This window comes from Pleurodeles waltl, chromosome 4_1 (genome assembly GCF_031143425.1).
Source record: "Pleurodeles waltl isolate 20211129_DDA chromosome 4_1, aPleWal1.hap1.20221129, whole genome shotgun sequence".
Lineage (NCBI taxonomy): Eukaryota > Metazoa > Chordata > Amphibia > Caudata > Salamandridae > Pleurodeles > Pleurodeles waltl.
The window spans coordinates 101,571,755-101,643,843 of record NC_090442.1 but is presented as its reverse complement, the minus strand read 5'-3'; the positions used below and the strand labels follow the sequence as shown (position 1 = coordinate 101,643,843).

Genomic DNA, 72,089 nt, shown 5'->3' with positions numbered 1-72,089 from the left:
TACAAATTCCGTCCGTAGGCCTCAAGAGGGCTGCGCTGCAGAGCAGTTCAAATTAGTGTGAGGTCCGTTTCCCAGCTTGAAATGTAGCAGGCACTTATCACATTTCAAGGGTAAACTTGCACTTCTAGAATCTCTTCTTACACAGTGCTACGAAGAGAAACGGAAACACTTGGAAATCAGACGAGCTTCACTTAAAAGTTTTCACTCTGAACCATCGGATTTTGGCAAACAATTTGCGTTTAAAAAGCTAGTAAATATTGTCTGCTTTCTTTCTTTTACTTAAACATGTTGGAAACAGTCCTATAGCACTTTTCAGGTTTATATCTTTGCAGTTTCAAGCCCCTTAACTGGCTGCATGGCCTAGAAGTATATTATTTTCCTAGATTTCTTCTTAAAAAGCAGACTTAGATTGCTTCTTAAAAAGCAGACTTTTCCAATTATTATCTGAATTACCCTTATGTTCTGTGTTTGAGGAGGGCATTTTCCAAACTGAGGGACAGCTTCACATGGCTAAGATAGATAAGTGTTTAAGCATGCCTCTTAAAGAATAAGTTTAACTAGGCATATCAAGTGTATTTGAAGTTAATATATGTATTTCTTTGTTGCTCCCTGCAAAACCTTATCCCTCCCGAGCTGAGACCTAGCAAGGAGAAACATTTTTATTTTTTCTTCCCATTTTTTCCTCTGTACATGTGGGTTGCATTCTGCGTTCATGTCAGCATTTCCATTATTAGAGGTATATTCCACATACTTCTGCTCATTGATCTGGGTCATGTGGCAAGTTTGGTGATTTTCCTGCTGCCAGAGTTATATTAAACCTTGGGTTCTTTTTTATGATAATCTCTGGAAGCAGCAATACTCTTGTAGAATATTATAACTCTTCTTCTTTAAGAAACACACTTTATTTGATAAAATAGTGTTTCACAGTCATTTAAGGATTAGTAACTCAAATATTCGTGCACCCATCCCGTTTATGTATATGATAAATGGAAAATATGGTCTAAATTCAAAGACATTGACATACTGTTCTCTTGATGCATATATTGGATAAAAATAGCAATATAGAAGAAGAATATACTTGAATTTATTTTTTAATCAGGGCATTCTTATGACTAGAAAGGTACTTATCTAGTGCAGATGCGTTTGACATCTATTTCTTCGATAATATGTATATTTCAGTTCTTAACAAACTCCGAAATTCATTGGTTCTTAGAAAGTCAGGAACACAGATATTTTGAAGGTGTATCATGTGTAATAGAAAGTATTAGGCCAAGTAACACGATTGGCAAGATATTAAATACCTTTTCTTTACTTTAGACGTCATTATTTTTGTTGAAGGCAATGAATAACGAGTCACAGTGGTAAGATCCAGTATGCCTATTTTCACTTATCAAATTCCCATTTTCCAGTGTCTACTGCAACCAAACAAACGTGCTATTAACAGAAGAAATGGCAGTATCCGCTATCAGCAGTCACAGACGTGGGAGAGCAGACAACTGTAAAACACAAAACATTCATTCCCTTGAAAAAGCCCCTGTCCTACACTGTTTTTTATGAGCTGTTAAGTGAATGAACCCCATCCTCATCGGAGGAGAAACAAGGATGCAAGATTACCAATGCTGGTAGCTCCACGAAGGCACTTGCCATAGACAAAATGCCTGACTCAGTTGTCAACGTGACCCTTGTTGAAGTTCATTAAAGGATTTGCAGTGCTGATGCCAAGTGTGTTACAATTTTATTCTTTACAGTAAAAAAATCATGGGGCACATACGTATACTCTGCCAGCATAGATCACTATATACTCTGGTCATGGCATGTAGACGAAAGGTGTAAGAAATGGGGTCTCTAGTTGGCAGGGGTATGCACCCAGTCCAAGCAGGGGCCACCACTCCATTCAGGGCAAGTCAGATGCACGCTAAAATATAACCTGTGCTTATCTTCTGGTAGCTTGGCATAGAGTAGTCAAGCTTATCTAAAGAGGCAATGTGTAAAGTATTTGTGCAAACACACACCCACACACACACACAGTAACACAATGGAAATACCACAAAAAGACTCCATGCCATGTTAGAAAAATAGATTATGATTTTATAAATAAATCAAGACCCAAAACAAACAAAAATCCAATATTTATAATTAAGTTACACACTTTTAAAGAATAAAAGAGTTCTAGCTCTTAGAAGCAAATAATGCTTTAGCTGTTACTTGGTGTCACGCTGGACTGGGACAAATTCAAGAGTTCAGGCCTCCCACAATGGAGCACAGGCCGTCTACAGTAACAGGGCAGGGCCTTTTGAGCAAAGTACATTGAACCTGGTCACAAAATACAATGATTTTTCTCATGCAGTGCTGACGATGCATGGTTCTAAAGGCAGTGAAGGAATGCACTGATCTTCCTTCAGTAGTGGCGACGATGCAGTGGTTCTTATGTGGGAGTGATGCAATGAGGCATTTGATAATCTGGAAAGTTCTACTGAGATTTTGGAAAATAGAATAGGAAAAACAATCTGTAAATCTGTAGTGTACTGGAGGACATTGAAGGGAGTGAGCTCATAACTTTTGTTATGTCTTTTCTTCTTCCAAAAGTACTTTGATCTATCAATATTCCACACACTCACTGACAGAGTCCTAGACCCAGATTTACTAATATGGCTACTGAACCAAGGGGGTTGATGATGTGTTGTTTGGACTTTACTAAGCTAGCTATAATACTTAATGCAGCAAAGACTATAAAATATGTTTCATGGATAGGCAATCCAGTTTTTTTTCCGCAATATGTGGCCAGGGAATCTACTAAGAAATGGAACTGCACCCAGCTCAATCACACAGTGGCGAAGTGTTGCACAATAGTTAGAGCAGCAGACCCTGATGCCGAGATCTGGACCAGGACCAAGGGTTCAATTCCCTTGGACCAGATAATTCTTGCCTCAGTGCCTAATCTAATTAATGGGTCCCACTCTGTAACTCTGGGCAATAGCTTGATTAATCTCCACAACGTCCCTCACAGCGCTTGGATGCCTGGCTTCACCCTGGGGCTGTCCAGGAGTGGGCGCCTCACAGGGAAAAGCCAGGAGGGGTTCCACAGCGTACAGCACCTTGAGACTCTAACGGGTAAGTAGTGCGCTATAAAAGTGCAAAGTTTTTTTTTTTTTTTACACAGTAATAAATGAGGCTAAAGCTTTGCTTAAAAAATATTTTGCTGAACAACAGACTGAGTCAATAGAATTACCCCAATCTTCCTCTTCTTAATCCGTGGTTTGAATAACCAGATGTATTCTGCAGAGGCACAGCAAATCAGGGTTTTTTCTGTTATTGCAGGTGTCCTTTATTCATCTAGGGCCACCTGTACGTGCATTTGAAATTGTGAGTTCCTGTTTGCATTTCCATAGAAATCACAAATTTAAATGTGTGAAACTCTAATATTGAGTTATATTTGCGAATACCAGTGGTCCCAAATAGACCTACCTCATGAATATTCATGAGGTAGGTCTTACTTTGCGACCCATTGAGATACAAAAAAAGGACAGAGATGGTGGCCTGCTGAGGTCAGTAGATCACCATGTCCGTGATTGCTCTTCAATAAATGTATTTTTTTTTAAAATGCATCCTGTTTTCCTTAATGTGTTTGAAGAAAAAATTAAAAGATTTCTTGTCATTTTTTAAGAGTAGGCAGTGGTCCGTTGGTCTCTTACAAAAGGCTTTTACATACATTTCTAAAGGGAAAGGGGTCCATTGTGGACCCCTTCCCATTTGCAAATAGGTTACTGACAATTTGAAATTGGTGGTAACCTGCAAATATTTTGCGACTGCAATTTGGTCACAAAACACCACTGCTATTCGGTATTAGGAAGGGATGTCTTAATGCAGTTTGGTCTTGGTACACACCAAAACGCAGTCGCAAACAGCCTGATGCAAAAAAGGTTTGTTCATCTGGCCCCTAGACTTGTCTTTATGCTGCTCGATTGTACTTTACTCAATCACTGTTAATATCTTAGATATCAATAATACCCCTGGCAGCCTTAGATATATACCATCTATTCTTTTCTGATATCACACTTTCTCTTTTCTCTTTCTTTATTCTTTTATCAGTACTTTTTTTTCTGTTCTCCTCGAGGAGCATATTTTCCAACCTCTTTCCTTATTTCTTTGCATGCCTGGCACTTTTTCCTGCTAGCTATTTCAATATTGCTTGAAAGCAAGGTCTGTTTTTTCAACATTCAGAGATTGTATCTTGGAATGTTAAGGGATTTAGAGGCATATTTAAGAACCCCTAGCGCCACTGGAGTCTCACTTCTTGTGACGCTACGGTAGCGCAAAACACTGCTCCATATTTACAAGGAGATGTAATGCCACTTTTTTGCGGCGTTACGCCTCCTTGTAAATATGGCCCCCTCCGATAAAGTTTCGGTGTCAGAGGGGCATGTAATGGATGTTGTTGTGGGTGTTCTACTCAACAACCATTGCTTTTGATGCTGCCTCAGATTTATGAGTTGTCGTAAACCTGAGGCAGTGCCAAAAACTAACACCATCCCAGGTGTGGCGTAAGCATGGCAAAACGATGAGGAAGAATGCTTTTATTACCCCGTTTGCTTTTTTATGTCTGTAGCATTCTGTAGCACACATAGAAGAAGCAAAATTACATGGACAATTGTTTACGTGCATAAAGGGACACTTTCCTGTGCATAAACAATCGTTCAAAATGACGCTTTGGTACTTCTATGTGTGCTGCATTTTGCGGCACACATATAAGTGCCAAATTGCCATTATAGATTGTTTATGTGCAGAAAGAGGCACCTTCCTGCACATAACCAATCTATCCCCTCAATGCAGACACCCTTGCACTATGGTGCACTATGGTGTAAGGACTCCTGTGTTGGCTCTAGGCAGCTTAATTTGCACGTTTGGGCTGCATTTCTTTAAATACGGCACACCTCTCCATTTCAAAAGTGATGCAGTGCTGCTATTTTTGTTGCAGCACCGTCTTGCGCCATGCCACTTTAGCATAAATCTGGGCCTGAATCTCCCAATGAAAGGCAGAGAGTTATATGCCTCTTGACAAAGGTTAAACCAGGTGTTGTTTTATTGCAAGAAACTCACTTATCCGATAAAAAAGCAGGAAAATTTAAATGAGGCTTGATGGGGAAAGTTCTAATTTCCCATGTCTTTCAAAAGAAAAATGACACTATTATTCTTTGCAATAAGTATTTTGATGTTGGTGTTTCTTTGCAACACGTAGATAGTGAGGGTAGCTGAATTGCGGCTGAAAAAGCTATTAAAAACTCCTATTACTATATGCAGTGCTTATGGTCCTGCACAAACTTACTATCATTTTTGCCCCAATTGGACTAATACAAATTCTAGAATTTAATGATCAATATTGTTTGTTAGGAGGCCACAGCAATCAATATTGCGGGGGCATATTAACAATCTTTTGACGCAGGGCAGTGTTGCAAGCCTTGTTTCTGTGCTGCCCTGTGTCAGTAGAAAAGGGCAGGAATTCATTGTATCTGCAAGAGACAGCACATTTCTGTCCTTTTCCCCTGCATTGGTGCACAATGAGCTGCCATATGCAATTCAGGAACTGTTGCAACCTGATGCAAGGGTGTCTGCGTCGCTGGGATGATTGTTTTTGTGCAGGAAGAGACAGCCTACCACACAAAAACAATCACAAGAGTCATTTTCCTCGTTCTCTGTGTTCTGCAGAATCTCTTTGAACAGCATTCCTGCTGCATGAACTTGCCTGGGTCCCCAAACGTGCAGCAGGGATGTGCACTAGGCCACCAGGAAGGCTTTGAGATGTTGATTTGCTGCTGTTTTGCCATTTTTTGGGAACATATATTTTGGCCATTTCTGCCACCTTGGGGACAGATCTGCCATTATTGTAGGCTGATCTGTCCCCAAGGGGGACAGAAACCACTAGCCACCAGGCATTCATTCATTTGGCCTTGTTGGGAGGGGCCACTTGGCAGGGTCACTCCACTTTAGGGTACCTATATTTTTGCTGTTTCTGCGCCCTTGGGACATGTCAGTGATTTTATTTTTGGCCCTTCTGCCCCCAGGAGGCCCAATGTGCAAGGGTTGCTCCCCTTTAGCCCAATCTGCACACAAGGGGGGAAGAAAACCACTAGACACCAGGTGCTTGGTTAGTGGTATGTGTGGATTTGCACTTGGCTAGTGGTGTCTGTAGACTGGCAGTTGTCTGGTGATGTGTGTGGACTGGTGCTTGACTGGTGGTGTGTGTGCACTGGCGCTTGCCTGGCTGTGTGTGCGGACTGGAGATTGGTTGGTGGCATGTGGAGACTGGCATCTGGCTGACGGTGTGTGTTGACTAGCTTCCCGCTGGTAATGTGTGTGCCTGGCATTTAGATGGTGATGGGCAGACTTCACAGTGTTTTATCACTATTATCTTTTCTGTCCAGCATCTATCGCTCCCTCCTGCATGGCCTAGGATGCTGCTGTCTCCTGACAGAGCTTGCCAACTCTGTGTTCCAGGCCCACCTCCACCTGCAGGCACCCACCTGTGCCTCATTCCTGATGGCCTAGTGGCCATCTGTGTCTGTGTTAGGTCTGTCGGCCTTTTTCTCTTTTCATCCTTCTCTGTATTTTTGCCTTTTTCTCTCTTTTCACTTTTTTTCTGCTTTTTTGCAGTTTGTGCGCATTCCCACCCTTCCGTGCTCCCTGCCACTGCTGTTCCTGTGTCCCCGCCTCCACCTTCGTAGTGCTTCCCGCCCTCCCCCTCCCGGCTGACCAATCCCTCCCCTATCTCCCCTTCTTAAGGCAAGCCCTTCTGCGCCTATCCGCACCCGTCCGTGCCTGGACCGCACCCAGCGCCACAGACCCTGGATCTCGCACCATTCACCGATACGATGCCAGGACCTGCCACGCAATGAACCCTGGACATCGGAGCAGCTGCCACCAGGCTTTCTCCAAGGACACCCATGGACCTTTGTCCTGCCGCCACTGCCACCTCAGATTCTCCACACGCCAAACGCCAGATGTCCCAGTCCCAGAACTGCCAATAGACCACCTCAAGTGCATTATTCTCAACATCTGCTACCTGTGCAAGCACACTGTGGAAATTCGGGACCTGATAAACTCCACCCTGCCAAGAACTCACTTTCCTCACAGAGACATGGACAAACACAACATCTGGACAAGACATTGCCATTCCCAGCAAATACAAGCTGCTCCACAAGGACTGTCCCCTCCAGACCAGGAGGCAGCAGAGCCATCACCCACAAGACCACCCTCAGACTAACAATCAACACACAGGAATTCTCTCCCCTCATGGAGCATCTCCACTTCCAAGTACACACCACCCCAGAGACCACCACCCGCGGCATCTACAGACCACAACAACATAGCCCCCCACACACTCGCCTTGAGCAACTACATACGCTTTGGAGAACTAAATTTTCACTTCAATGATCTCAGCAACCACAACACCTCATCGCTACTCGAGAACCTGAACACAATCGGGCTCAAGCCACTGGTCACCTCACCAACGCACACAGCCGGATACAGTCTTAACCCCATTTTCTCCACCAGCAGCAATATCATCATCGAGGACCGAACCCTCCTACTCTGGACCGACCAGCATGGCATTGACTTCTCCATATCCACACCTACAATGCACACTTACACAATGTGCCCTTCACAGGAAACGGAACCATAACACAGAGGAGCAACTCAGCAGCACCCTCAGCAAATCGCTGCCCCCGACACCACAGATACCAACACCTCAGCACGCAACCTCCACAAATGGATCACCAGCTGCCACAACACTCTAGCTCCCTTACGAATGACTACAAGGAAACACTCCTCCAAGAAAGCCAGCTGGTCTACCCGTGCAAACTTGGAATCAAAGCGTGCCTGCAGGAGGCTGGAAAAGAAGTGGAGGAACAGCAAATCCCCAGAAGACCTTGCAACCTTTAAATCCACCACAAGATCCCACCATGGCCTCATCAGATCCAACAGGAAAACTGCCCTGTAGCCCCGCATCAATGCCACCACAAACAACACTAAAGAACTCTTCAATGTCATGAAGGAATTCACCAAACCAGAAGGCAAAACCACTAACATCCCTCCATCTCAGGATTTCTGTGACAGACTAGCCAGCTTCTTCCATCAGGAATCCAAGCCATTTACAACAGCTTCAGAGCCCAAGACTCTCTGAACTCACCAACAGCACCCCACCAGGATCCACCAAACGCCCATGACTCCTGCACACATGGACCCCCCTCAAGATTGACAAAACTCACTCCATTATGAGCAGCATCCACTCCGGGGCCCCTACCGACCCCTGCCTCCACTACATCTTCAACAAGTCCTGCATCTTGAATGCGCCCAAACTCTGTAAGACCATCAACTGCTCCCTAAAGTCAGCAACCTTCCCTGAAGACTAGAAGCACACTTAGATTCACCCACTTCTGAAGAAACCTACAGCTTACCCAACGATTCTCAAGTACTACCACCCCATCGCACTGCTGCCCTTCCCAGCTAAGGTCACTGAGAAAGCAATCAACAATCAGCTCTGCCAACACATCGAGGACAACAACAACCTGGACATCTCCAAATCAGGATTCAGAACTAACCAGAGCACCAAAACCGCTCTGCTCGCTGCCCCAGATGACATCCACTCCCTCCTCTACCACAGACAAACAGCAGCCCTCATCCTACTAGATCTTTCAGCCGCATTCGATACAGTGTCCCACTGCACTCAATGTGCCAGACTCCACACAGCAGGCATATGTGGCAAGGCCCTTCGATGGATACACTCCTTCCTGACAGGCAGAACACAGAATGTCAGGCTCGTGCCACCCCTGTCAGAACCTACAGATATCAGCTTTGAAGTACCCCCAGGATCCTCATTGAGCCCCACGATGTTCAACACCTACTTGACCCTTCTCGCCCTTATCGTCAGGAGCTACGGTATGAACATGGTCTCCCAGCTGATCATCTCCCTGGCCGAGAACCCCTCAACAGCCAAGAAGAATTTCAGAGACGGTATGGAAGCAGTCGCCACATGGATGAAGGAGAGCTGCCTTAAACAGAACTCCAACAAGACCAAGATTTTCACCCTGGGACCTTCCTCCTCAGCCTGGGATGACGCCTGGTGGCCCTCAACATTCAGCAGTTCCCTCACAGACCTCTGCATAATCCTCGACTCAACGCTTACCATGACCAGACAAGTCAACTCCTAAACATCAACCTGCTTCCACACCCTCCAACTCCTACAGAAGGTTTTCAGATGGATTCCAGCCACCTGCCGAAAAACCATGCCGCACGCCCTAGTCACAAGCAGACTTGAAGTGTGGAAACACGCTCTATGCCGGAACCTCCAAGAAGATCCTCCAGCAAACTCAGAACGCAGCTGCCAGACTTGCCTTGTACATCCCCCACAGAGAACACATCACAGAACACCTGAAGGATCTCCACTGGCTCACTGTTGAGAAGAGGGTCAGCTTCAAACTCCCCATACATGCCAACAAAGCCCTCCACAACATCGGACCAAGCTACCTCAACCACTGCATCACCTGGTACTCCCCTTCCAAACCTATCCCCTCATCCCGGCAGTTGCTCGCCAACGTATCCCGCATTAAGAAGTCCTGAGTTGGAGGAAGATCTTTCACCTACCTGACAGCAAAAGGTTGGTACACCTTACCTCTTCAACTCAGACTGTAGCCATTGCTACCTCAATTCAGGAAGGGCCTCAAGGCCTGGCTCTTCGACTGAACCGCGATGATATACCCTTCAGTGCCTTGAGACCCTATGGGTGAGTAGCACGCTCAAAAAATATTTGACTGATTGATTGATGTAAACTGTTTTATTTCTTGTCATCATTTACATTTGTGATTGTAATGTTTTATTTCTCCTTTTTATCCCAGTACAAAGCTTTTGATTTCCTTTGCTGTGACTCCTGCTTGCGGTTTTGCCACTGGTGTATCTACAGTTTGTGTTGTTGCATGTGTATGGTAAGAAAAACTTTTTTGTACAGTTTACTCAAAATGAGTGTCACTGCCCTGTATGACCAATTGTTTTAAATGGTATAACAATTAGCAGCTTATTTATTTTCTCTTTTATTGTGTTTGAAATTCTCCTTGGTTTTGTGCACAATGTGTATTGCGTTTTCTTGTGTGCAATTTTCTTTTGTGTTTCATTTCTGGCTGGATATTGTTAGTGCTTTGTTTGTCTGTCCAAAGTAGGTGCAGGTGTACCTGAGTCTAGCTGCCTCTGGCAAATAAGTGGTAACGTATTCAAGTGTATACGTTTTTGTATGCTTTGTATTGATTTACTTTTCCTTCCAGGTTACTATATGCCAATAGTTTTACTTTTTGTTTGATAAAGCCACACTTTGTTTATTACTTATTTTACAAATTGTTGGTTATTGTTTACTAATTTGTCAAGTTACTTTTCTTAGTAAGGATTATGGCTAGCTGTAGAATTACCACTCAGCAGGCTGTTGGTATCCTTTTCGAAACTTCCTCTGAACATGCTTATGAGACTACCTCTGCAATTCAGGCAGATTCTGGCTGAGAGGAATCATCTGATGATTAAGCCACTCTCAGTGCTGAGGAAGAGCCTCTTTTAGAGGAGGACACTGCTCTACCGATAGTGCTGCAAGAGGCATCTGGATTCCAACCTGGGTCGGAAAGGCTTCCCATTGGAAGTGCTTATCTCTGGGTTGCCCCAAACATGGTGCAACTGACATTGTCTACCTTTACTGGTTTGGCGGAGTGTAAAGTGAATACTGAAAACTTTTTGCCTATAAATGTCTTCCAGTTGTTTATGGATGATGTATTTTCTAATTACATTTTTGACCAGACTGATTTGTATGATGAACAGTGTTGGAGGGACCACAGTGTCAAACCTAAGTACCACTCTAGAGCTACCCAGTTGACTTCCACAAATCTGGATGAGGTGAAGAAGCTCTTGGATTTAACCTTGTCGATGGTCACTTCATGACAGTTTCAATATTACCTGCAACCGTTAGTCATGATCGGTATTTGCTTCTGCTTTAGATGCTGCATTTTTTTGATAATGCTTCAGTGTTGTCACTAGATCACCCTGATTGTGAGCATCATTTTAAGATTCGGCCTGTCTTTGATCACTTTGTAGATCGATTTTTCCGAGATTTGATTTGATTTGATTTAACACTTGTAAACCACACTTTTACTCCTTAGAGAGTGTCCAGGTGCTAAAAATGGAACAGGTACAGTAAAGCTGAGATAGATCTCATGTGTAGTCTTCCTAGAAAAAGCGACCAAGGCTAATTTATAAAATGTAAGAATAACAGAGAGAGTCTGAGATCCAGAAGACCCCAGTCTTCAGGTGTTTTCTAAATACTGATTCAGACTCAATAGGCCTTAGTTGACTAGAAAGGGAGTTCCAAGCCTTTGCTCCTAGAGTTGTAAATGACTTGCCTCCTTTAGGCCCATTTTTATGTAAAATGGCACTCAACTGCGCTAAAGCGGTTGTGCATCATTCTATTTAGAGGAAGCTAATGCCATTCCTTAAAGCCATCCGTGCACCATATTTATGTAATTAGACGCGATTTCGCTAAGGAATGTCTAGCGTCAGATAAAAGGACTCTAACCGGGGGGGAATGGCGATAGGGAGAATGGTGCTGGTGGGTCAGAAATGACATTAGGCTGGTTGGCAGCAAAAAATGTGCCGCTAATCAGCCTAGCATCATTTTCAGGCACACAAGCAGCCAAAAAAATACTCCTGTTTAAGTTTAGACAGGAGTCATGCCCACCACCCCAATGGTCACCACAGTCCAATGCCTGGTCTGACCATTATGTAGGCCCGCTTCCTCCTTGTGCGTCGTCTCTGTGCCTGGATGTAAATATGGTTCTATGGGGTTAGCTGCATGTTTTGGACAGGAACGCCTACCTTGCATCTCATTGATGCAAGGTGGTTTCACAAATCCTAAACATGGCACTAACTCCAATATTTGGACGCTAGATGGGTCTAGCATCAAAATATAAATATGGAGTTAGATTAGCTCTGTTTTAGCGCCAAAATAAATTGTGCTAATGCAACTCTAACCATCCCTAAATATGAGCCTTAATTTTTAACCTGAAACAGAATGGTTTCAGGAGGTTGGCATGCAAAGATCTCAATGGTCTAAACCTTGCAGTATGCTTTAAAGGTAAACAAGGGAATTTTAAACAAGGCTCACTTGTGAATTGACAGCCAATGTAGAGTCTGTAGGGCCCCAGAAGCTCTCTTAGGTAATTTGAGTACTGCCCTTGCGGTTGCATGCAGGACTATCTGAAGTTTATTAAGGACCTGTTTTGAGGAGCCAGCAAAGAGGTTATTACAATAGTCTAGTCTAGAGGTGATTAAAACACATATTATCGTTTTTGTGGCTGACAAAGGTAGGATTTTATAAGGTTGCAACAGGTACCTGCAGGTGCAAGAGCATGGGGATGAAATGACAGCTGAGAGTCCCAGATTTCTAACCCCCTCTACTGTCGCCGGGGGGTGGAGGGGTGTTGTCTGGCTACCAATGAGAGGGATCAAACTTGTTGGCTTTACCTAATAGCATAATCTCTGTGTTATCTGCATTACATTTTTTCCTTTTTCAAGTGTGATTTTTAAAGTGTCAGCCACCTCCAGCACGGTGGATTCAGTTGAGTGCTTTGGGCAGAATCCTGATTGAAGAGCGTGGAGTATATTTGCTGTTTCTAAGAAAGAATTTATTTGGCTATTTACCACGTTCTTGATAATTTTACTCAAAGTGGACAACAGTGATATCGGACGCAGATTAGAAAGGTTGGAGGAGATCTATGTTCCAGGGAAAGAAAAAGCTATGGATGAGTCTTCGGCCCTGTTCAAGGGCCGCTTGGATTTTAGGTAGTACATTCCAAGCAAGAAGTCATGTTATGGAATTAGGATATAAATGCCATCTGAGGGTAGTACTGGATATGGCTATATTTTCAGATTCTACACTGAAAGGGATTCCAATATTGACACCCATTGTTGTCCGTACAGTTTCAGAGTCAGTGTGAAAATTGTGTGCAAACTTGGTAGAGGACTTCTTAACAAAGTTCACCATTTACATGCAGTCAGATCACAAAGCAAAATAAAATGATGGACGAAGTTTTGAAACTTTTTTAAACGCTCACCCCCAGTCACAGATCTGGGTTTAATCCATTGTTATTTTGCTTGCCACGTCACCCTAGTTTGGACCCAGCCATATGCAAATCAGTCTTGACGTAGACACTAGTGTGCAATTGTTCAGGGAATTGTTCAAAGTGGACACTATTGCTTGTGGCACAATCTACTCTAACTGCAAAATGTTACCCAAAAGAGCTTGTTTGTAAAAAAATGATTTTCTTGTACTCAAGGATTGTTCTCCACATTCAAAGATGACATTTGTTCAGTTTCAGCAGCCTGTGATAGACAGCCTTGTTGTAGTGGAACAGGCAATTGTTTCTATATTTGGAGTGGTGGAGGATGCAGTTAGATTGAAAGAACACCACTTTCCTGATGACATTCCTCCCACGACCAAAATAAAACAATCCCTGTAAGAGTTGTAGAGTCTGCATCTGAAGAGATTTGCGAAAGGAGAGTCTTATCTACTACCCCAAGTGTTGTTCTAATCCTAGGCTATGTGTTCCCACATGTTTTAAATTGCACCACATGCATCAAAGTTATTGGGAGCAACAGTGAGCATAAAAGTGAACTGACGAGTCTGTATTGCTTTTTATTTTTTGTTCATGGTTGGCATTAATGTGATGTATTTAGTTAGAGCTGTTGTGTTTGTAGTTATAGTTTTGTATCTATTTCCAACTGTTTTGTGTTTTGTTTTTGTGATGGTTGTATGCGTGGACCTACTCTTGGCTGGCGGTAAGTGTGAGCTGGCATTTGGCTGGCAGTGTGTGAGCAGTGACCTGCTGCTGGTCACTATACACACTGCTAGCCAAACTCCAGTCTACACACTCCATCAGTCACCAGCCAGTGTGATTGCCTTGTCAGTCATGGGGATGTGTGAGAGTCATGGGCCCTTGAATGGTGCGGTCTGCTGGTGTTAGTGTTGTAATGTGCTGGGCCAACGGCTGGCGGTGTGAATGGTCTTGTGTGTGTCACACATGAAAGATGTGTGATGGACTGTAAAGTGGATGGTGGCTTGACGTGGCTTTACAGCTCATGAGCTGTGAGTAAGTGGTTCACTTTTTTAACCTTTCAATTATTAACAGTGTATTTAATTTCTGTGAAATCTCTTGTTAATACATTTTTATATTTTGAACCTTCACGCACCCTTGTGCCAAATCTAACCAGTATGTGTTTGTACTTAAGGAATAGATGATTCTGAAGTCCTTTCTGTTTTTCTCTGCCAGGGTGTATATTCTCTCCAGAGAAAATTACCCACTTGTAGATATTTTTGTAAACTAGACACACAGGGGAGTACAGTATGGTGTATCTCACAGGGATCCTAACAGTTTTTCTTACTCACAATGTCCTGCAAACCTCAAATTGTGTCTAAAATCACACATTAGCCTTGCATTTCTGTGCCATATTCTTCCAGAATCAAAAAAAAAAAAACACACAATTCATACCACCCAGCATTTCCCCACTTATCCCAATAAAAATGTGCCCCACTTGTGTGGCTGGGCCCATTGACCCGAGAGGAACTTGTCAATTTAATATCAATGGGAGTCCTCACAAAGGGACTCTCCTTGACCTTGGTTTGATTTGTTCTGGTGCAGTCACTAGGCCCAGTTACATAAGTGAGGTACCATTCTAATTGGGAGACTTGGAGGAATGCTAGGTGGGCAGAAGTCTGTGGCTCCCAGTGGATTTTAGAACTTTCCATAACAGAAATGTGAGGAAAATGTATTTTAGTTAGAGGTTTTCAAGGGAATCTGGGAAACAAAAAATGTTGAGAGCCTTGCATGTCAGCCAACCCTTAATACCCCTAGTTGTCTATTTTTTATAATGTACTGGCTGGCTAAGTTTCCATAGGTGCCAGCAGAGCTACCCACATTGGAAAAAGAGGGTATGTTTTAGCTGGAAAAAGGTGCTGAGTCCATGTTAGGTTTTGGACTATTTCCTATTGTGGGCACTAGGTCTACCCACACAATTGAGGTACCACTTTTAGCAGTAGACTTGGCGGAGTGCCAGGTGGAAGGAAGTTTGTATCTCCCAGTGGATTCTAGAACTTTCCACCACAGAAATGTGAGGAAAATGTGTTTTTTTTATCAAAGCTTAAGGTTTGCAGCGCATTTTGGATAACAAAACGTGGTGACAGGCATGCAAGCCAGCCCAGCCTGCATACTCTTTGGTGTCTAGAATAAAAAAATGTACAGGTTGGCTAGGTTTCCCTTCGTATTAGCTTAAATAAGGTAAAAAACGTAGAGCTACCCACATTGGAAAAAGAAGAGCGGTTTTGGGTGGAAAAATATGCTGTGTTCATGTTGTGTTTTAGGCCGTTTCCTGTTGCAGGCACTATGCCTACCCACACAAGTGAGATACCTTTTTTTTTGGGACACTTGGAGAAATGCAGGATGGAAGGAAGTCTGTGTCTCTGCACTGATTCTAGAACGTTCCATCAAAAAGAAATCTGGGGAAAATGTTTTTTTTGTGTGCAAAATTTGAGGTTTGCAAGGGATTCTGGGTAACTAAACGTGGCAAGAATCACACACTTCAGCCCACTCTTGATACACATAGGTCATGGTCGTTTTTGGGTAGATCATATTGTGGTGCCCATGTTGTATTTTGGGATGTTTCTTGTCCCGAGCACTAGGTCTACCCACATAAGTGAGTACCATTTGTTTCAGGAGACTTGTGGAAGCATATAATATTTTAACATTTGTTATTACTGATTGGATTTCATTGAATTGTGCCTTTCAAATATGAACAAGTGTATGAGAAACATTATGTTTTGAAAAATACTCTCCAAATCATTCACTAGTATGTGTACCCACAGATTCAGAAATGTAGAAATAAAATCTGCTCCTAAATTCTCTAACTTGAGCCTATTTCATTTTCAATATTTCTTTATTTCAACAGTTATTTTCCTTTGGAAAACCTTCAGGGATCTACACATATGTCACCCTGCAGAATGTTTTTTTTCAGAAATATATAGCTGTTCTGGGTCACCCATGGGTTTCATGCTGGTTTTCACCAAAACTGGAAGTAGAATGAGACTGCAAATAATATGAAAAATAGGATACCTATTGGAAAAATCCCAAAACTTTGGTACAAAATTAGGTTTTTTGATTGAGCTCTGCATGTTCCTGAAAGCTAGGAAGATGCTGACGTCAGCACAGTAAACCGTTCATGGATGCCATTTTTTGGGAAACAGTTGGAGACAGTTTTACATGGAACACTTTTTCCATGTTTAAAAAAAAAAAACTAAATTATGCTATAATTTGCCTAATTTCTCAGTCCTCTCCAGAGGGAGGAATTCACAAACCCTGGGTATTATTAGAATCCCCAGGAAGTTTGAAAAAAAGGATGCAAATTTGGCATGGTAACCTTATCTGTAAAAAAAATTATAAAATTATGGAGCCCTAACCTCAAGTGGCCAAAAAGGGCTCAGCACTGCAGGGGTGGCTGTGGGGAGGGGGGGGGGGGGGGGGTTAGCAGGGAATGTTTTGAGGTATGGTTAATTACAGCAAGAGTTTTTCCTATCTTCCTCTATTTGGAAAAATAGCCACATAAAAATCAAGAACAAATCTGCTGTTCATGGAAAGAACATATTGGTTGTTGTGTCCACCAATTTGTTCTAGTTCTAGAGCTCATCCCCTTCTTAATTTGCTGAATTTCAGTTGCACAATATTTTTACTCAATCTTTCAAAACTAAATGTATCTCTTTTTCAAAAGTGATTGTAGGTGACTTTGCCTGTATGACTTCTCCCTCCCCAAGATCCTCCTTTGATAAAAACCTTGTATCCCTACTTAAAGCAGATCCCAAGGTTTCGATTTTATAATAAAATATTATCTCCTTGCCCACCCCTAGGCCCAAAATGCTGAAAACTGAAATTAGATTATTCTGGGAATGAGAGCTGAATTTTTCCTCATCTGTGGTTTTCTGGGAAATTATTTGGGCCAGATTCCATAAAGGTTCAAGAGCTGAAATTCTAACACAAACATATTTTATACATAATTGTTTATTACTCACTCCACAATCACTTTAGAAAAATTTATAACATTGATAAATAGAATTGTTGATCCTGGAATAGCAGTCATTGTGACTAAATGCATATGCTTCTTTTCTGTCCACTTGTACAGAGCTTTTGGAGACAAGTCTGGAAACAAATTATCACAATTTTCAAGGTTAACCATACTTTTCACAAAAATAGCCTTTTTATAAATGGATTGGCTGAGGTATGGTCTCACTCTGTTTCTGACAACTACTTAATTGATCTTTTCCTCACCATTGTTTTCCAACAAATTACCAGTAATAAGAAAGATTCATTAAATCTCTCTTTTAGAGCTTGGTGGTCCTCTGTCTGTTTTCATCACAGGCTGACCCTACCTATGGTACTCCAGTGCCAATCTTCACTAAAACTAAAACATTTGAGTATACCTGTCACAGATGTTCTCACTAATTCAAGACTACATTCTAAGAAATGTTTAGTGGACGATTGCAAACCACGTTAAATATTTTACCTTCTCTGTTGTTGTTCATTTACTGTTATTTACATGAGTGTCACACAAACATTTCTGAATACTCATTAATGGTTTACATTCACCTTTTTAAAGTGTAAGATATGTTTACATTGTATTTAGTCATGCACTTTTGTTTCCTTTTTCTTTTCTCAAGCTTGTATAATGAAACATGCTTTTATTTCTCATATAATTATATTATACAGTTCAAGATAATTATTCTTTAGAAGTTTTGCTAATCTCAAAGTGTTATCTATTTGTTGCATTATTACATCTCTCTTATGAAATTTACTATTTACTGATATACAAAGCTGTTTTGTATATTTTATGAATTCAATAAAGCTTTTTCAAACTAAAACAAACTAAAACAAAGTTGGACTTTGTCTATCTGAACATCTAATAGACTAATTACCCTTAGCCTGCAAGCAGATGCTACTGCCAATGCTTCCCCTTAATGAGGTGTGAAAATGGTTCCTAGAGCAGAGAAAATTGTTTTATGCCTTTCAAAAGGAAGACCTGGCTAAGAGGTATATGCCTCACATCATTCCAGGTGGTACAGAAGGGGAGGGCTTAGAAACTTCAGAAACTTGAAAGGTCCCAGGGTGAAATCTTTACATTCATAGTTAAGTTTAAAGGGGGATCTGGGGAAGAGATCCTTTTTTTTCCTAGTATCTTTGTATCCAGCTGAGAACCAGACCAGTGGCAAGGGGTGCTGGTCCCATAACCAGTTTGGTGTAGGAGAGCAGTAGGGTGCTGCACATTTCTCTGAACACTCCCTTAGCTACCACCCCAACCACCGCCAAGAGCAGATCGTTTGTGCCATCTTGGAATTTATTAAATTTAATTAGAATAGTTCACTGTGGGATAGTTGGCATTAAGGGTGCAAAAGTGGAAGTTTTAACTTGGTAACTTTTTCCTCAATAGTTAGGGAGCACCCAGGAGTCAACTGCTCCAATTGGCTACTGTAAGGAAATGCCTCCTTGCCATGGTTACTCCCTGACTTTTTGCCTTTGCTGATGCTAAGTTTTGATTTGAAAGTGTGCTGAGGTCTGCTAATCAGGCCCCAATTGGCATACCCTGGCATCCAGGTAAGTCCCTTGTAACTGGTACCCCTGATACCAAGGGCCCTGATGCCATGGAAGGTCTCTAAGGGCTGCAGCATGTCTTATGCCACCCTGGGGACCCCTCACTCAGCACAGACACACTGCTTGCCAGCTTATGTGTGCTAGTGAGGACAAAACAGCTAAGTCAACATGGCACTCCCCTCAGGGTGCCATGCCAACCTCACAATGCCTACAGGTATAGATAAGTCACCCCTCTAGCAGGCCTTACAGCCCTAAGGCAGGGTGCACTATACCCTAGGTGAGGGCTTAAGTGCATGAGCACTATGCCCCTACAGTGTCTAAGCAAAACCTTAGACATTGTAAGTGCAGGGTAGCCATGAGAGTATATGGTCTGGGAGTCTGTCATGCACGAACTCCACAGCACCATAATGGCTACACTGAAAACTGGGAAGTTTGGTATCAAACTTCTCAGCACAATAAATGCACACTGATACTAGTGTACATTTTATTGTAACATACATCCCAGAGGGCACCTTAGAGGTGCCCCCTGAAACCTTAACCGACACTGCACCCGGCCGCCCCGTGCCACTGAGGGTGTACTTTCTGTGTGGACTTGTGTGACCCCCGGTGCCCTTCAAAACCCCCCTGGTCTGCCCTCCGAAAACGTGGGTACTTACCTGCTAGCAGACTGGAACCGGGGCACCCCCTTCTCCATTGAAGCCTATGCGTTTTGGGCACCACTTTGACCTCTGCATCTGACCGGCCCTGAGCTGCTGGTGTGGTAGCTTTGGGTTGCTCTGAACCCCCAACGGTGGGCTACCTTGGACCCAAACTTGAACCCCGTAGGTGGTTTACTTACCTGCAAAAACTAACAAACACTTACCTCCCCCAGGAACTGTTGAAAATTGCACTGTCTAGTTTTAAAATAGCTATATGTCATTTATGTGAAAACTGTATATGCTATTTTGCTAATTCAAAGTTCCTAAAGTACCTACCTGAAATACCTTTCATCTGAAGTATTACTTGTAAATCTTGAACCTGTGGTTCTTAAAATAAACTAAGAAAATATATTTTTCTATACAAAAACCTATTGGCCTGGAATTGTCTCTGAGTGTGTGTTCCTCATTTATTGCTTGTGTGTGTACAACAAATGCTTAACACTACCCTCTGATAAGCCTACTGTTCGACCACACTACCACAAAATAGAGCATTAGAATTATCTCTTTTTGCCACTATCTTACCTCTAAGGGGAACCCTTGGACTCTGTGCATACTATTTGTAGGAAGTTGGCCCTGTATGTGCTATTTCAAAGTAAGGAATAGCATGCACAGAGTCCAAGGGTTCCCCTTAGAGGTAAGATAGTGGCAAAAAGAGATAATACTAATGCTCTATTTTGTGGTAGTGTGGTCGAGCAGTAGGCTTATCCAAGGAGTAGTGTTAAGCATTTGTTGTACATACACATAGACAATAAATGAGGTACACACACTCAGAGACAAATCCAGCCAATAGGTTTTTGTATAGAAAAATATCTTTTCTTAGTTTATTTTAAGAACCACAGGTTCAAATTCTACATGTAATATCTCATTCGAAAGGTATTGCAGGTAAGTACTTTAGGAACTTCAAATCATCAAAATTGCATGTATACTTTTCAAGTTATTCACAAATAGCTGTTTTAAAAGTGGACACAGTGCAATTTTCACAGTTCCTAGGGGAGGTAAGTATTTGTTAGGTTAACCAGGTAAGTAAGACACTTACAGGGCTTAGTTCTTGGTCCAAGGTAGCCCACCGTTGGGGGTTCAGAGCAACCCCAAAGTCACCACACCAGCAGCTCAGGGACGGTCAGGTGCAGAGTTCAAAGTGGTGCCCAAAACGCATAGGCTAGAATGGAGAGAAGGGGGTGCCCCGGTTCCGGTCTGCTTGCAGGTAAGTACCCGCGTCTTCGGAGGGCAGACCAGGGGGGTTTTGTAGGGCACCGGGGGGGGACACAAGTCCACACAGAAATTTCACCCTCAGCGGCGCGGGGGCGGCCGGGTGCAGTGTAGCAACAAGCGTCGGGTTCGCAATGTTAGTCTATGAGAGATCTCGGGATCTCTTCAGCGTTGCAGGCAGGCAAGGGGGGGATTCCTCGGGGAAACCTCCACTTGGGCAAGGGAGAGGGACTCCTGGGGGTCACTTCTCCAGTGAAAGTCCGGTCCTTCAGGTCCTGGGGGCTGCGGGTGCAGGGTCTCTCCCAGGCGTCGGGACTTTAGGTTCAAAGAGTCGCGGTCAGGGGAAGCCTCGGGATTCCCTCTGCAGGCGGCGCTGTGGGGGCTCAGGGGGGACAGGTTTTGGTACTCACAGTATCAGAGTAGTCCTGGGGTCCCTCCTGAGGTGTTGGATCGCCACCAGCCGAGTCGGGGTCGCCGGGTGCAGTGTTGCAAGTCTCACGCTTCTTGCGGGGAGCTTGCAGGGTTCTTTAAAGTTGCTGGAAACAAAGTTGCAGCTTTTCTTGGAGCAGGTCCGCTGTCCTCGGGAGTTTCTTGTCTTTTCGAAGCAGGGGCAGTCCTCCGAGGATGTCGAGGTCGCTGGTCCCTTTGGAAGGCGTCGCTGGAGCAGGATCTTTGGAAGGCAGGAGACATGCCGGTGAGTTTCTGGAGCCAAGGCAGTTGTCGTCTTCTGGTCTTCCGCTGCAGGGGTTTTCAGCTGGGCAGTCCTTCTTCTTGTAGTTGCAGGAATCTAATTTTCTAGGGTTCAGGGTAGCCCTTAAATACTAACTTTAAGGGCGTGTTTAGGTCTGGGGGGTTAGTAGCCAATGGCTACTAGCCCTGAGGGTGGGTACACCCTCTTTGTGCCTCCTCCCAAGGGGAGGGGGTCACAATCCTAACCCTATTGGGGGAATCCTCCATCTGCAAGATGGAGGATTTCTAAAAGTCAGAGTCACCTCAGCTCAGGACACCTTAGGGGCTGTCCTGACTGGCCAGTGACTCCTCCTTGTTGCTTTCTTTGTTCCCTCCAGCCTTGCCGCCAAAAGTGGGGGCCGTGGCCGGAGGGGGCGGGCAACTCCACTAAGCTGGAGTGCCCTGCTGGGCTGTGACAAAGGGGTGAGCCTTTGAGGCTCACCGCCAGGTGTTACAGCTCCTGCCTGGGGGAGGTGTTAGCATCTCCACCCAGTGCAGGCTTTGTTACTGGCCTCAGAGTGACAAAGGCACTCTCCCCATGGGGCCAGCAACATGTCTCTGGTGTGGCAGGCTGCTGGAACTAGTCAGCCTACACAGACAGTCGGTTAAGTTTCAGGGGGCACCTCTAAGGTGCCCTCTGGGGTGTGTTTTGCAATAAAATGTACACTGGCATCAGTGTGCATTTATTGTGCTGAGAAGTTTGATACCAAACTTCCCAGTTTTCAGTGTAGCCATTATGGTGCTGTGGAGTTCGTGTAAAACAGACTCCCAGACCATATACTCTTATGGCTACCCTGCACTTACAATGTCTAAGGTTTTGTTTAGACACTGTAGGGGCACAGTGCTCATGCACTGGTACCCTCACCTATGGTATAGTGCACCCTGCCTTAGGGCTGTAAGGCCTGCTAGAGGGGTGTCTTACCTATACTGCATAGGCAGTGAGAGGCTGGCATGGCACCCTGAGGGGAGTGCCATGTCGACTTACTCATTTTGTTCTCACTAGCACACACAGGCTTGTAAGCAGTGTGTCTGTGCTGAGTGAGGGGTCTCTAGGGTGGCATAAGACATGCTGCAGCCCTTAGAGACCTTCCTTGGCATCAGGGCCCTTGGTACTAGAAGTACCAGTTACAAGGGACTTATCTGAATGCCAGGGTGTGCCAATTGTGGATACAATGGTACATTTTAGGTGAAGGAACACTGGTGCTGGGGCCTGGTTAGCAGGGTCCCAGCACTCTTCTCAGTCAAGTCAGCATCAGTATCAGGCAAAAAGTGGGGGGTAACTGCAACAGGGAGCCATTTCTTTACACTATTCCTTTCTTTGAAATAGTGCACACAGAGCCAACTTCCTACAGCTGCTACATCCCAAAAAAGTGGCACCTCATGCATAGTTCATCAGAAAAGTTTCTGTGTCTGTGAAAAAGCAGAAGAGGACTCAAAATTGTTTTTTCTGACCTGATGGTCTGGACTTGTTCTCATTTATACTCAGGACTAAGAAGTAGACGCCAAGGGTATATTTGTTCCTGCAAGGATACAGGAACAAATAATCTTCACAAGGCTTTTTCCTTAAGTGCCCAGCTGCCCAATAGCAATTGAACCTGAACTGGACACTGCTGGTGGCCTCTGCTGAAGTGAGTCAAAGCATCCACATGTTATCGCTGAGGTGCTGGAACCATTAGAAGTGACCAAAAAGGAGTTGCTGCAGAAAATCTAAAAAGTTGGGACTACTAAGATATCTAAAGCTTCAGCTGGACCATGTAATTTCAAAAGGAACGTATATTAGGCTTGCCCTCTGCAGACTTTGGACTCCACAAACAAGATTAAGTTCAAAGGAAGAAATCTTGACCAGATGAGGGCACAAAAAGTATCCACCCAACGCAAGAGCCTACAACTCCATGAAAGTTTAATTTATTGCACTATGGTGTTCAGCTAGAACTCATCCAATTGATACCTGACTTCAAGAGGACTTCCGCAGATAAACCTCAACCTTCTCCCACTGGAGGATTTCCACTTCCATTTCAGTGACTAATTATTTACATTTTGACCTAAATATTTAAAATGTAATAGCTCTGGTTCCCCATATTGTATTTTTGTCATTTAGTTTAGGTTAGTACAATATAATTATATTTTGTTTCCATTTTTATCAATTGGTTGTGAGGTTTTTATAGTGTGGTGTGTTTTCACTTTTTAACAGTTTTGTTACTACTGAATACTTTACACATTTTCATTCTGTTAAGCCTATCTGCCAAGTGTCATAGCTACCTCAGGGTTGAGCCATATTGGAAACTGTGTTACCCTCACAAGTTTGTGGTCTTACGGTAGACTCACATTAATCCCAGTTATTAGCTCAATTTCTTACAGAATTTATAAGTCAGTTCATAAAATTCTGATTTATTGTTGGTAGTATGCCCTAGTAAAAAGTAATTATTGTTGTTGGTGACTATTACAGATATAATGGCCAGCTAGGGTCAGCAGGCCACAATGTCTGTGATCACCTTTAATAAACTGTTTTAATTGCAGCCCATTTTCCTTTATGAGAAAGGATTTGCATTTAAATGTAAAGCTTTCTTTTCTAGAGAAACTAATTTCAACATTGTTTTTACATTCACAAAGGAGAATGGATCTCAAAAGGGCCCCTTTACTTTTGTGAACGGTTTACTACCGTAACCCATGAGGCTAAATGTTTCAATTTATTGCTACCAAGTTTCAGATACAAAACTTTAATAAACCTCATACCTATTCAGTATTTGGAAAGGATCCTTACAAATTGCCCCTTCCAAATACCAAATCAGTATGGGCTTGCAATCCTATCTTAGTAGCCAGTAATATTTTACTGACTCTTAAAATGTAATTGATAAATGAAAAACACATTGGGATTTTAATGTGGTGCTAAAACATCTGTATATCTGGCATTTAGTAAAATATTTATTTTAATCATTGTTGCATTATATTCTAGGCAGAGATAAAATAATAATTGTATTGATAAGCATGCCTGTTCCTGGAAATTACAGCTTTACAAAGACAGTGAAAACTGTTTTTGCGTATATTGTTTACTGAGAGGGTATGTTGTTCCCTATAGTAAGAATTCAACATTTTATATAACAATCGTATTGGCCTTGCAATGCACACTTTATGCATTAGGTATGTTTTTTATATGGGACCAAACTTTTTCTTGGTCTGTGTTACTGATGGTGTTTTCTTGGTCTGTATTACTGAAGTTATTTTGAATTGTAGCCCAGCCTGAGCACAATGATGTTCCTTGAAGCCATATATTGTGCCATACATGTGGATGGTGTGAATGCATACAGAAACCAGCATATGGCATTGAAATGCCATAAAATTGGTGTAGTTTTTCCTCACCTACATCATTGAAGGAAAATAAAATGTTGGGTAAATCCAATGAACCATACATTTTTTGGGTAGAATCCACACACAGCGTGTTGCAGTGGCAAAGAGCATAGAGCCCTAAACCATCAAAACCAGACATTGTGGGGACCTCAATACAAAATTGTGCTTTTTTGCACTTTTCTGTACCTGGGCATTGAGGACTTTTTAGTTACCAGGTCAAGTTGCATTTAGAGTTTAGCTTTGCTAATCTGCATTTGTTATACTTGTCATTTGACAGCAGCTTAACAAGAAATCAAAACTTTGATTGGAAGAGAACAATGACACTAGTTACACATTTGTGTCTGGATCTTTATTGCACCATTGTTTTCTGTGGAAAGTTTCTGTACTGCAAGCATCTTTTTCATAGAAGAATATGACTAAATCTGCATTTTATAAAGTAGGACATGCATTTCTGTGCACTCTTCTGGCAATGTTTGTCCTTACTTAGACCTCAACACCTATCCTGAGATCTGTTGACCATGGCAATGGAATTCTCATCACAAAAAGTTTCACAATCATGGAAAAAAAGTTACGAAAAAGAGGGTCTCATTTACTGAGAAGTGGTGCAGTGCTGTGCTGTGCCAAATTTGGCAGTGCCGCACAGTGTAACTTCAAAAACGTAGGGATGCATCATATTTAATACATTGTGGTGCACCCCTGTGTTTTCCCTAGTGTTGGTACTGGCACTAAAATTAGTGCCTAGCACCAACGTAGTCACCCTTACACCCTAATGCAAGAGTGCCTGCGTTGCAGGGAATGATGGTTTATGTGCAGGAAGGTGTCCGTTCGTGCACATAAACAATCAATAATGGAGTATTTCTCCTTGTTGCACCATACTAGCACCACCCCTGGGGTGGTGTTACTTTTTGGTGCTGCCTCAGGTTCACAAATCCTCGTAAATCTGGGGCAGCATCAAAATGCAATGGGTGTTGGACTGTGCACACATCGTCCTGACTCAAAATATATTTGAATATGAGGGTCATTTTGATCTGCAAATACATAGGACATATGTCAGCACCTGTGCCCCGAGCATGGCATGTTTCTATATCCATAACTTTGAAAGAGAATTCACCCATAACGAGGATACCCCTTTCCTTAATAAGACCAGGTTATGGAAGAGGTATATCGATGAAGGTTTTGTGATGCAAAAAGGGACTGAGAAAGAGGCTGCAGATGTTTATATCTGGATAATGGGAATCCTCAAAACCAAGGTATATTACAAACCAATAGACAAAAATAGCCTTCTGAGGTTTGAGAGTTTCCATCCCAGATTCCCAAGGGAGGGTATACTCATTCCTCAGGGGACATCACAATTGTACTGTGGTATCCTTGTATAAGGAACATGCAAAAAAACTGATCACCAAAGAGAGAAGGATTATCATGAAAAAATAATAACAAAAGCAAATAAGAAGGCTAGGAATACAGACAGACAAGCCCTTCTTAACACGTGTAACAGACCTTGGACTACAAAGACCCATTTGTGTAACCACTTTTAATCCTAGTTCCAATCGGGTAAAAAAGCACATAGAAAAACATTGGAATATACTGAATTCAGGGAAACTAAATATTGAACATACCATGTTTTCATTCAGAAGAAGCCAAAATCTTCATGATTTACTGGTTTGCACATGCCCTCAGAAATATCTGAATAACACACAAACAAGATTATGTAATATACCAGTGCCTAAAAGCTACGAACCGTGTGGGAACCATGGGTAGTGAAACATCTCACCACATGCACCTCAGATAATATTGTTTACATTTTGAAATGTGTGTGTAATCTAATGTAGCTATATGAGGATAAAAAAAGTATGTACAAGAATTACAGAATATAGAAGCATAACACCAAATTAACAAGACACTTTATTGAGAAGAACTAATTGGCTGATGATATAGAGTGGTATATAATTGAGAAACTGGAGAGTAGGAGAGAAGACATGAATAGAGACTTACTGAAACATGAAAAAACATGGGTGTTCAGGTGATGGACAGATACTGAAGGCCTGAATGACAAAATCACATGGGGTCTTTTAGGACAACATTAGTGTGGCCTCTTCTGAATGGGTATGAATACTACAAGACCCCTTAAGCAGTATCCTGTGAGATTGTTTCCTTGATTTCCCTGTGAGATTCACAGTTGTGGGTCTCCTAAAAATGAAAAGTATCTATGTAATATCGAGGTATATTTCTCTGATACGATTTAGACTGCCTTTTCTATTCTATAGCATTTGTAACAATGTCTGTAAGAACTTGAAGTTCTTTATAGATATAGGACAGTGCTGACAAAAAAATTGAGTTACTTTATGTCAACATCAGGACAGTGCACGCTCTACGGGCGACAAAAATGCAAGAACCCAATCTTTATGCAAGAGCATAATTCATGCATTGTGTTTATATGCAGTTTGTTAACTTTTTGCATTGCAGAGTTTTACCTTGAAACCACTATTAATCATGTTAGCAAATAAGGTTCATTTGCAAGGTATTGCTGCAGGCTTACAGAGTGTATCAGGGTGTGGTCCCTTTCTAGGACCTTCTAGAAGCTTTCCCTGCAGGATGACTGGGTGTGGTTTGTGGGCTGGGCCAGACTCTATATAAGGGAGTCAGCCCAGCTCCACGTGCTCACTATTCAGAGATCCCGGTGCAGAACAGCAGCAACGTCCTGAGCTCCTGTTCCGGAGGCCTACTTTGACCTTCCAGGCCTTGCCCTTCATTGTATTGGTGATCCTTGAACAGGGCGGTAAGACGGAGGTCGAGCTGGGCCCCCGACCCCGTTTTCAAAGGCATTCGAGTCTTTTGGGCCTAGCTTTCATGCTGAAAGATTTTCCTTGTGCGCAATTAATTTCCCGCATTTAAACCTTGATGTTCAGAATGATTACAGTGTGCGCTATCATTTCGTGGCAATTAAAACTTTGATGTGTAGTGTTTCTTGAAGTGCACACGATTATCCAGGGCTTGCGAATCTTCTGCGAAGATGTTAAATTCAAGATGTTACATTCTATGTGCATGTTGTTCTAAAACAGTATTCTAGAAGGTTCTTGTATTTCTAGAGTGTATGTGATATTTCATGAAAAGCTCACATGAAACATTGGATTAACCCATTCTTGATTTGTTCCAGGTACCTAGATTTCTTGAGGCCTAGTTAGAGTCCAGTTCTAGGCCATTCATGTTTCTTCAGTCTAAGTGTTATTTCATGTTCCGAGTATCATTGAACCCTAGATTCAACAGAGTGTTATTTCATGTTCTGAATATCATTGAACCCTAGATTCAACAGAGAGTTTTTATGAACCTCAATGTGATTATATATTGATATTGTGTTGTTTAACCTTTTGCTTCCCACAGGTCTCCTTCCCAGCTTTTCCCTTCCTAATCCCCTTTTCCCCACTTGGACTCTCTAAGGCTCTGTGATATTCTATCAGAGTTTTGGAGCTGTCTGGTGGTGGACATGTTGGGAGCATACGCAGGCCCAGAGGATCTGGTCTCCCTGACACTTTAGATGAAATATGTGAGGTGATTGTGCCTAATGTTTTAACTCTTTATTGTTCTCAGGAAAATAGAATCCAGGAATCAGAGTGGTGCATCTCAGTGGGCCACCTTTTTGCAAATCAAGATGGGAGAGCATTTACTAGTCTTCTGTCATAAGATTTATAACAGTACCCCTTGTCCTGAATAATAATAATCGGGAGTAGGGGCATGCCTATGGGCGGGGCTAGAGGACTACTCTGCTGTTAGAACACAAGGGTAAAAAGTGAATACAACAATATAGTAGGTGTACCCGGGCTTCACCAAATCACCATGCCTAAATGACTTGAGGAAACCCTGTAATTGACAGACAGAGTTTTTGGGTGGTGTGGTGAGAGAAGATGACGCTTTTACAGCACGCTTGCAGGGAGAGGGATATGCTTCTAGAGATAGTGCATGGAAAATGGTGAGTTGAGACGGATGCTGGAGGTGGGGAATTACATGAGTAGTGAATATCGCAAATGTGACTAATTTCAGAACAGAGAGAAACCAGTGTGGTATTCAGTATATGTATACCATACCTTGGGTTTTCCTTCTTCAGTTCATGACAGCTCTTAAAAGGGGCCTTGTTAGACCTGACAGCCTTAGGGTGGCCACCCCTAACTTTTTGCCTGCCTCCCTCCACTTTTTGGACACTGTTTTTGCTGGCTTTTAGACTCTGCGCACTTTACCACTGATAACCAGTGCTCAAGTGCATATGCTCTCTCCCTTTGAACATGGTAACCTTGGATCACACCCAATTTGAATATTTAATTTACTTATAAGTCCCTAGTAAAGTGCACTATATGTGCCTAGGGCCTGTAGATTAAATGCTGCTAGTGGTCCTGCAGCACTGGTTGTGCCACCCACTTAAGTAGCCCCTTTACCTTGTCTCAGGCCTGCCATTGCAAGGCCTGTGTGGGCAGTTTCACTGCCACATCGACTTGGCATTTAAAAGTACTTGCCAAGCCTAAACCTCTACTTTATCTACATATAAGTCACCTCTAATGTGTGCCCTAGGTAACCCCTAGAACAGGGTGCTGTGTGGGTAAAAGGAAGGACATGTACCTGTGTAGTTTACATGTCTTGGTAGTGTGAAACTCCTAAATTTGTTTTCACACTACTGTGAGGCCTGCTCCCTTCATAGGCTAACATTGGGGCCGCCCTCATACATTATTGAAGTGGTAGCTGCTGATCTGAAAGGAGTAGGAAGGTCATATTTAGTAGGCCAGAATGGAAATACAAAATCCTGCTGACTGGTGAAGTTGGATTTAATATTACTATTTTAGAAATGCCACTTTTAGAAAGTGTGCATTTCTTTGCACTTAAATCTTTCTGTGCCTTACAATCCACGTCTGGCTGGGTTTAGTTGACAGCTCCTTGTGCATTCACTCAGACAAACCCCAAACACAGGGTACTCAGCCTCACTTGCATACATTTGCATTTTGAATGGGTCTTCCTGGGCTGGGAGGGTGGAGGGCCTGCTCTGACACAAAGGACTGCTACACCCCCTACTGGGACCCTGGCAGACAGGATTGAACTGAAAGTGGACCTGGTGCACTTCTAAGCCACTCATTGAAGTCTCCCCCACTTCAAAGGCACATTTGGGTATAAAACAGGGCCTCTGCCCTACCACCTCAGACACTTGCTGGAGAAGAAACCTGAACCTGAACCAGAACCTGCATCCTGCCAAGAAGAACTGCCTGCTGCTCAAGGGACTCACCTGACTGCGTTCTACAAAGGACTGCTGCCTTGCTGTTGGCCTGCTTCCTTGCTGAACTCTTGCCTTGCTACAGAAGTGCTCTCCAAGGGCTTGGATAGAGCTTGCCTCCTGTTCCCTGAAGTCTCAGGACCAAAAAGACTTCCATCTTTCAACTGGACTCCTTGTGCGCTGAAAAATTAGACGCACAGCTTGCACCGCGGTGAAAAATTCACTGCACGCCGATCTGGAAAGACCCCGCTCGACCCAGCAAGGAAAAGATTGACGCGATGCCTGCAGTGCGACTGGAACTTTGACGCACGGCCCACCTGGACAATGCCGCCCGACTTCCAGAGAGGAAATCGACGCAACGCCTGCTGTGAGGGATAAAATTCCACGCACAGCCCACTGGAAAATCGCGCAGCCAAACAACCAGCCCAGGAATCCACGCACAGACCACGGGGCGTCTGAAAACCCCACGACCCACAGAAGAGACTGTCCGCGTGCCAGAAATTGACGCAACTTCTTCCACGCGTGAAAAATAACGATAAGTCCATGTGTGAAGGGGCGAAACCGACGCACACACCATTTTTCCACGCATCTCCTCCTCTGCGGTCCTTTGCGGAGATTTTTCACTCCAAATCAGGTACTTTGTGCTTGAAAGAGACTTTGTTTGCTTTTTAAAGACTTAAGACACTTCATATCACTTTTCAGTGATATCTCTACAATTTCTTATAGCATCTTTTATCATTTTTGACCTGCAGATACTCAGATAAATATTATTTATTTTTCTAAACACTGTGTGGTGTATTTTTGTGGTGCTATATTGTGTTATTGTATGATTTATTGCACAAATACTTTACACATTGCCTTCTAAGTTAAGCTTGACTGCTCAGTGCCAAGCTACCAGAGGGTGGGCACAGGATAATTTGGATTGTGTGTGACTTACCCTGACTAGAGTGAGGGTCCTTGCTTGGACAGGGGATAACCCGACTGCCAACCAAAGACCCCATTTCTAACATTGGGGATCAGCGGTGAGGATAGGACTTGTATTTGTGCTGTGACATACAGTAGCTAAGTATTTCACTACCTACTCACAGTTGAAGGTCAACTTGATTTTTATCTCTTTTGCAAAGTCGTTTTTTCCTGACAATTTTCTAAACCTAAATCCTCACTCAACATGTCTCTGGCTGGGTCTTAAGCAGGAGATTTTGACCTAGCCCTGTTGGAGACATATACTGTCAAACAGCTAAAAGGGTTCAGCATGGTGATGAGAGGACCCACCCAAGGGGCCTCCAGAAAGGAGGACTTTCAAGTGGCGCTGCGGGCCTGAGCAGAAGCCCAATTAGAGGAGGATGATAAGGAAGAGGAGCCAGAAAATGGCCCCTCAGAGGATTTGTTGCCATCAGTGGGTGACGTTACCACTGCAATTGTGCCCCCTTCCAGACCGGGCAGCAGTGTTTCTGAGCAAGGCCTGACCGCAGAGGAAAGGACAGAAGAGAGGGAGTTCCAATTGCAAATGGCAAAACTGAAAGTTGGGCAGAGAGAGAAGCCAAGCAAGCTGAGGCTGAAAGAGCAGCCAAACAGATTGAAGCTGAAAGAGCTGAAGCTGCAGCTGAGAGAGCCTTGGCTGAAAAGAAACGTTTGTTGGCTCATGAACTGAGTCTCAAGGAGCTGGATCTTAAGGCAAGACAGTCTGAATCCAGCAGTAATAGTGGCAGCATACAGACAGGACCTGCTGGAGAAAAGAAGGTTCGTATACCCAAAAATGTGGTGCCCAATTTTGTGGTGGGAGATGACATAGATAAATGGTTAGCTGCTTATGAAGTTGCAGTAGGGGCTCATGAGGTTCCTGAAGGGCAATGGGGTACAGCTATGTGGAGTTATGTGCCACCTTTGGAGAGGAACACTCTTCTCACATTGGACAAACCAGATCAAAACACATACCCATGTCAGAAAGCCATTTTACTTGCCAAATTTGGACTGACCCCTGAGAAATACCATCAGAGGTTTAGGGACAGCACCAAACTATCCACACAAACATGGGTAGATTTCTTTGACTTTTCCAGTAAGGCACTGAATGGATGGGTGCGGGCTGCAAAGCAGATGATTATACAGGATTGTATAATTTGATTCTGAGAGAGCATATGCTCAATATTTGTTTTACAGAGTTGTGCCAGCACCTAGTAGACAGTAAGCTGACTGATCCCAGGAAGCTTGCTGAGGAGGCGGACCTCTGGACTAGTACCAGAGTGTCCAAAAAGGCATCTGGGGGGACACCCACAAAGGTGGTCAGGGTTCCCATCAGAAGAAAGAAGGGGGAGAAAAACTTAAAAACAAGGAGTTCTCAAAAGCCCCCCAAAATAGTTCCCAAGGGAGTAGTGGTAACCAGTCCCGGTCTGATTCTCAAAAGAAAGGTTTTACTGACCATAAGACAGGGAGGTATGTACCACACTGTGCAGAGTGCAATAAGTATGGGCACTCTGAGGGCGACTGCAAGTGTCCCAAGAGGGCACAGCCCCTCAAAGGAGGGCAGACACCTGGGTTGGCTAGCGTAGCTCTCAGGGAGGAGATGGTCCCAGACAGTTTTGGGGTGCAGACAGAGGTAACCCTAGTGTCCCTGGGGGATCCAGAGATGGTGCCAAAAGCCCACATGCCTGCCAATACTTCCAAGTATAGACAGTGGGTCACCATCAATGGGTAAAGGGTGTAGGCTCTGAGTGACACAGGAGCCAGCATGACTACTGTCAAGGGTCAGCTGGTGTCAGCAGAGCAGGTCATCCCAAATACATTCCACGAGGTCATAGTCGCTGACAATCGTGAGAGCAACCTACCGGTAGCTGTGGTTCCCTTTGAGTGGGGGTGGGGGGTCTCTGATACTCTGAAAGTAGCTGTGAGTCCTGCCATGCCTGTAGATTGTCTGTTAGGCAACGACCTTGAGCACACTACCTGGAAGGAGGTAGAGCTAAGGTCTCACTTGGAAATGTTAGGATTGCCTGAGTGTGTCTGTATGACCACACAGTCCATGGCTGACCGAGAGGGAAGTCAAGGGCATCTGGAGCCTGGAACAATGGCCCAGACAGCTGCCAAGAGGAGGGTCAAGGGGCGCAGGAAACCGGTCCCAGAAGTTCCCGCAGTGGTTGACGGGGTTCCTGAGGAGGAGGCCCCCAAGCCAACTGGGGAAGACATGGCCGCCCTAGGTGATCTACCTGAGGTTGCTGGCTGGCAAGTTGAGGGTGGGCCCACCAGGGAGGAATTCTGCAAGGCGCAGAAAGAATGTCCCACTCTAGAGGGCCTGAGGTAGCAAGCCTCAGCCCAGGCAGCAGGTGAAGCCTCTGGCGATCACCATATATTTTGAGAGAATGATCTCCTCTACAGTGAGCCTAAGGTTCCGGCCATTGGGGCAGCGGGTGCGCTGGTGGTCCCCCAGTGTTACCGAACCTTCCTACTGGGTCTGGATCACGACATTCCCCTGGCATGACAAGACCTTTGCCAGGCTTGTCACCCACTTTTATTGGCCCAGAATGAGGACAAACTCAGATACGTTCTGTAGATCCTGTCCTACCTGCCAGGCCAGTGGTAAAACAGGAAAAAGGGTTAAGGCCCCCCTGATTCCACTTCCTGTCATTGGCACCCCCTTTGAAAGGGTGGGCATCGACATTGTTGGTCCATTGGACCCCAAAACTGCCCTAGGCAACAGGTTCATCCTGGTTTTGGTGGACCATACCACCCGTTACCCAGAGGCAAGCCCTCTGAGTACCGTAACTGCACCGGTGGTGACCAGAACTCTGATGGGGATATTTACCCATGTGGGATTCCCAAAGGAGATAGGGTTCTGACAGAGACACTAGCTTCATTGTCTGCATACATGAAGTCTATGTGGGATGCGTGTGGTGTAACCTACAAGTTTACCACACCCTATCACCCCCATTCTAATGGTCTTGTGGAGAGATTCAACAAGACCTTGAAAGGCATGATTGGTGGCCTCCCTGAGGCCCTGAGGCGTAAGTGGGACATCCTTTTACCATGCCTTCTCTTTGCTTACAGAGAGGTACCCCAGATGGGGGTAGGGTTCAGTCCCTTTGAGCTCCTCTATGGGTACCCTGTCAGGGGACCCTTAAGCATTGTCAAGGAGGGGTTGGAGAAAGCTCCAAAGACACCCCCTCAGGATGTGGTCAGCTACATGCTAGCCCTCCGCAACCAGATGAACCGCTTCTGGAAAGAGGCCAAAAGTAACCTTGAGGCCAGTCAAGAGGTAATGAAATGCTGGTATGACCAGAAGGCCACCTTGGTAGAGTTTCAACCTGGAGACAAAGTGTGGGTAATGGAGCCAGTAGAGCCTAGAGCTCTCCTGGACCGCTAGTCTGGCCCATTTGAAGTAAAGGAGAGGAAAGGGGAGGCCACTTACCTACTGGACCTCCAATCCCCTAGGAACCCCCTAAGGGTGCTCCATGTCAACCGACTGAAGCCTCATTTTGAGAGGTCTGAAGTCAACATGCTTCTGGTCACAGGTGAGGGCATGGAAAAGGAGAGTGAACCTCTCCCCGACCTCCTCTTTGTCCAAGAAGGTGATGGGTCAGTGGGAGGTGTCATTCTCTCTGACTCCCTGACTCTAAACCAGAGAGGAGACTGCTATGAGCTGTTGGAGCAGTTCTCCCCCCTGTTCTCCCTTACTCCTGGACTGACCCACCTCTGTGTTCATGACATTGACACAGGTGACAGTCCCCATGTGAAGAACAAAATTTACAGGTTATTGGATAAGCTGAAGGCCAGCATCAAGGAGGAGGTCTCTAAGATGTTGGCTTTAGAGGTTATTGGGAAATCCAGTAGTCCCTGGGCCAGCACTGTGGTGTTGGTCCCTAAGGCTACTGCCCCAAGTGCGAAGCCAGAACTCAGGTTCTGTGTGGACTACCGGCTTCTCAACTCAGTCACACGGACTGATGCTCACCCCATCCCCCGAGCTGACGAGCTCGTTGACAGACTAGGCGCTGCCAAGTTCCTGAGTACGTTTGATCTTACTTCAGGGTACTGGCAGATCGCCCTGACTGAGGGGGCTAAAGAGAGATTTTCCACACCTGATGGCCATTACCAGTTCCGGGTGATGCCATTTGGGTTGAAATATGCCCCAGCTACCTTCCAACGGTTGGTTAACAGGGTCCTAGCTGGCAAGGATGCCTACTGTGCAGCCTACCTGGACGACATAGCTGTCTACAGTTCCAGCTGGGAGGAACACCTGCTCCACCTCAAGGAGGTGCTTCAGGCTCTGCAACAGGCAGGCCTGACCATCAAGGCTAGTAGTGCCAGATTGGGCAGGGTTCCGTGGTGTACTTGGGACATCTAGTAGGTGGTGGCAAGGTGCAGCCACTCCAGGCCAAGATTGAATCTATCAAGGCCTGGCAACCATCTAGAACACAGACTGAGGTGAGAGCCTTTTTAGGCCTCACCAGATACTACCGCAGATTCGCAAGGGCTATGGTACCATTGTGTCACCCTTGACAGAACTCACTTCCAAGAAACAACCTAGGTTGGTGAATTGGACAGAGGCTTGTCAGAAAGCCTTTGACTCCCTGAAGGAAGCCATGTGCACGGCCCCCATGCTCAAGGCCCCTGACTACTCCAAGGAATTCATCGTGCAGACAGACGCTTCAGAGCATGGCATAGGGGCGGTCCTAGCACAGCTGAACGAGGAGGGCCTAGACCAACCAGTAGTCTTTATTAGCAGAAGACTATTACCACGGGAACAGAGGTGGAGTGCTATTGAGAGAGAAGCCTTTGCTGTGGTCTGGGCACTGAAGAAGCTGAGGCCATACCTGTTTGGGACTCACTTCTGGGTTCAGAAAGACCACAGGCCCCTCAGATGGCTCATGCAGATGAGGGGTGAAAATCCCAAACTCTTGAGGTGGGCCATTTCCCTACAGGGGATGGACTTTACGGTGGAGCATCGCCCAGGGGTTGACCACGCCAGTGCTGATGGTCTCTCCAGATACTTTCGCCTTAGCGATGAGAGCTCCCAGGAGGTTGGGTAGCTCTCCCCACTTTCAGCTGGGGGGGGGGACACATGTTAGACCTGACAACCTTAGGGTGATTTTGCCTGCCTCCCTCCACTTTTTGGACACTGCTTTTGCTGGCTTTTAGACTCTGCGCACTTTACCACTGCTAACCAGTGCTAAAGTGCATATGCTCTCTCCTTTTAAACATGGTAACATTGGATCACACCCAATTGGACTATTTAATTTACTTATAAGTCCCTAGTAAAGTGCACTGTATGTGCCTAGGGCCTGTAGATTAAATGCTATTAGTGGGCCTGCAGCACTGGTTGTGCCACCCACTTATGGAGCCCCTTTACCTTGTCTCAGGCCTACCATTGCCATTGCCTTTCACTGCCACTTCGACTTGGCATTTAAAAGTACTTGCCAAGCCTAAACCTCCCCTTTCTCTACATATAAGTCACCTCTAATGTGTGCCCTAGGTAACCCCTAGAGCAGCGTGCTGTGTGGGTAAAAGGAAGGACATGTACCTGTGTAGTTTACATGTCCTGGTAGTGTAAAACTCCTAATTTTTTTTTCACACTACTGTGAGGCCTGCTCCCTTCATAGGCTAACATTGGGGCTGCCCTCATACAGTATTGAAGTGGTAGCTGCTGATCTGAAAGGAGTAGGAAGGTCATATTTAGTATGGCCAGAATGGAAATACAAAATCCTGCAGACTGGTGAAGATGGATTTAATATTACTATTTTAGAAATGCCACTTTTAGAAAGTGAGCATTTCTTTGCACTTAAATCTTTCTGTGCTTTACAATCCACGTCTGGCTGGGTTTAGTTGACCGCTCCTTGTGCATTCACTCAGACACACCCCAAACACAGGGTACTCAGCCTCACTTGCATACATCTGCATTTTGAATGGGTCTTCCTGAGCTGGGAGGGTGGAGGGCCTGCTCTGACACAAAGGACTGCCACACCCCCTATTGGGACCCTGGCAGACAGGATTGAACTGAAAGGGGACCTGGTGCACTTCTAAGCCACTCATTGAAGTCTCCCCCACTTCAAAGGCACATTTGGGTATAAAACAGGGCCTCTGCCCTACCACCTCAGACACTTGCTGGAGAAGAAACCTGAACCAGAATCTGCATCCTGCCAAGAAGAACTGCCTGGCTGCTCAAAGGACTCACCTGACTGCGTTCTACAAAGGACTGCTGCCTTGCTGTTGGCCTGCTTCCTTGCTGAACTCTTGCCTTGCTGCAGAAGTGCTCTCCAAGGGCTTGGATAGAGCTTGCCTCCTGTTCCCTGAAGTCTCAGGACCAAAAAGACTTCCATCTTTCAACTGGACTCCATGTGCACCGTAGGATTTGACGCACAGCTTGCTCTGCGGTGAAAAATTCACTGCACGCTGATCCAGAAAGAAGCCGCTCGGCCCCGCAAGGAAAAGATCGATGCAACGCCTGCGGTGCGACCGGAACTTCGACGCACGGCCCGCCTGGACAGCGCCGCCCGACTTCCAGAGAGGAAATCGACACAACACCTGCCGTGAGGGAGAAACTTCCACGCACAGCCCACCGGAACGATGCTCAGCTGGACAACAAGCCCAGGAATCCACGCACAGACCTCGGGGCATCTGAAAACCCTGCGACCCACAGAGGAGACTGTCCGCGCGCTGGAAATCGACTCAACGTCTTCCCCGTGTGCAAAATAACAATGCAAGTCCGTGTGTGACGGGGCGAAACCGACGCACAAACCATTTTTCCACGCATCTCCTCCTCTGCGGCCCTTTGCGGAGATTTTTCACTCCAAACCAGGTACTTTGTGCTTGAAAGAGACTTTGTTTGCGTTTTAAAGACTGAAGACACTTTATATCACTTTTCAGTGATATCTCTACAATTTCTTATTGCATCTTTTATCATTTTTGACCTAAAGATACTCAGATAAATATTATATCTTTTTCTAAACACTGTGTGGTGTATTTTTGTGGTGCTATATTGTGTTATTGTATGATTTATTGCACAAATACTTTACACATTGCCTTCTAAGTTAAGCCTGACTGCTCAGTGCCAAGCTACCAGAGGGTGGGCAAAGGATAATTTGGATTGTGTGTGACTTACCCTGACTAGAGTGAGGGTCCTTGCTTGAACAGGGGGTAACCCGACTGCCAACCAAAGACCCCACTTATAACAGGCCTGTTTAGGATTTATGAGGGCAGCAACCCTTGATGAAGTAAGTGGGTTGATAGAGGGACTAGGTGTAATGACGAGAGGAGGACTCTGCTCCAACCTTATGTATGCACAGCATACAATTTTTCTCTTAACCCTTCTCTCTTATTTATGTCACATCCCCATTCGCCCTCACTGTCTGAGTACAGGAGGTGCCCATCCCCTACATACCATGAGGCACAGCGCCTTAGGTGAGGAGATAAAATGTTGGTTTAAAAAAAAAAAGCAGCATGTGTTTGTCTCCATGTGTGCAGCGCATCACATTTTAAATCATGATGTGTGTGTGTAAGATACTTTCACACAAGAGACTCTAAAATAGTGTTATGTTTGGCAAAGATACTATAGTACTACTCATCCACCTTTGGAATAGTGTTGATACAATGTAATATATTCTATTGTCTTTATTAGGTTAACTGACCTTTGGAGAGTATGGGATTGTAGGTCCTTTCCTTCATCACATTAAATGTAGTGTTGCATGCGGGATCAGCTATAGCCCTGATGAATGCCCCAGACCTGGATAGGCCTTGAAATGGGCAGGAACATCTTGGCATAAGTGAGGCGCATAAGGGCCATTGTACCCAAAGTTGTCCTCCATTTTCTTATTTTGTGTTTTTTTAACCATACTGAGAGTACCACTTGATAAAGAGATATCTTGTTGTTTTCCCTGAGTTATGTGGATACCGGTAATTTGTTCAGAATAATAAATATCTAAGAACTGTCTCAGGTAAGAGCCCCATGAGGTTGAGTCCACCCTGGTAGTATCATCTTACCAGGGTGGGATGAGGTTTGCTTTGATGAAGCATGTCACATTACGTGAGTGAGCCTTCCTCATCCAATTCTTGGAATTGTCCAAATCCATGAGTATGGGTAAATAGGCGGATGAAATAAGTGACTGTGAGTGATTTCCTCTCCTCTTGCAGGGCTTGAAATAGTTTTTCAAGCACTATTCACAGCCGGAATTGCACCTCTTGTGTGCATGTGACAGATTTAGAGAATGGTGCGTGCCTATTGTAATATCATCCACCTTTATCTCTCTCTCTGGTGGTATAGAATTGGCTTAAGCCCAATTGGCACATTTAAAATAATTGTTAGTCCCTAGCAAAGTGGTACCCCATGTACGCAGGACCTGTAAATAAGTGCTATTAGTGGGCCTGCAGCACTCATTGTGCCACTCACTTAAGTAGACCTTTAAAGCCTGTAAAGCTTGCAAAATGGCAGCACACAGAAAGTGAAAAAAAATAGGAGAAATAAAGACATGTCTCTTTGTTGCACCTTCCATGGCGAGGAGTACGATTTTGATGCATTCCCAGTTTACAATGCCTTGTAAATCTGGGAATGCACCAATGTTGCATGGGAAAACCACCTGCAATGACCATGGAAGGCCTCCCTGATGCAGTGTAAGGCAACGCAGTGACTTGCGCTGCATTGCCTTAAATCATATCTATAAGATCATAAAAAGCCATGCAACGTGGCTTTTGTGTGGCCTAGTACACGTGGGCCTGCACTACGGGCCCCCACTGCTTGAATATAAAGGTTGAGTTTGTTACAGCCCCACACAACCCCCTTCACCTCTCTATGTGATGTAGTGTCTGTGTTGTCTATGTTACTAACAGTTGTAAAAAGGTTTCATGAATGCAGTGGTGGTTGAAACCCAATTTCATTTTATAGAATATCACACACAAGTCCTGTAGTAGGTCAGAGGCACTTCATGGGTAAAAGTGTTTTTTCAACATTCTAAAACTACACTACAAATCATGGAATAGATTAATTGTATCCAGAGTTTCTTGAGAGATGATGGATTACAGATCTGTTTACAGCAAACTGCTGTCATTATCAGTTGAGCCAGTAGTGAGTGTTCCCTCAAAAGTAATCATCCAATAGCTGGGTTCAGCTTGTCTCTCCTCAGCCTTTTTTCAACAATCATCATGGGAATGGAGGCTGCAGCGGGTGGATCTGACAGGTCCTTCCGTGAGAATCTCAGACAGCATCTGGTGCAATATGTGCTGAAGACCTCTTTGATTTGTTAGTGATTCCAAAGGGTTTTTAGGAAATCAACTGCTCATCTTTTTAAGGAATATATTGATATAATCATATACATAAGATATGTACTACTAAAGTTAAAATACATCATTGCAGACTACACTCTATTGCCAATTGTGACCGAAAGAACATTGCAGGAAGAGTGAAGAAAATCAGAGAAGCAAGTGTGTCAGACCCTTGCCTATACTTTTACATGCAGGTTTCACCAGAGGCACATAAAAATAAAGATAGAATTCCTAATGAACCAAATCGGATGTGATAAATGTAGATTACCTAATATAGTCATAAGTTAGTTACCATTGTCAAAACAAAGTATTTAGGCCCTAATTATGGCTTCAGCATTTGTTTTTCAAGACCGCCGAAGCCACAGCAGCCAGCATTCCGCCAGTGCTCACGGTATGCTGGCCACCATTTTAGGAATTTTCTGGTGGGCCAGTGGGCTGAAACAGCGTTTCCGCCTGCTGGCCTAGCGGAAAACTCACCACAACATTGATGCCTGCTCGAAATCGATCCGGCGGCAATGTTGTGGTGCGTTGGGTGCGAAAGCACCCTTCACGCATTTCACTGGCAGTAATTTGGGCAGTGCAATGCGCAACAGAGCTGTCCATGGGTGCCCCTGCCAAGTGCATGGGCAGAGCAGGGGCCCACATAATAGGGTGGTCGGACCACCCTGTCTGTGGCTGTCCGACGTCCATTGCAAGTGTGGGGGTCTTGAGACACACTCGTAATGAGGGCATCAGTCTTTTGGAAATATATTGACACAGGGTACATATGATAGTAGAATAATGAAATGTTAATAATGTTTGAGCGCAGATAAGTCTATGGTAATTGACGCTTCACTTGCCTGATTACATTTGATGAAAAATTAAAAAATGTAATCAATGAAAATTAAACCAGTGAAATGGAATGGACCAGAGTTTATTTAGCGTCACTATGCATTTTATGTTCAGCCAAAATGTGGCCCATCATGCATAATATGAAAAGAAACTTGAATGAGTATGCAGATTTCAAGTCAGTTAATTGCAGGTTACATGTGTGATAAGATAACCTTTGAACATTATCACATGGGTATGCTCTATATAACCATGGAGTTTAAAAGGTTCAGGTCAACTTTGACACAGCCGTTTGTTAAAAGACGCAGGCCCAGATTTATGCAAAAGTGGCGGAGCGTGGTGCTGCACAAAAAATAGCAACCACTACTTCTCCACTTTTGAAACACAGGGATGCACCGTATTTCCAGGAATATGGAGCACCCCTACGCTTTCCCCTGAGCTAGTACTGAATTAAGCTGTCTGTGCCAACGCAGGCATCCATACACCACAGTGCATGGGTGTCTGCGTTAAGGGGATAGATTGTTTATGTGCAGGAAGGTATCCCGTCCTGCACATAAACATCTGTAATGGGTAGGTGGCACTTCTATGTGCGCTGCAAAATGCAGCACACATAGAAGTACCAAAGTGTAATTTTGGAATAATTGTTTATTTGCACGAAGGGAAACCTTCCTGCACATAAACAATCATCCATGCCATTTTGCTTCTTCTATGTATGCTGCAGAATGCAGCACACATCAAAAAGCAAAAAACGAGGAGGAATAAAAACATTCCTCCTTGTTTTGCCATGCTAAGGCCACCCCTGGGGTGGCATTAGTTTTTGGCACTGCCACAGATTTACGATATCTCGTAAATCTGGTGCAGCGTTCTTGTGAGGATAGGGGCTCCTAAGTATGCCCCTCAGACTCCATCTCCAATTCTACTCTTCCAAGACTATGGGGTTGTATGCAATGCATTAGCAATAATACAGAAAATGCTAGTATAACTCCTTGACATGTGGGAACCCAGAATGAGAATAGCAGAGCAGGAACCTGTAGCACAGGGACCATTAATTAATAAATGTAAGCAGACCAGTGCATTTCACTTAATTTGTATAAGATTTAACGGGCTTAGAAGGGCCGCCTTCATGTTTTCCAAGCATGCATCTTTTCAGTGTGGGTAGAAGAGCATTTAGTCAGGAGCTATTTTACAGAAATATGCAGGATGTTTTACCGGTTTGATTCTTTGGAGCAATTGAAAAATTCAGCCTTGGTGATGTGGGATTGAATGTAGATATGTATCAATGATAAAAGCCCATAGATTTGGCGGCTGCTGCAGACACTAAAGATGTCACTAACAGCACACATTGTTCAGCCACTTCAGCATCATTGAACTTCCATAGTGTAGAAGAAGTTTTTTTTTATTTCAGTTGCATACATAGGAGCTGTATATCATAATCAGAAGATCTAGTACTTAGGTGTTTTCTGTATATTGGTTGATGGTGGCTGTGCAATCTTTTCAAAGCAGTGTCTAGAATGGTTTGTGGTAAACGCTGCCTGGGGTTGGTAGAAACTAAAGCCTTGGAGCACTCCAGATGGTTTATTCTTTATGAAAGGTGGAAACCAGTTCTGTAGAGGTCCACCGATTATCAAGCATGTGCAAAGCATGTGGACCATTGTGCCATAACTGACAGCACTGAATGTTTGAAGGAAAACAAGCAGACTCAAAAAACAGGTATTATCTTCAAGAAAAGGTATGACAGTATTCAAGACATGTAAGTAATCCAAATTGTCTGCAGTATGAATGCTGGTGGCAGAAAAGATTGTTATTGGAGACATTAAAGTTAAACATGAACCACTCTCTTAATATTTATTCAGAGGAAATCTAGTTGCAAATTGTGTCTTTCATTTTGAAGATTTGTTTATCCTGAATAGACTTCAGAAGTGTTGAGAATTAACCTTTTTATATTGAGTTTAGAATGTCCCTTCTGATTGTGATGCACGTAAACATCTTAGGATCATTTGGTAGGAGTAAAGTGCCCAAACTTGTATTCATTTATCAGTTATGGAGAACATCAGGGATAGAAGAAAGTTTTCTTTTTTAATATATTTTTATTAGATTTTTGATAACACAACAATATATCATAATGCAGCAGTGCTAGTAAGGAACAGACATCCTTTTGTAATCCTATATACTATAAACAGCAACTCAGTATATAAGAGTGAGATCTTAGGTACATTTGATAACAATCGACTGGTAAATTTATTTACTTTTAAAAATAAAAATAAAAATAATTGAAATTAGAAGGGAAAATAAATGTAAATGTAGGTTTACCAGCACGCCATGGTCACCTGTTCTTTGCTGCATATGAAAATATGCAAATACGTCTAGCACATTAACCACTCCAATTAAAAAAAAAACTGCAAGGGAATAATGGAGCTATCATTGCGGAAAAGGAGCATGTGTAGCTGCAACTGTGTAGTGTGGCTTTATCTAGTGTTGAAGGAAAGCAGGGAATCTGCAATTGCATCTGCAGAGAGTAGTTTTGTTATCCCTGATCAATTAGCTGTGATCCAGATTGCTTGGTGTGTCCATTGAACATTTTGATGGGTTTACCAGGTCTAGGCATTTTAGAAGTTAGAACTGTGAGTGAGGTCCCAAAATCAGTTTGGCCACTTTCAATAGTCAAAAATGGGCCAGTGTTTTCAGACCTAGTCCAATTCAAAATGAAGTGTGGTGGTGCAGCGCAGAAGTATATTTTGAGATCAGGCACAAACGCTCATGACTGGATAGGCATACCCGATCTAAGTTGTGGGTTCTTCTCTTCATGCAAGGTTCCACAGTAATGTTTGAAGTCTGGCAGATATATGTTGACCTCAAGCTATATGTATAGTCACAAACAACTATAACATGTTAGGCAATACCACCATTTTAGTACAATTCTGCTGCCCAGAGAGAAGGGAAGCTGGATCTACCTTTCCAGGTGTGTGGTAAGTTTTTCAACTGCGAATCCTGGAAATATGTTCGAAGGATGCCATGATATTTAGAAGAATCTTGATGGATATACTTGAAAAAAATGATCAATATTTGAAGAGAGGGAAGTGAAAACTAACAAAATGATCACATTTTTTATAGTCTTCACAAACATGTGGAATGCAGAATGTCATTAACATTGTCCATGGTCCCCACTTTTAACCGACAATTCAAATTTTGACAATTGGTAGCAGAATGTTTACTTTCAACTCTTTATCTCCTCATTTTCCATAAGGTTCCTAATTCAGGATCAATGAAAAGTAACAGGACCCGGGTGACAGAGTTCATTCTCCTCGGACTTACAGATTACCCACGGTTGCAAATTCCACTCTTCTTGCTCTTCCTTCTGATCTATTCTGTTACACTCCTTGGCAATATTGGGATCATGGCATTAATTAGCATGAACCGTAAACTTCACACACCTATGTACTTCCTGCTCTGTAATTTGTCCTTTGTAGACATTTGCTATTCTTCAGTCTCTACGCCTAACATGGTTGTCAACTTCTTGTCAGTGAGGAAGACAATTCCATTCGCAATGTGTGCCATACAGATGTTTATAAACTTTACGATGGGAAGTACAGAGGTTTTTCTATTGACGGTGATGGCCTATGACCGATACACAGCTATCTGTAATCCATTACTGTATTCAGTTATAATGAGCAGCAGGGCCTGTATTTACCTACTTATTTTTATATATTCACTTGCCGTCCTCAATGCACTGACCCACGCTGCCCTCACTTTTACGTTGCCCTTCTGCGACTCAAATGAGATCACTCATTTCTTCTGTGATGTGCCCCCAATCTTGATGATCTCCTGCGCTGATACGGCCATCAATGAGATAGTGCTGATTTCACTGGCGGGAGGTCTGATACTGTTATGTCTCATCATAATACTTATCTCTTATGCTTACATTGTGGTTGCCATCTTGATGATTAGTTCTTCTGAAGGAAGATGGAGAACCTTCAGCACTTGTTCCGCCCACTTTGTCTGTGTTATTATATTTTTTGGGACTCTTGTTTTCATGTATGTCAAACCCTCCTCAAGCCACTCAATGGCCCAGGACAGAGTTGCATCAGTGTTCTACACAGTGGTCATTCCAATGTTGAATCCAATCATTTATAGCCTGAGAAACCAGGAAGTCAAAGAGGCTTTCAAAAAATCTATAGGCACAATTTGTGTCTAAAGAAAGACAGAAATATCATGTTTTTTTACTTTTTATCCAAAATAAATCTAAGCTTACTCTTGTGAGATTTTATTTTAGTTCTTTGAACTTATTTTTTAGCATTCATTATCCTGAAAAATACAGGAATGATGTTAATAATTAATATAAAGCATGACTCATTTTGGTTTCTAAATTACAATGCATTTTTTAAAATTATGGAGGGAGTGGTGAAACTGGTGTTAGGTGTTAGTCAATGAAATTACATTGTATATTGAGAATCAACTGTAGGCTATGTCGAAATAATGACTTTCTAATTTGTGTGCAAGGCTTTAAAGAGAGAGAGTGTGTGTGTGTGTGTGAGAGAGAGAGATAGAGATTCTTTAAAGGTTAATTGCTTATATTGATCGGTAGGGACTGAAAACGCTCATACTATTTGGATTTATAATACGGTCAAACTTGAGACATTTATATTTTGTCATGTAGCAGAAAGGAGTTTTAATGTTAGAGCAAAGTATTTTACATAATAACTGAAGCGCAGCCAAGCAAATGGTACCAAACAAGCCTTCCTGGTGATTTTTCAGAACATCCCCCTGACCTGTGAAGTGCTCCTTGAGTGCAGCATACAGAATTAAACAATGCTATGTTTGCAACAGTTAAAGTTGTTGCCGCACGAGATGAGCTGGTGTCAATGTGAGTTTACAGCAGCCGGGTCTCTTTAGAATATCTATACTGTACCTCTGTTTTGTAACTTGGTTTAAAACAGAGGGACCTATTCACAAGGGCATTTTGGAATGTGAAATATTATTTATGTGGTACTTTTTAATGTACTCTTACATTTCTTTGGGAATTATCTGCAAAATACCCGAAGTGGGAATAACGTGGGATTATTTAGTGAACCGTCGCATAAAATTAGTGCCAGTAGAAAAGCTTGTGCCCTCGTTGCACTTTTGCTAATAGGATGTTGGACGTTGCAGGGTCGATCTACCAGAGCATTAACGAGCACTGAAAAGATTACTCGTGTAGTACTACTCATCATGCTTATCATGCTCATGTGAATAAGGCCCAGATTGCCCACTGCCTTGTTAAAAGTATGGAATGAACATGTGTATTCGCCAGTTTGAACGGAGTTCTGCTGTTTCCTCAGATCTGTTCCTCTAGTCCAATTCATCTCAATGTGAAGGAAAACTCCATCCATCCAAGGCACGTTCATGCTACAGCATATGTGCTAGGTGTCCAGTTGATTCGCTTTTAGAATATTTTAACTTGAGTCTTGCGGGTTAGGAATTGTGATCATATTTAGGGCCAGCGCATTATTCGAGGTTCTCACTACCTATCACTTCCTGCCTAGTTCACGTTGTTGTAGCAGGGATGAAGCTGGTTGAGTTGTTTGTCAAACATTCCATTTCAAAACCATATCTGTCTGGGTCTGAATTATAAACAATAATATAGAAGAAGGTGGTGCAGGAGAGAAAACGTGCTTATTAATTGAATATTACCTAATTTCTTCTCTGTGGCGGCCCCACGAGAAATGTAATCGTTTAAGATATGAAACTGAGATCACATGCCAGAGATGCACGGGCAACCAGTAGTAACAATTATGGTTTTTACCGGCACTTTGTCAATGCTCTGTTGGGAGCATCATCTGGCTTCACGGTGTCTATAAGTTGTGGTCTGTTTGAACTACGATTTTGACAGAGTTCAGACCAACTAGTTAAATGTTTTAACCAAGGTATAATAAGGCGTTCTTGTCAAAATCCCCATTCTACAATTGTGTAGGTGATCCTAACTTAAGCATCTAATTCCATCAGAAATACCCTAGTATTAACCTCTTTTTAATAAACACATGGCCATGTAGCATCCGGAAGCATCAAAGTCACACTGACTCCTATTCTTCCTCGCAACTATGCCCAGAAATCCTAAAAACTACTTACTATACAAGACCTTCTAAACATGAGTTTATATATTTCACTGGAACAGAGTTCATATATACTGTGACCTGTAAAATGCTAGATGCCAATGCAGGGCTCCTGCTTGAGAAACCGTCTTTTTCACCACAGAAGTTGTGTGTGGTACTGGAAACCTTCAACTGGGCAAATGTGTGCATGTAAGTATATAGTATTTCTATAGCATGAGTGTTAGACCTGACAGCCTTAGGGTAGTCACCCCTAACTTTTTGCCTGCCTCCCTCCATTTTTTTGGACACTGTTTTTGCTGGTTTATAGACTCTGCGCACTTTACCACTGCTAACCAGTGCTAAAGTGCATATGCTCTCTCCCTTAAAACATGGTAACCTGGAATCATACCTGATTGGACTATTAATTTACTTATAAGTCCCTAGTAAGGTGCACTTTATGTGCATAGGGCTGGTAAATTAAATGCTACTAGTGGGCCTGCAGCACTGGTTGTGCCACCCACTTAAGTAGCCCCTTTTTCCTTGTCTCAGGCCTGCCATTGCAAGGCCTGTGTGTGCAGTTTCACTGCCACCTCGACTTGGCATTTAAAAGTACTTGCCAAGCCTAGAACTCCCCTTTTTCTACATATAAGTCACCCTTAAGGTGGGCCCTAGGTAACCCCTAGGGCAGGGTGCTGTGTAGGTAAAAGGCAGGACATGTACCTGTGTAGTTATATGTCCTGGTAGTGTAAAACTCCTAAATTCGTTTTCACACTACTGAGAGGCCTGCTCCCTTCATAGGCTAACATTAGGGCTGCCCTCATACACTGTTGAAGTGGCAGCTGCTGATCTGAAAGGAGCAGGGAGGTCATATTTAGTATGGCCAGAATGGTAATACAAAGTCCTACTGACTGGTGAAGTCGGATTTAATATTACTATTCTAGAAATGCCACTTTTAGAAAGTGAGCATTTCTTTGCACTTAAATCCTTCTGTGCCTTACAATCCACGTCTGGCTGGGCTTGGTTGACAGCTCCTTGTGCATTCACTCAGACACACCCCAAACACAGGGTACTCAGCCTCACTTGCATACATCTGCATTTTGAATGGGTCTTCCTGGGCTGGGAGGGTGGAGGGCCTGCTCTCACACAAAGGACTGCCACACCCCCTACTGGGACCCTGGCAGACAAGAGTAAACTGAAAGGGGACCTGGTGCACTTCTTAGCCACTCTTTGAAGTCTCCCCCACTTCAAAGGCACATTTGGGTATAAAACAGGGCCTCTGCCCTACCTCATCAAACACTTGCTGGAGAAGAACCCTGAACCAGAAACTACATCCTGCCAAGAAGAACTGCCTGGCTGCTCAAAGGACTCACCTGTCTGCTTTCTACAAAGGACTGTTGCCTTGCTGTTGCCCTGCTGCCTTGCTGAACTCTTGTCTGGCTGTGAAAGTGCTCTCCAAGGGCTTGGATAGAGCTTGCCTCCTGTTCCCTGAAGTCTCAGGACCAAAAAGACTTCTCTCTTTTACTTGGACGCTCCGTGCGCCGAAAATTTCGACGCACAGCTTGTTTCGCGGCGAGAAAAACGCCGCACACCGACGCTGATCGACGCGACACTCTTGGGGCGATCGAAGATCCGACGCACGGCCTGGCAAGGACAACGCCGCCCGACCTCTAGAGGAGAAATCGACGCAATGCCTGCCGTGAGATCGTAATTTCAACGCGCAGCCCCGCAGATCGAAGTCTAGAGGAGAAATCGACGCGACGCCTGCCGTGAGTTCGTAAATTCGACGCGCATCCCCGCAGATCGACGCACAGCCGGAGAACAAGCAGGAGAATCCACGCACAGACCCGGGACATCTGGTAATCCCCGCGATCCACAGAAAGAGACTGTCCACACGCCGGAAAACGACGCCCGACTTCCCCGCGTGGAAAATAACGACGCAAGTCCGTGTGTGCTGGGGAGAAATCGACGCACACACCCTTTTTCCACGCACCTCTTCTCTTGTGGCCCTCTGAGGAGATTTTTCCACTCCTAACCAGGTACTTGTGCTTGAAAGAGACTTTTGTTACATTCTAAAGACTTAAGACACTTTATATCACTTCCCTGTGATATTTCTACAATTTTCCATTGCAACTTTATTCTTTTTGACCTACAATTATCCTGATAAATATTATATATTTTTCTAAACACTGTGTGGTGTATTTTTGTGGTGCTATATGGTGGTATTGTATGATTTATTGCACAAATACTTTACACATTGCCTTCTAAGTTAAGCCTGACTGCTCGTGCCAAGCTACCAGAGGGTGGGCACAGGATAATTTTGGATAGTGTGTGACTTACCCTGACTAGAGTGAGGGCTTTTGCTTGGACAGAGGGTAACCTGACTGCCAACCAAAAACCCCATTTCTAACATTGGTGATCAGCGGTGAGGATAGGACTTGTATTTGTGGAGTGACATACAGTAGGTAAGCATTTCACTACCTACCCACAGTTGAAGGTCAACTTGGTTTTTATCTCGTTTTGAAAATCCGTTTTTTCTTGACAATTTTCAAAAACTAAATCCTCACTCAACATGTCTCTGACTTGGTCTCAGACAGGGGACTTTGACCTAGTCCAGTTGGATACATACACGGTCAAACAACTAAGAGGATTCTGCAGGGCATTAAGGGTACCCACCCAAGGGGCCTCCAGAAAGGAGGACTTTCAAGTTGCGCTGAGGGCCTGGGCAGAAGCCCATTTAGAGGATGATGAGGAAGGGGAGCCAGAAAATGGCCCCTCAGAAGGATTTTCACTATCTATGGATGGTGTTACCACTGCAATTGTGCACCCTTCCAGACCAGGGAGCAGTGTCTCCATGCAAAGCCTGACCGCAGAGGAAAGGAGAGAGGAAAGGGAGTTCCAATTGCAAATGGCAAAACTGAAAATTGAGGCGCAACAGGAGGAGAGGAGGGCAGAAAGAGAAGCCAAACAAGCTGAGGCTGAAAGAGCAGCCAAACAGATTGAAGCTGAAAGAATAGCCAAACAGATTCAAGCAGAAGCTGAAAGGGCAGCCAAACAAGCAGAAGCTGAAAGAGCAGCCAAACAAGTGGAAGCTGAAAGAGCTTTGGCTGAAAAGAAACTATTGTTGGCTCATGAACTGAGTCTCAAGGAGCTGGAGATCAAGGCAAGACAGTCTGAATCCAGCAATAATGGTGGCAGCATACAGACAGGACCTGCTGGAGAAAAGAAGGTTCGTATACCCAAAAATGTGGTGCCCAGTTTTGTGGTGGGAGATGACATAGATAAATGGTTAGCTGCTTATGAAGTTGCACTAAGGGCTCATGAGGTTCCTGAAGGGCAATGGGGGGTAGCTATGTGGGGTTATGTGCCGCCATTGGGGAGGGACACACTTCTCACATTGGATCCACCGGATCAAAACACATACCCACTCCAGAAAGCCACTTTACTTGCCAAGTTTGGGCTGACCCCTGAGGGATACCGTCAGAGGTTCAGGGACAGCACCAAACAAACCACACAAACATGGGTAGATTTCTTTGATTTCTCTAGTAAGGCACTGAATGGATGGGTGCGGGGCAACAAAGTAGCAGATTATAAAGGTTTATATGACTTGATCCTGAGAGAGCATATGCTTAATGTTACTTATACAGATTTGCGCCAGCACCTAGTGGATAGTAAGCTGACTGATCCCAGGAAGCTTGCTGAGGAGGCGGACCTCTGGGTTAGCACCAGAGTGTCCAAAAAGGTACCTGGGGGGGACTCCCACAAAGGTGGTCAGGGTTCCCAACAGAAGAAAGAGGGGGGAGATAAACTTACAGATAAGGAACTCTCTAAAGGCCCTCAAAAGAATTCCCAGGGAGGGGGTGGCAACCCTTCCTTTTCTAAATTTGGGAAAAAGCCAGGGACATTTGACAAGTCAGGAAAATCTAGCCCCAAATGCATGGAGTGTTACCAATATGGTCACTACAAAGGCGATCCACAGTGCCCCAAGAGGGCACCGTCCACTACCGGACAGGCACCTGGGTTGACTAGTGTAGCACTCGGGGGGAGATGGACCCAACTAGCTTTGGGGAGCAGGTAGAGATTTCCCTAGTGTCCCTGGGAGAAGGAGAAATGGTGCCCAAGGCCCACATGCCCAGAAATACTTCCAAGTACCGGCAGTGGGTCACCATTGATGGGCAGAGGGTGGAGGCTCTGCGTGACACAGGAGCCAGTAAGACTACTATCAAGAGTCAGCTGGTGTCAGCAGAGCAGATAGTACCTAATACATTCCACCAGGTCAGAGTCGCTGACAATCGCGAGAGTCACCTACCGGTGGCTCTGGTTCCCTTTGAGTGGGGGGGGGGTCTCTGGTACTCTGAAAGTAGCTGTGAGTCCTGCCATGCCTGTAGATTGTCTGTTAGGCAATGACCTTGAGCACACTGCTTGGAAAGAAGTGGAGCTCAGGTCTCACCTGGAGATGTTAGGGTTACCTGAGTGGTTCTGCATGACCACACGGTCCATGGCTGACCGAGAGGGAAGTCAAGGGCATCTGGAGCCTGGAACGATGGCCCAGAGAGCTGCCAGGAGGAGGGACCAGGGGTGCGGGAAACCGGCCCCCGCTGTTCCCACAGTGGCTGACGGGGCTCCTGAGGAGGAGGCTTCCGAGCCAACTGGGGAAGACATTGCCGCCCTAGGTGACTTACCTGAGCTTGCTGGCTGGCAAGTTGAGGGTGGACCCACCAGGGAGGAATTCTGCAAGGCGCAGAAAGAATGTCCCACTCTAGAAGGTTTGAGGAAACAAGCCTCAAACCAGGCAGCCGGCGACGCCTCTGGCGATCACCACCTATATTGGGAGAATGATCTCCTCTACAGTGAGCCTAAGGTTCCGGGCTTTGGGGCAGCACGTACGCTGGTGGTCCCCCAATGTTACCGAACCTTCCTACTGGGTCTGGCTCACGACATTCCCATGGCAGGACATTTGGGGCAGGGCAAGACCTTTAACAGGCTTGTCACCCACTTTTATTGGCCCAAAATGAGGACACACTCAGACAAGTTCTGCAGATCCTGTCCTACCTGCCAGGCCAGTGGTAAAGCAGGAAAAAGGGTTAAAACCCCCCTGATTCCACTTCCTGTCGTTGGCACCCCCTTTGAAAGGGTGGGCATCGACATTGTTGGTCCCTTGGACCCCAAAACTGCCTTAGGCAACAGGTTCATCCTGGTTTTGGTGGACCATGCCACCCGTTACCCAGAGGCAATCCCTCTGAGGACAGTAACTGCACCGGTGGTGGCCAGAACCCTGATGGGGATATTTACCCGTGTGGGATTCCCCAAGGAAATAGTGTCTGACAGAGGCACTAACTTCATGTCTGCATACATGAAGTCTCTGTGGGATGCGTGTGGAGTAACTTACAAGTTCACCACACCCTATCACCCCCAGTCGAATGGTCTTGTGGAGAGATTCAACAAGACCCTGAAAGGCATGATTGGTGGCCTCCCTGAGGCCATGAGGCGTAAGTGGGACGTCCTCTTACCATGCCTTCTCTTTGCTTACAGAGAGGTCCCCCAGAGGGGGGTAGGGTTCAGTCCCTTTGAACTTCTCTATGGGTACCCTGTCAGGGGACCCTTAAGCATTGTCCAGGAGGGATTGGAGAAAGCTCCAAAGACACCCCCTCAGGATGTGGTCAGCTATATGTTGGCCCTCCGCAACCAGATGACCCGCTTCTGGAAAGAAGCCCAAGATAACCTTGAGGCCAGTCAAGAGGTGATGAAACAATGGTATGACCAGAAGGCCACCCTGGTAGAGTTTCAACCTGGAGACAAAGTGTGGGTAATGGAGCCAGTAGAGCCCAGAGCTCTCCAGGACCGCTGGTCTGGCCCATTTGAAATAAAGGAGCGGAAAGGGGAGGCCACTTATCTAGTGGACCTCAAAACCCCTAGGAATCCCCTAAGGGTGCTCCATGTGAACCGACTAAAAGCTCATTTTGAGAGGTCGGAGATCAACATGCTTCTGGTCACAGATGAAGGAACGGAAGAGGAGAGTGAACCTCTCCCCGACCTCCTCTCTGCCCAAGAAGGTGATGGGTCAGTAAGCGGGGTCATTCTGTCTGACTCCCTGACTCTAAATCAGAAAGGAGACTGTTATGAGCTGTTGGAGCTGTTCTCCCCCCTGTTCTCCCTTACTCCTGGGCTGACCCACCTCTGTGTTCATGATATTGACACTGGTGACAGTCTCCCTGTGAAAAACAAAATTTACAGGTTGTCGGATAAGGTGAAGGCCAGCATCAAGGAGGAGGTCTCCAAGATGTTGACTCTAGGGGTCATTGAGAGATCCAGTAGTCCCTGGGCCAGCCCAGTGGTATTGGTCCCTAAGGCTACTGCCCCAGGTGCGAAGCCAGAACTCCGGTTCTGTGTGGACTACCGGGGTCTCAACTCAGTCACACGGACTGATGCTCACCCCATCCCCCGAGCTGATGAGCTCGTGGACAGGCTAGGCGCTGCCAAGTTCCTGAGTACGTTTGATCTTACTTCAGGGTACTGGCAGATCGGCCTAACTGAGGGGGCCAAGGAAAGATCCGCATTTTCAACCCCGGATGGCCATTACCAGTTCCGGGTGATGCCGTTTGGGTTGAAAAATGCCCCCGCTACCTTCCAACGGTTGGTTAACGGGGTCCTAGCTGGCAAGGATGCCTTCTGTGCAGCCTACCTGGATGACATAGCTGTCTACAGTTCCAGCTGGGAGGAACACCTGCTTCACCTCAAGGAGGTGCTTCAGGCCCTGCAACAGGCAGGCCTGACCATCAAGGCCAGTAAGTGCCAGATTGGGCAGGGTTCCGTGGTGTACTTAGGACACCTAGTGGGTGGTGGCAAGGTGCAGCCACTCCAGGCCAAGATTGAAACTATCAAGGCCTGGCAACCACCCCGAACACAGACGGAGGTGAGAGCCTTTCTAGGCCTCACAGGATACTACCGCCGATTTGTCAAGGGCTATGGTACCATTGTAACACCCTTGACAGAACTCACTTCCAAGAAGCAACCTAGGTTGGTGAATTGGACAGAGGCTTGTCAGAAAGCCTTCGACGCCCTGAAGGAAGCCATGTGCACGGCCCCCGTACTCATGGCCCCTGACTACTCCCAGGAATTTATCGTGCAGACAGACGCTTCAGAGCATGGCATAGGGGCAGTCCTAGCACAGCTGAATGAGGAGGGCAGAGATCAACCGGTAGTCTTTATTAGCAGAAGGCTATTACCACGGGAACAGAGGTGGAGTGCTATTGAACGAGAAGCTTTTGCTGTGGTCTGGGCACTGAAGAAGCTAAGACCCTACCTGTTTGGGACTCACTTCCGGGTTCAGACAGACCACAGGCCCCTCAGATGGCTCATGCAGATGAGGGGTGAGAATCCAAAACTCTTGAGGTGGTCCATTTCCCTACAGGGGATGGACTTTACGGTGGAACATCGCCCAGGGGTTGACCACGCCAATGCTGATGGTCTCTCCAGGTACTTCCGCCTTAGCGATGAGAGCTCCCAGGAGGTCGGGTAGCTCTCCCCACTTTCAGCTGGGGGGGACACATGTTAGACCTGACAGCCTTAGGGTAGTCACCCCTAACTTTTTGCCTGCCTCCCTCCATTTTTTTGGACACTGTTTTTGCTGGTTTATAGACTCTGCGCACTTTACCACTGCTAACCAGTGCTAAAGTGCATATGCTCTCTCCCTTAAAACATGGTAACCTGGAATCATACCTGATTGGACTATTAATTTACTTATAAGTCCCTAGTAAGGTGCACTTTATGTGCATAGGGCTGGTAAATTAAATGCTACTAGTGGGCCTGCAGCACTGGTTGTGCCACCCACTTAAGTAGCCCCTTTTTCCTTGTCTCAGGCCTGCCATTGCAAGGCCTGTGTGTGCAGTTTCACTGCCACCTCGACTTGGCATTTAAAAGTACTTGCCAAGCCTAGAACTCCCCTTTTTCTACATATAAGTCACCCTTAAGGTGGGCCCTAGGTAACCCCTAGGGCAGGGTGCTGTGTAGGTAAAAGGCAGGACATGTACCTGTGTAGTTATATGTCCTGGTAGTGTAAAACTCCTAAATTCGTTTTCACACTACTGAGAGGCCTGCTCCCTTCATAGGCTAACATTAGGGCTGCCCTCATACACTGTTGAAGTGGCAGCTGCTGATCTGAAAGGAGCAGGGAGGTCATATTTAGTATGGCCAGAATGGTAATACAAAGTCCTACTGACTGGTGAAGTCGGATTTAATATTACTATTCTAGAAATGCCACTTTTAGAAAGTGAGCATTTCTTTGCACTTAAATCCTTCTGTGCCTTACAATCCACGTCTGGCTGGGCTTGGTTGACAGCTCCTTGTGCATTCACTCAGACACACCCCAAACACAGGGTACTCAGCCTCACTTGCATACATCTGCATTTTGAATGGGTCTTCCTGGGCTGGGAGGGTGGAGGGCCTGCTCTCACACAAAGGACTGCCACACCCCCTACTGGGACCCTGGCAGACAGGAGTAAACTGAAAGGGGACCTGGTGCACTTCTTAGCCACTCTTTGAAGTCTCCCCCACTTCAAAGTCACATTTGGGTATAAAACAGGGCCTCTGCCCTACCTCATCAGACACTTGCTGGAGAAGAACCCTGAACCAGAAACTACATCCTGCCAAGAAGAACTGCCTGGCTGCTCAAAGGACTCACCTGTCTGCTTTCTACAAAGGACTGCTGCCTTGCTGTTGCCCTGCTGCCTTGCTGAACTCTTGTCTGGCTGTGAAAGTGCTCTCCAAGGGCTTGGATAGAGCTTGCCTCCTGTTCCCTGAAGTCTCAGGACCAAAAAGACTTCTCTCTTTTACTTGGACGCTCCGTGCGCCGAAAATTTCGACGCACAGCTTGTTTCGCGGCGAGAAAAACGCCGCACACCGACGCTGATCGACGCGACGCTCTTGGGGCGATCGAAGATCCGACGCACGGCCTCGCAAGGACAACGCCGCCCGACCTCTAGAGGAGAAATCGACGCGACGCCTGCCGTGAGATCGTAATTTCAACGCGCAGCCCCGCAGATCGAAGTCTAGAGGAGAAATCGACGCGACGCCTGCCGTGAGTTCGTAAATTCGACGCGCAGCGCCGCAGATCGACGCACAGCCGGAGAACAAGCAGGAGAATCCACGCACAGACCCGGGACATCTGGTAATCCCCGCGATCCACAGAAAGAGACTGTCCACGCACCGGAAAACGACGCCCGACTTCCCCGCGTGGAAAATAACGACGCAAGTCCGTGTGTGCTGGGGAGAAATCGACGCACACACCCTTTTTCCACGCACCTCTTCTCTTGTGGCCCTCTGAGGAGATTTTTCCACTCCTAACCAGGTACTTGTGCTTGAAAGAGACTTTTGTTACATTCTAAAGACTTAAGACACTTTATATCACTTCCCTGTGATATTTCTACAATTTTCCATTGCAACTTTATTCTTTTTGACCTACAATTATCCTGATAAATATTATATATTTTTCTAAACACTGTGTGGTGTATTTTTGTGGTGCTATATGGTGGTATTGTATGATTTATTGCACAACTACTTTACACATTGCCTTCTAAGTTAAGCCTGACTGCTCGTGCCAAGCTACCAGAGGGTGGGCACAGGATAATCTTGGATAGTGTGTGACTTACCCTGACTAGAGTGAGGGCTTTTGCTTGGACAGAGGGTAACCTGACTGCCAACCAAAAACCCCATTTCTAACAATGAGCCTATCCAAAACTCACAAGAAGGTAAGAGGAAATGAAGTTGGGTTCTGGAGGGTTAATGCACTTTGAGGTAGTGTTCTTTGAAGGGGTAAGTCTCCCACTCTTACCTAAATTGGGGCAGCATTGGGGTGGTCTTGATGAATATGGGGATATTTATCCAGTTCCAGGCTGCATACAAGGAAAAGGTCTGCTGTGTGCTGTCTTCTTTTTTGTCTTATTTACACTTACTAGTCTTCAGTCTGATGGTGTCCTGGCTGTGAGTGTTCAGTGATTGACCAGAAATGATGAGCATGTCTGCAAGAGAACAGGATTGATGGTTGAGGTAGTTTTGTATATGATGCAGCTGTTTTTGAAAATGTTGTGGACCAGCAAGAAGAGCCAAGAGAGTCCCATCAGCATGCAGGTGATGTGAAAATATTTATTGAGACTTGGGTGTGTCATGATGTGGCATCTAGAATTAGATTACCACCATCAAGATGTAATAAGGATTTAAACAGCAGTTCTGAAGTTACATTATGGAAGAAATGTTCTGACTTTTAGAAGAGAGAGCTGTAGCAGCCCATTTTTGATTTTTGGCAATGTGCTCCTTGAAGGTGAAGTTAGTGTCCAGGATGGATCCAAGTGACTTGGCACTCTGTGAGATTTATGTCATTGAGTTTGATTTGTGCTGTATCTGTTTTCCAATTATTCTTTACTGAACCTAATTCTTACAACATATTGTGCACATGCGCTGGAGAGCATTTGATACATTAAACATTATACACTATAAACACCCTCTCCCCCATGTGACACAATAAAAAACTATGAGGACTTAGAGTACATACACACTACAACCACTTGGCTACCTGAGTCAATTACCTTAGGTCGGCCAAAGGCACATCTCCATCCTATATTGTCACCTGCATACCACTATAAAAAGTAAGACTTTGGAGGGCCCTCAAACCTTCCAGACTAGTTGTTATGTTCCACCTGCTAGTCTGTGTACCAACCAACCTCTTCACCCTTCATACACATGTCCCACCTGGAACAGCCCATCCACCATCTCCAAGAGGGTAACCAAATAATATTCAACCACTTGGTCAGCAGTATCTCAACCACAACTCCGTCTGACATAACCTGCACTCGTATCCATTATATTAGGTCCACACTTCTAGTCTAATAAGATCAGTGGACTACCATCACCAACAATGAGTATGTGCATATAGAGATTGCATGTTACCCTCTTTGGTCATGAGCCAGCGCTATCCTGGTTTTATAATCCCTATATAATAATAAATCTTATAGATGGGATGGTGTGCTCCATGAGCTCAACAGGTGTCTTCACATCACCCAAGTACTTCTGCTTATTTCAAGAGTTTGTGTGATTCTAATGCTGAAAAGGGGGTAGGCCACTCACATTGGGTTTCTCAGGTGGGCTGAAGAAGTGTTTTACCAGAAAGCTTAGGGCCTGTACCCGCTCTGGTCATGAAGTCTAAATGCCCCTTCACAATGGAATGTGGCACACACTCCTCTACATTTGTGTCACCTATTGCTCCAAAGAGGATAATAGGTGCTCCAATACTTTGTCATAAACACCCAATTGATCATTCATTTGCCAGATATTTTTTTGCAGTCTGCTATTATTGCCATTTCTGATGGCCACCCAGAGCTTGTCTGTACTTTTGGTTTCCTCCAGTGGTGAAGAATGCAGAGCTTAGCCATCACTACTGTTGTTTGTTCTTGGCAAATAACAGGAATTCTGTATTGGTTGGGATGAGCTTCAGGTATACACTGGACATTAAGGTCTGGAGGAAGTGCAAGCAGTGTTTGAGACATTGGAGGTCTCCAGTGGGAGCTTACCAGCTACAAAAGGTGAATGTTGATGCAATTTTTGCAGCTTGTAGCCATCCTATGTAAAGATTTCACTGAGTTAAGGTCATGAATTATTCTCCTGCGTGTGACAAAGTGCCACTTCTGATATGGTTAACTCCAAACATTTTGCCTGGTACATGATGTGGTTTCAAAGTTGTAACTGCCCTGGGCCCCTGCTAAAGAGGTTTCCAGGGCCAGATCTTTTCCCCAAAACTGTGGTGATGCATTGGCACAATTGTCAATACCTTTAAATGCCAGTTTATGTCCCTAGTAAATGGAACTTAGGTACCTGGCCATGGGGTACTAATGGTAAGGCCACGTGCACCCAGCCCTGCCATTGCAGGCTCAGTGTCCTGGTGCAATCCTAAAATGCAAAACTGACATGGCACACAGTCTGCAATATAGGTAACCCACGCCTATGGCATGCCTTTCAGCCCTAAGGCAGGGTGCACTACATTGCCTGTGTAGGCATAGGTGCATGCGCACTAGGCCCCTACTGTGTCCTAGTAAGTGTACAAAGGAGCCATTACAAATTCATGTGCTGGACACTGGTCATTATGAGTTTCACAGCTACATAATGGCCACTCTGAAACCTGGGTTATGTGGCATCAAACAACTCAGAACAATAAATCCAAACTGATACCAGTATTGGATGTATTGCCAAATTTACCCAGGGGCCACCTTAGAGATGACCCCTGAAAAAGCTAACTAACCCTGGCAAGGTTGCTGGCCCCACCAGACAACATTCTGGGGTGAGAGCCTTTCCTCTCTGGGTCCAGAGAACAAAGCCCTTCCAGGACAGAGGTGTTACACCTCCTCCCCCAAGAAAGTGCACAACCCTGCCTATTAACTTCAAAGGGCTTGCTGCCCTTGAAACTCGACCCCCGGCCCTGCTGGCTGCCCTAATTGCAAACCCCCACCTTTGGTAGGGGCAACGGTGGGGAAATGTAGAAAGGACAGGAGGAGTGGTCACTCCTGCATGCAAGGTGACCCCTCCATTTCATTTTCCTCAAACTTGCAAGGTAAAAAAAATAGCCAATCAAGGAAAGGGAAGTGACCTCTGCCCACAGGAAGTGGTCACATAGTGGGTGTAGCCACCCTAAGGTAGATGGCCCATTGGCCCCTAATAGGTACTCCCCTAAAAGCCCACTAAATGCAGTATTTAGTGGGCATCCCTAAACCTGCAGGTCAGATTCAATGGACACAAAAATGCCAGTGACAAAGAAGACCCAAGGCTCGAGAACAGAAGTCCTGCTGCAGCAAGAAAAAGGAGCCACTCCCTGCAAGCAAGATGCAGAAACCAATGAAGTCAACTTCACTGACCAGACACTGACCAACCAACCAAACAAAGCAGCTAGACCATATTCCAACTCATGGACCCAGAGGGCAAACCCTGCAAGTGTGCCAAGTTTGGTGGCATTGCAACCACTAGTGGCTGAACCGTGCAATAGCCAGTGGTACTGGACCCCCAACGTCGGAAACCCAGAAGAAAAGTCCACTCTGGACTCTCCAAGGACCAGAAGCAAGCACCAGTCAAGGGACTTCAGGAGGTGTAAGAACCCCCCCCAGGGTGGCCCTACTGACCTGCAATCCACCCTCGAAGTGACCTGCCTCCTGGTTCTAAGGGCACCTTTGTGCATAGCACTCAGCTGAAATTTCTGCTCTGCACCCGGCCTCCCTGGCCCCTGCACCAAAGAACTAGCTATTTTCTAAGGGTGCCCCACCTCTTGCAACCTCTACATTCCAAGGAGACCCACCAGACGCACCCTGAAGTCCGCCTGTGAAGTGCTTTTCCAAGTGGTCCCCCTCTGCGGTCCGACTGGCCGACAGGACATCTCGACGACCTCGATCAAAAAGCAGAAGGACACACTGGTAAACGCATTGCCTGATTTTATATTCATTTAAAAAAAATTCTACCATTGATTCCTATGGTGCGTAATTACGCACAGAACAGAACATTTTCTATGATTTGAAAAATCATTACTTAAAAAGTACTTACCCGATATTGATGATCTGAGTCTTACAAATTTTATAAAAATCTGAATTATTTTTGGAAATTCATCTTGAGTTACTTTTTGAGTGTGTTCCCACATTTATTGTGAGTACAACAAATGCTTAGCACTTCTCCAAGATTGGCCTAACTGCTCAACCAAGCTGCCACAAAAAGTAGAGCATTAGGAGGTATAGTTTTTACCTCTGTAAACTAAGATGGGGTTGCTTGGACTCTGCACAGTGCACAACATTTTTGTACACTATATAGAGAGCCAACATTAGCATAAAAAATGACATTTGGCAATGTTAAGGTGGAACTAGGGAGTCTAAAATATGCCCCTAAGACCTGATTTAAGGAAAGTGGTGCTTCACCCAGTGAAGTGCGCCCCTTAGCGCCCCCTAACATCACAATGTGTACGCTGTAGCTAAGATACGGCCCACCATGGCAGTAGTTAGGGGAACTAGCGTCAACAATTTTTACACTAGTTTGGAGCTTTGCAAGATTAGCATCACAAATGTTTATGCTAATCCTGCAAAGCCTATTGAGGCCCATTATAATCAATGATGTGCCTCCTTTTAACGCCTGCTCTGAGCAGGCATTAAAAGTGCAGAAAAAAAGATCTCATAGATTTCTTTGCACCGTTCTTTAGGTCCCTCTAATGGGGAAATGCCCCACTTGCATACATTATGCCTGGGGCAGGCATAATGTAGCACAAAGGGTTACAAAGTTGCAGAATGCATGCATTGTGCCACTTTCTAAATTTGGCGCAGTGATTTTGACTTTGTTGGGCCACATCACCGTAAACAAAATGATGCTAATGATGCAAGGAGGTGCTAGGGGCTCTTAAATCAGCACCTAAGTGTTTGAGGTAGAAAGGGCTCAAACATGGTGCAAGCAACTGAGGGAAGCCTATAGCAAATGGTAAAACTTTATCAATCCCAGTATGTTACTCAAATATTAAGGTAGCCATAATCATCCAATGATCACTTCCCTTTTAGTCCATTACCTTAATATCATTGAAAGACCTTACTGAAAAACAAATACAAAAATATAATCAATCGGCAAACTATGATACCATGAAACCCCAAATGAAAATTGTAGAGCTGAGACATAATTTCAAAACCACCATTCAAACATGATTACCCAGTCATTGACCTAGCACTGTTCCTTCCTTGTTGATTGTGAATGCTGGGAACCAGTATGTTGGTACATTATTTGTTCCAAAACATCCTGCAATAGTTTATCTGAAAAATTGGGGAACAATTGTGCATTAAAATGACTTACCATAATCAGGATTGTGTCTGAGTACTTTACCAAGGCATTGCAAAGCACATAATCAAAAGTATACACCCAATTATTTTCCCCTTTACGTTCCTCATTATTGATAAACACATTGATTAGCATGAACAATTTCCATTCATTACCATTCACTCGCAGCTCCCCTACTGAAACTTGAGTTCCAATTGAGAGCAGGACCACATCAGTAACCTTCTTGATTTTCTTGTTGGAAACTAGTGCCAATTCATGGACAGATAGCCTACCCTTCCCTCATTTGTTCCATAAACTATTAATGGCTACAAATTCCTTGATCACTATTCCCTTGTTAACAGGCTTCTTGGAGAAAATTAATATGATGGTTACTTAATAATTTAGCGATGTAACCTCCGTTTTAAATTCTCTCATAACCATGGACATTCCGACTTAAAACTTTCATGTTAAAAGAGAATTCCTTACTGTATGGTTCCCCAATGCAGCCTGACCAGTCATGGGCGCCCCAATACCCCAACAAATGTGCATACAAGTTATCATGTTCATAACTGTAGGTTGACTTTATATGATCTGGAATACTATAATTTGCTGTAGCTATTCTCAAATTGTCATTGTGAGGCATATCTGTCATTTGATAAAAATGAACGCTCCTAGGAAATATAACTTTGGTTGCAGGGTAAATTTAAATAAAAATCCTCTGCTATGTGGTCAAGACCCCATGGTGACTTGGGCTATACCTTACACCTCTCTCATAAAGCCCTGCCTGTGATGGAGCCATTATACCCAGACCTGCACCTGAGAGCTCCTTTTCTTCACTGTACACCATATTGACAACTATTGTGGATATAAAATCACCTTTTGCCAGCTCACAACTTTCCTCTCAGGCCAGAAGACTCAGATTGGTTAGATCCCCTGTGGATATTTTGGAGAGTAAAGGGAGATGTTGGATAATAGAAAGCAATTTGGACCTATTTATTTATGCAATTTTTGGGCCTTTTTCCCCATACAAATTGTATTAAATTATAGAGAATGGGGCAATGATGTATGTATTGAGACACCCTTTACCAAAGAATTGGCTTGGTTTTCTTTCTACCTTGGAATGACAGGCTTCACTTCTCCTGAACTAACCAAGATGATATGTCTACCTTGTTTTATGTATTGTTTTTTTAAATTGCCCCTTTTTGACAGCTAAGCGTCTGCATTCATTGTCATTTTCCTATGCCGGATGGCACTGTTAGACTATTAAACAAAAATGTGGATTTAAGCACCCCAAAATGGATCAACCACTTCTTGTAGCATTGAGCTGGACCTACCTTCAGAATTTTTCTTCCTGATTTTGTCAACACCTATTTCCTGGTGCTACGACCTAAATAACAATAATAATTTGAAAAGAGTTACAAACACCTAAGTATCATATTGCTTTTTAACTAAGATTGGGCATATGGAAAAGTATTCCAAACTTGTAGTATAATGTGAGCTGCTCTAGCCCTTATTATTTCCCAGATGTTGTGAGCTGACCACTGGGGAATGTTCCCCAACAGGTCTCATTAATGTACTCATAAACACATTAACTTTGCATAATTCAGTATGGATTTCTTTCTAAAAATCACTATTTTGTGATCATTGATTGGGATTGAGCATCACCAAGTTTCAAGAATTTGATGCAACATTTTCTGCATTAAACAAATGGAATCCAGTGGGGAAGAAGATGATGAGGAGTGAATATCCATAGATGATTCTCAAGTGGCGGATTTATTTCTACTGCATGCAAGTTATTTTGACTGACAAACTGATGCGAACAGTCCAGCAGATTCTAGGCTTACCTGGAAATTGGTGAATCGAAAATCATCCACAGTATCTTTCTGACACATCCTTACTTACTCCTGGCCCAGGGTTTTCTTGAGTTCCCAATAGGATTTCTCTCTCTTTTTCCCATAGGGTATTGGTATTGAAGTTAAAGTGCCTGAAAACAAATTTCTTTATGGAGTTGGATAATAAGGATGTGTTCTTATATCCCCATTCTCTCAGTATCCAGTGCCCCTTTGCATCTTTTCTTTCCATTATCCTCTACTTTTCTGCCGTTTAGACATAAAACTGTTGATGAAAAGGTAGAGGGGGACTCTATTTTATGACTTTTAGCTGAGGGGAGACTTTTACTATATATAGGGATGAAAACCCTACAGAGCTCTAATAGAAATAATATCTCAGAGAGACTTTAATATATTCAAAATCCTGTACCCGCCCTGCTTTTCCAGGCCTGGAGGGTTATTTATGGTTAGTTATCCCCACATTCTTTACAAGATGCCCATATAATGTTCCTTAATTGCCCCAATACATTATCAATCACCAAGTAAATATGAGCAAGGAACATCATAGAATGAGTCACTTACATCCTCCCTCTTTAGGCTAATTCTTAAGGCCAATTACTGCTGCTGCCACCTCTACCCTTAATCCTTGGGTGTGGTAAACCACTGTGTCATTATTACTGTAGAAATGTAGAGCCACTACTGGGATGCTCAAATCCAAAAGGTGGTTACTCTCCTGTTTTTGCCCGCAGAAGATTCCACTTACACAAGGGGCTTCTAGCTGTGCTTGCCCTGCCATACATTGATCCTCCCTAGCTTCCAAGGGGGTTCAGACGCAGTGGCACATAGCTCCTTCAACCCTGCATACTTCTCAGTGGTCCTTTCTCCCAGTCTGAGTGCAAGCAAGGGTCATGAACCACAAACTGCAGACCGTCAACCAAACAGATCCAGGGAGACAGGGTCTCCCACAGGGGCTCTAAATGTGTCTCTGCACGATGTCAGGTAGCAAGATGTTTTTGTTTTGTTATGTTATGTTATGTTGATTTGCATAGTGTGGCTAATCACCCAGTAGGGTATCCAGTCCCTGTAGCAGGTCTGTCGGCATAGGTCTGAGGATGATGGGAATCAGCCCCAAGGAATTAGTGAAAGAGTCAGGTCTTCAGCTTCTTGTGGAATTCAAGAAGTGAGAGGGAGGCCCTGATGTGTAGAGAGAGGTTGTTCCAGGTTTTGGGTGCAATGAAGTTAGGCTTCCTGTTTTGCTTCTGCGGATGTGGGTGTGTGAAAATGAAGACAGTCATTACGTATGTTTGTCTCGTTGTACAGCGCCTTTTATGCACTCGTGAGGAGTATGAATTTGCAGCGTTTATGTATGGGTAGCAAGTGGAAGACCCTTGGATGTGGTGACCAAAAGAAAGAAATGTGCAAACAAACTTGTCTCTGCCCTGATTCAACATTTTTTCAGACAGCTACTTTCTTGCTTTCCAGTTTCCACCTTCTTCACCATGCAGGGGGAGGGCACAAGTATGCAGCAACTCATGTAGTGTAGCATAGCAGTTTGTCCATTTAAACGCAGGTTTTTCCTCACCATTCTTTAGACCGATAGAAGCGGCGGCCTAATGTTGGTGATTTATGCACTAAGTTGAAAAGTTAATGGGGATTAGCTCGAACGTGTGGATCTCGTTAGGAGGGTGATTATAAAGACGGATTTGACAGGAAAGCGAACACCGTAATAGTGACTTGTTCTCTAGAGGATGAAGTGTATTTTGTAATTAATATGAGAGATTAAGTGAGTCATGAATTTAGTGTGGGCTAAAACATGGTATAATTGAGTTATGTGCCATATGTCTGAGGTAGCATGTAGAAATCAGGCTTTTTTCAGAAAAGAGATTTGAGAAATGTTGGTCAGTTTATCAGCGGATACTTAGGAATAAATAATATTTCTACATATGTAAAAAAAAAATGTAAAGGGACCGGTTTGGAAGAAATAATACCAGGGTGAAAGGATATATTGAATTACCCAGTTACAATATTAATAAAAGAAGAAGATGTTAATAAGGACTCTCATGCATTGTGGGTAAGAGTGTTTTGGTAGTGTTTCTCTCTGGGAAATAGTTGCTAATTGTGTAAGGTAATTCTAACTGGGACAGTTTATTATCTTTTAGATTTGAGGATATTTGGAGCTATACCTGAGAAGACCTTGATTTAAAGGTTGAGTGAATTGTAGGTGAGTATTGATGTGGTTATTATTGCAGCATAGAATTAGGAATATGTAAATTTATTAGTAAGGTTGGATTTTTCTGTATTATTTTAGATGGTCCCTACCTACTAGTCCTGAGGAAGACCCGTTTTGGAGCTCGGAATTGGCCCAAGAGTTAGTGGGGGTCGAAACGTCGACGATAATGCTATAGCCTGGATTTGTTTTTTTCTGGAATGAAGTGAAGGACAAAAATGGGGAATTGAACCTGGATATACACAAGTGTTGATTCAATGAGAAGAATGGTTAACCAACAGGCTGTTTTTAAATTCATTTTGTTAAGGATGTGGGGGATTTACTGTCCCCTTCTGTGTTTCTAATCACATGCACTTTACTTCTTGCACTACTTCTGTCATTCTTCTCTTTAGTGTTGATATGGTAGGGGATTTTTATGAATACTGAGTAAAATTATAGAAGGTATTATGGGGCATATTTATACTCCGTTTGCGCCGAATGTGCGTCAAAATTTTTGACGCACTTTCAGCGCAAACGTTGCCCCATATTTAAACCCTGACGCCCGAACCGGCGCACAAGGAAAATGGCGCTATGTGCGCCAGTTTTTGGAAGCGGCACCCCGCCCTGCGTTAATGACATGCAGGGTAGGCGTTCCCGTCCAAAAACCGACGCACACAGCGGTGCGTGGTATTTATGCTTCCGGGCAAAAATCACTTCCGCGCAGCAGGCGCCGCAAATAAATTGCGACAAAGCACGAATATCGTGAATTTTTAACACCTGGGTCAGGGCAGGCGTTAAAATGGGGCAAAAACACCTGTACTTAATCAGAACACACAGAACAAACAACAGAGCAGCAGAGCAGCAACAGGAAGACATGGAGGTGATTTTTCTTCAACGTGCACGGAGACGCAGAGCCCTGCAGCAACAACAGCAGCCACAACAACAACAGCAGGGACCCCAAAGACAGCGCAGAAGGCAGGACAGGATATTCCGCCCAAGAACAACCCTGCATGGCCTCAGGGAACGAGACATCATCCAGAGGTACCGGTTGAACTGGCAGGCCATTCAGCAGCTGCTGACAAATATTGAACAGCAATTGGCCCCCACTTTAGTGACTCCACGCACTATCCCAACAGAAACAAAGCTGCTTGCCGTACTTCACATGCTGGCAAGTGGCTCCTTTCAGACAACTGGTGCCCTGGTTGGTGGAATATCACAACCATCTTTCTCCGCATTCCTGCCTAAAGTACTGGATGCCATCATTGGACTGACACCCCGCCACATCTGCTTCCCTAACACACTGCAGAAGCAGCAGGAAACCAAACAGGGGTTCTACGCCATCAGTGGCTTCCCGCACGTCCTTGGTGCAATCGACTGCACACACGTACGTCTTGTGCCACCTGCTGCGACTGAACACCTCTACCGCAACAGGAAGCACACACATTCCATCAACGTGCAGGCCATAGTCGATCACCAAGGACTGATCAGCAACATTGTGGCAAAATATCCTGGGAGTGTACATGACGCATTCATCTTCCGTCACTCCACCATCAACCAACACTTCCAGGATGGACGGTATGGCAATGGACTACTTGTTGGTAAGGACAAAAATCTACTTATATACTCACTGCACAGAAACCCTCTAGGATAAACAACACATACACCACAATAGCAACACCTAGACAGGAACACACGGAGGTACTCACATCACTAGCCATGTGTCACAAATTACCATTGAACCTCTCACACATTTGAATCTACTCCACAGCTTAGTGTGAAGACATTCATGACTGTGGTTGCCTAAATGTCACCTTGCAAATTGGAAGGCTCACAATAACCTGTACACTTATTCAATGCATAACTTTTAAGGGATGGGATGGCCTGGGTATGTTCATATGAACGTTACTAATACCCTTTCATGTTTCAACTCTGCATGGAACTATCATCACACCCCCAGTGAAGACACACGGACACCTGTGTCACAAGTCACAATGCAAGGGAGGGCACACTGTACTGGAGAAACCAATACATCCTGCTGACAAACAGTTAGCCAACAAACACTTGCTCAGCCAAGGGAAAAAAACAATGCCAAAGTATCCACCAACAACCATAGGTTGTCACATTAGTACACAAAAGAGTCTCAGACAACACAACACAACTACTTCCATCAAAGATACGTACAACAGTGCCTCCTACATCTAATTGATACCATTCTGTGTTTCTCTTTCAGCTGATCAGGGGTATGGCATCCAGCCTTGGATAATGACACCATATGGGAACCCAAATACTGCTGCTGAGCGGGCATACAATGACGCCCACAAGAGGACACGCAGCATTGTGGAGCGGACCTTTGGGATCCTAAAGTCAAGGTTCCGCTGCCTTGACATCACTGGCGGAAGCCTACTATACTCCCCAGAGATGGTCTGCAAGATCATCCTCACTTGTGCCATATTACACAATATTTGTGTAAAAAGGAACATTCCCCTCCTTGAACCGGACCAAGACATGCCTGAGGATGATGATGAGGAGGATGCTGGCCTGCAACAGGAGGGGGAACAACCTAACACCGCAGCAGGAGTGCGTAGGCGCCAACAGCTTGTCAACAATTTTTTTTCATAATTTATTATAATCACTTGTATTGCACACTTGTAAATAAACACAGATAACAAACACCACATCATGCTTTGGCCTATTCATTTCTGACCACCTTTAGTTTGAAATAGCTGAAGATGAACGTCGTCTCATTGATCAAGAATGCCTCTAAAATTTATCACACCAAAAATAAACATCACAACTGTATGCACAGAGGGTAGGATGTGACATGTTACAATACCATACACAGAGCCCAACAAGAGTACAAATGTGACAATTACACATGCCGGATCAAAACAACTGAAACAGTCTCTCATCCAGCCCACAATTGGAGATCATTTGAAAGTCACATCACACGTGTATCGAGACAGGGTGGGACCATCCATGTGTACGTGAACATGTCACCAATGGCTTATCTCAAGTGTATGATGTGAGCAATACACAATTGCAACAACATCAGCTGCCACTAACTCAGGAGGAGACCTTGAAGTTACAGTGACAACATACACACAGACAGGTCATACTGGATCCACATTCCCACACACATGTACACATATGTCATACAACCAACCTAATATTTGAAAGTAGACCATCACAGTTGTGTCCCAGTTTGAACCTAGCAGGAAGATTGTAACATGACACTAAACCAGTTTATGCTGAAAGGGACACAGACAACCCAAAAATTATTCGCATTATCACATCGTGAACGCTGAGAGTCTTGCAAACTTAGTCATATGAAAATTGTATGCAACTTAGCTCCAAATCATCATTACTGCAAACGTCAAATGGGCTAATGAGATGAAGGAATGGTCAACAGTCATTCATACCATATGGCCTTACATTAGCACGCTGCTGCAGGTTTGCCATGATATGATAAAAATACTCCATGGATACAGTAGCTATTCTGGATGGTCAAATCCTAGGGTGCTGGGGGCTTAAGTCCACCTCTACCGCCCCCAAAACATACAAGAATCATGTACTTGTGAACTAAACACATGCATAAGGCACATGTGTGGCCTCCATGTCACAAGTCCTACACAAATATGAAACACTAAATCATAATGGGACATGGTCAGCCCCATAATAACTGAAAGTGACTCTCCCACTCCCTGTTAGGACTACAGATAAAAGCATCCCCATCATAAAGGTGGGCACATTTTGGAGACGGAATACATAATGGTATCAAAGGCATCATTTCAAAATAGCCATCAGCAATTACAACAAATATGTAGTCAAATATGGTCAATACATTAGTTAACGTATCCCAAACATCACAGTGTGAAGACAGTCTATACATAAAAGTACAGACATTTGTCATATACAAACACAAATGTGTCTCACATCGCACCGTTTGACCATGACACATCACCTTTCCAAAGCTAAACACATGAAGACATTTGGATAAATTTGCTCCATATTCTACGCATACAACATGGCCGTCATAATTTGTTCACGTACATGAGTGCACAGAATGCAGAGTCAGATACAAATGTATGCAAAAGTGTCTTGATATTTCGCCTTCAAAATATTATTTACATGCACAATAATTTTGACTCTGCATCATGTGCACTACTGTACGTGTAAAAAAAACGACGCCCATGATGTATGCGTGGTGTAATTGACGCTACATGTACAATATGTAGGTCATTTCATGTACAGTATTAATTATCACTATTCATATCATATTTTTTCACTCCGCATCATGTGCACCACTGTACGTGTAAAAAAAACGACGCCCATGATGTATGCGTGGTGAAATTGACGCTACATGTACAATATGTAGGTCATTTCATGTACAGTATTAATTATTAATATTCATATCATATTTTTTCACTCCGCATCATGTGCACCACTGTACGTGTAAAAAAAACGACGCCCATGATGTATGCGTGGTGAAATTGACGCTACATGTACAATATGTAGGTCATTTCATGTACAGTATTAATTATTAATATTCATATCATATTTTTTCACTCCGCATCATGTGCACCACTGTACGTGTAAAAAAAACGACGCCCATGATGTATGCGTGGTGAAATTGACGCTACATGTACAATATGTAGGTCATTTCATGTACAGTATTAATTATCAATATTCATATCATATTTTTTCACTCCGCATCATGTGCACCACTGTACGTGTAAAAAAAACGACGCCCATGATGTATGCGTGGTGAAATTGACGCTACATGTACAATATGTAGGTCATTTCATGTACAGTATTAATTATTAATATTCATATCATATTTTTTCACTCCGCATCATGTGCACCACTGTACGTGTAAAAAAAACGACGCCCATGATGTATGCGTGGTGAAATTGACGCTACATGTACAATATGTAGGTCATTTCATGTACAGTATTAATTATTAATATTCATATCATATTTTTTCACTCCGCATCATGTGCACCACTGTACGTGTAAAAAAAACGACGCCCATGATATATGCGTGGTGAAATTGACGCTACATGTACAATATGTAGGTCATTTCATGTACAGTATTAATTATTAATATTCATATCATATTTTTTCACTCTGCATCATGTGCACTGTAATGCGTCTGAAAAAAATGACGCACAACTGTGTATGCGTGAAAATATGACGCAAAACGGGAAAATAAAAACGGCGGCCATTTTATGCAGGAAGTGATGTAACAGGATATCCTGTTTACAAATTCTGTACTGGGAGGTAACTTTCACTTTCACTTTGCAGTCTCAGATTTATCTAGACTGTGTGGTTGTGTGAAAGGTGTTGTCCTGTGTTTTACTGCTTTTGTGTCCTGTGTGCCTTGTATTTTGTCTTAGTGTCAATCTCTTATTGTTGTATTACATTGTCTCAGTCTGTTTAGTGTTATTTTGTCTATACCTGTGATAGTTTGTATTGTCTGTGGGAGTCTGTTGTGGGTACCATAGTTTGGGGGGTTAGTTGGGCTATTTTTCTACTTCTTCTTATCCTTTCACACCTCTACCTTTCCCCATTTCCCCCTTTTTATTTTATATTTTGTTGGTACCTTCTTATCCCTCTCAATATGTCAGGTAGGCCTCGCCTGTCCAGGATGGGGGAAGACGAATTGGGGGGGTTCATTTGGCTCGTAAGCCATTTCCTCCCACTGATGCTGGAAGCTGGGGGCCGTGTGATACAGGGGTATCACACGGAGGCCAGGAAAATCCGGTGGGAGAAGGTGCGCCATCACCTGGTCCGGGTCTATGGGAGTCTCAGGAATGTACACCAACTGAAGCACCGCTGGGCAGATCTGATCACCAGGGAACAGGACCTGCTGGACCACCTGGGAGTCCGGATTGGTGGCCATGTTGGTGAGTAAAAAACAATTACATGGGAATGACAGAAATCGGTGTGTGAACATGTGATGATTGTTAGCCAATCTGCAAAATAAGTAGCTGACTGTGTGTAATGCTAGGGAAACCTAGGCCCATGCTTATACACATTAATCCCCATTCTTGCAACACATGTACACGCAATGACAGCTATATAAATCCAACATATATTTGTATTTTGCTAAGTCGCCCCCTCTCTGCGTCCCTAAATGTTTCAAATGCTGCACTACAAAGGTATACATATGTGTCCT

The 72,089-nt window shown here is 44.3% G+C and overlaps 1 protein-coding gene across 1 annotated transcript; it reads left to right on the top strand.

Annotated features, from left to right (window-relative positions):
• Nucleotides 1-34,413: 34,413 nt before the first annotated feature.
• On the top strand, nucleotides 34,414-45,192 carry LOC138287062 (olfactory receptor 5AP2-like; the record flags this gene model as incomplete). The annotated part of the gene is made up of 2 exons (XM_069227421.1): nucleotides 34,414-34,435; nucleotides 44,291-45,192. Coding segments are annotated over 2 exons (924 nt in total), but the record flags the coding sequence as incomplete, so codon positions are not given.
• Between the last annotated feature and the right edge of the window lie 26,897 nt (nucleotides 45,193-72,089).